This window comes from Rutidosis leptorrhynchoides, chromosome 5, assembly GCF_046630445.1.
Source record: "Rutidosis leptorrhynchoides isolate AG116_Rl617_1_P2 chromosome 5, CSIRO_AGI_Rlap_v1, whole genome shotgun sequence".
Lineage (NCBI taxonomy): Eukaryota > Viridiplantae > Streptophyta > Magnoliopsida > Asterales > Asteraceae > Rutidosis > Rutidosis leptorrhynchoides.
In genome coordinates, this window is record NC_092337.1 from 69,009,666 (window position 1) to 69,081,754 (window position 72,089).

Genomic DNA, 72,089 nt, shown 5'->3' on the forward strand with positions numbered 1-72,089 from the left:
CTAAACCATGTTGCGGACATCCTCTTAATAACTTTCCAAATCTTGTCCACGCCTCATATAGAGTTTCGTTTGGCTTTTGCGTGAACATAACAATTTCTCCTTGAAGTCTTACGGCTTTAGATGTCGGAAAGAATTGTTTAAGAAATTTTTCAACTAAAACATCTCATGTATCAATCGCCCCTTCAGGTAACGATTCTAACCAATCTTTGGCTTCTCCCTTTAAAGTCCAGGGAAATAACATGAGATATATATGTTCATCCTCCACTTCTCGGATTTTAAATAAAGTACAGATCCTATTAAAGGTACGAAGATGTTCATTTGGATCTTCCTTCGGCGCACCACTAAATTGGCATTGATTAGTTACCATATGTTGGATTTGTCCTTTCATTTCATAATCTGGTGCATTAATGTCTGATTAAGTAATTGCGTGACCTTGGCCAGTGTGTTTAGCTCTCATTCGGTCTTCCATACTTAGAGGTTCCAGATTTTCCATGATTGAATTTATTGAGTCTGAATCACTAGAGGATTCTGATTTAATGGGTTGTTCCTCGACAATCTCTGTTTGAATGATTGCTGGTTCCAGAGGAAAGATTAATGGTTCAGGATCTCTGAATTGTCCCTGAATATCCTCCGGATTCTCAATTCTGAGGTCGGGTTCAAAAAATGGATTATCGGAAATTTGAATTGGAGTACTTGGTCGACTGGATGACGATTCTAAAGAAAAATCAACGGCGACAATATTGGCTAGATGTCTTGATCTGGTTACAGGTGTGAACGTATAAAAGGTGGTGAACGTTTTGCTCGGTGCATTCACTGAATATCCTATTAGTTATAAAAGATAAAAATTATATAAGCTATCAAATTAATAGACTTTTCTGCTTTTGCCCACATTTCGAATAGCCAAAAGATGTAGCAGGGAGCCAGAACCCTTTAAATCGGAAGCTCACAACTCAGCCACTAACAAATTCAACTATTACTACGAAGCAGAAAATTTGGATGTCTATCAATTTAACCACTTAAAATAATTTTTAGTTGAAATTTAAAGAAATTTTAGAGAAGAAATAGAAAATTCTATGTCCTAAAAATCTAGAGCGTTGAGAAATAAGAAAGAAAAAGAGTGCGTCGAAAAACGTCGAAAAATAAAAATAAGAAAATAAGCGTCGAAAAAAAATAATAAAAAGAAAAAAAACGTAGCGCGTCGAAACTTAAAAATCTAAAAAATAAGAATTAAAAGTTGCGTCTAAAGGTATTAAAGCTTAAAAGGAATTCTATATCCAAAACGGCAATAACTTAAAAAGGTACTAAAATTTTAAAACGGCGTCGCAAAATTCTAAAGCACCTAAATCTTAGTCTAAAGAAAAAGCACTTAAAGGATTTTACGGCAAAGCCTAAGAATCTAGAAATAAAAAAAACCATGGCAAAAACTATGTTTTAAAACTAAATACGAACGAAAAATACAAATATTACGCTAAAACAAATAAAAAGATACAAAATATAAAAATAAACTTAAAGTTGTAAAAAGTGCAATTTTTATAAAAATATTATTTTTATATTATTTATTTTATAAAACTATTAATTTTATATATTTATAAAACTAAATAATACAAATTAATTAAAAACTAAAACTAATTAATATTAAATTAAACCCTAAACCTAATTAATTAATAATAATAATAATTAAACTAACCCTAATTCTGTCGGCTGAGGTTACCAGACCTGTCAACTCACCTCATGCGATCGCATGAGGTGTTAGTTGTTTTACCAGGCGATCGCATGGTCTGCGAATTCGGGCCAGATATTGGGCTGCTACAGTGTAGTGGCCCGATTGGTTTTATATTTTTTTTTCTGTTTTAAATTTTCTGTTTTAATATTTATATAAATTAAATAAAAACTTATATTTTTACAAACTAAAAGTAGAATTAGAACTATTTTATAATTATATATATATATATATATATATATATATATATATATATATATATATATATATATATATATATATATATATATATATATATATATATATATATATATATATATATATATATTTAATAAACTCTTAAAAATATATAAATTTTGTTTTACTTTTTATATTTTTGTATTTTTTTTCTATATAGCGTTGCGCTTTCGGCGTTTAACTTTCCCCGGCAGCGGCGCCAAAAATTACTTGATGTTATGCGAGGTGTATACGAAATAGTTTATATTTTACTAGGAAATACTATTAAATACGATACAATTTTACACAAATTATTTATTTATTTATAGAGTGGATATACCTAAACCTTGCTACAACACTTATAGGCAGTGTACCTAATCGTACAGTAGTGTAGTTTTTAGTAAGTCCGGTTCGTCCACAGGGAACTCGCCAAGTTTAACGCTATATTTTTAAAACTATATTTGTATAAATATAAATATAAATATAAGTAGTATTATTATTATAAAAGGGGGTTTTTACCGTTTAATGACCGGTTTGTCAATTTTAAAACTTTAGTCGCAGTTAAAACCTAATGTAAAATATTAAAAATAAATATAACTTAAATTAAAGCGTAAAGTAAATAACGATAATAAAAATGCGATAAATAAAAGTGCGATAAATAAAAAGTACGATAATTAAAAGTGTAATTAAATATAAAATGACATTAAATAAAAGTGTGATAGTTAAAAGTGCAATTAAATATGAAATAAAGGAATTATGCTTATTTAAACTTCCGTAATCATGATGTTTGAGGTGTTGATTTTAGTTTATTCTCATGGGTTAATTGTCCTTTATCTTGGATTATTCAATATGTCCGTCTGATTTTTGTCCATAACAGTCCATTAGTCATAAATATAAAGTGCGAGTGTCCTCGTCAAATTATCCTTATATCCGAAGTCGAATATTACAACTAATTGGGGACTTAAACTATAATTACACCAAGTGTCCTTGTATATAATTCACCCCTGTTTTAATAAGTCCATTGACTATTAATCCATTCCCGTGTCCTGTTAAATGAACGATTATTAGTACTTATAAATATTCCGCCCGTCGTGTCCGATCGAGTGTATATGGTTATTTATAGGTACGTAAAATTGTAAATCTTTATATTAAATTAACAAACTATCATTTAATTAAACAAATATAAAGCCCATTAATAGCCCATAGTCTAATTTCCACAAGTGTCGTTTTTTTGTCCAACCCCAATTATGGTACAAAGCCCAATTACCACGTCTTAATATTTAGCCCAACATCATGATTACTTTGGCTTAAATAAGCATAATAATAACTTAGCTACGAGACATTAATTTAAAAAGGTTAAACATAACTTACAATGATTAATAATAGCGTAGCGTTACACGGACAGAATTTCGACTTACACCCTTACAACATTCACTAACATACCCTTATTATTATTAAAATTAAAATTAAAATTATAATATATATATATATATATATATATATATATATATATATATATATATATATATATATATATATATATATATATATATGCGCGTTGAGAGAATGAAGAAAGAAAAAGGTGTTTAACATTCGCTCAAAACTGCGCCTTTCATAGGAATGTGGCCTGACAATTGGGGTCATGCGACCGCATGGTTTTTCTACTTCCTGGCCATGCGATCGCATGGCCTGGGATTCCAGCTCAGGTTCGTTTGTTTTCTTGTTTGCCGACAGTTTTATTAAATATATATAATATATAAATAATTTTAAGAATTATTTAAATATTATATTATATTTATGTGCATAGTTGACATGTAATTTTCGCTCCTTTGCTTCGCGCGTTGAGAGTTGACTCTGGTCCCGGTTCCGGATTTTCGAACGTCCTTGCGTACAATTTAATATCTTGTATTTTGCGTTTTGCGTCTTGTACTTTTGTAACTTTTAAGCGTTTCTCATCAATAATTTGAACCACTTTGATTGTAATTTGTACTTTTGAGCTTTTTGGTCGTTTGCGTCTTCAATTCGTCGAATCTGTCTTTTGTCTTCACCTTTTATTATTTAAACGAATATCACTTGTAACTAGAACAATTACAACTAAAAGCTTGTCTTTCTTGAGGGATAATGCTATGAAATATATGTTTGTTTTTAGCATTATCAATATATAATTATATATATTTCATATAAATATAGTTGTTAAAAATATAGTACGTAATCACTAGCTCCCTGTGGAACGAACCGGACTTACTAAAAATTATACTACTCTACGATTAGGTACACTGCCTATAGTGTTGTAGCAAGGTTTAGGTATATCCCATCCGTAAATTAATAAAACTTGTGTAATATTTCGTCGTATTTTGTAGTAAACAATAATAGTATATCACGTACCACCGCTGCACACATCAATGCTTTTTAATTTTCAACATAGTTAACACTTTTGGATTTTTCTTGATTGTCTGTACATCCAAAGATTCTTGCTTTGACCTCCTGTTTTAACATTGTAGATTCAAAGTCATCCATAAAAGTCAACAGATTTGCTGCTGATCTTGTAAAGTGTGAAAAAATCATTCTCACTCTCTGATCTTAAAGTAGTTCGCATCAAACCAAACATTTCGGTGTCGATAAAATACGTTGGTATCCAAGTTGATCTAATATCAAACATATGTTTGAACCAACTGTCATTCTTCAATGAGAAATTATGCATCAACTTTTCCCATCTATCTTCAAAAACCTTTGGTTCAATGTACATATTCCAAACAATCGTATCAAATCTCTTCTTAAAGTCTTTTTCTACTTCGTCTTTAATAGTAGGAATTGCTTCTTGAATATGTAATTATATATGATTGGTTAATCATTCATATTAAGCAAATCATGTATCATTAAACATTACAATCACATGTGATTAAATACATGTAGTGTTAGATAACAAAATTCATACCTTTGATGACACCTTTCGTATAATGTGCCACATGCACAGTCTATGCTTTATCGTCTTAAAAACCTCTTTTATGGCTATCGCTATTGATTTGTCCTGATATGTCACAATCATGTTTGGCTATTTCCCGAATAAACATATGTTTGAACCAACTGTCATTCTTCAATGAGAAATTATGCATCAACTGTTCCCATCTATCTTCAAAAACCTTTGGTTCAATGTACATATTCCAAACAATCGTATCAAATCTCTTCTTAAAGTCTTTTTCTATTTCGTCTTTAATAGTAGGAATTGCTTCTCGAATATGTAATTTTATATGATTGGTTAATCATTCATATTAAGCAAATCATGTATTTTTAAACATTACAATCACATGTGATTAAATACATGTAGTGTTCGATAACAAAATTCATACCTTTGATGACACCTTTCGTATAATGTGCCACATGCACAGTCTATGCTTTGTCATCTTAAAACCTCTTTTATGGCTATCGCTATTGATTTGTCCTGATATGTCACCATCATGTTTGGCTATTTCCCGAATGTTTTCATGAAACAATTAAGAAGCCATGTGTAACTCTCGGCTATTTCATCCCTAATCAATCCCGCAGCAACAATGACACACCTACGGTGGTTATCTATGCCAGTAAATATCACACCCCCAGTTAGGGCCTGGGTGAAATGTGACTTAATATCAAATAAACCAACATATTATAATATACGAGAATAATACTATATGATAAAAATAAACTTTATTGAGTATGCAACGGAAAATGAAATGTCGTTATAAGAATGGAAATTACAATAAAGTAAATGTTTCAAATGCAAGAATAATAAATGTGATAGTTCTTGATCCTAAGTCCAAGTAGCATCACATAAGCAGTAGGTAAGTAAACTTGATCATTTAGCACCTGAGACAAAACATGCTAAAATGTCAACCAAAAAGGTTGAGTGAAGTTCATAGGTTTAACAAATATGTTTGACCATTTGTTTTAGACCACAAGATTTTTGTTTATAAAGTTGGTCTCGCAGATCAAAAAGTTATGCCAGTTCGTGATATTTAGACTAAACGTTTAAAGTTTGCCCCAATGACAAATTGTACTGTCCTTGTCGGTTTAATTTTATTATTAAGTAATACAAAGACTTAGTTAAATGTATCAGGGACGTTACTCCCGATAGGCCTACCCCCAATAATTAAGAATGCATTTAACGAGCAATTAAAAATATCACTGTAGGGACTTTGTTGGACATAGCCAGGTATAGCATAGTTTAACAGTTGGTACTTGTTTCTAAATTGTAAATAGTAAAAGTAGCATGTGTCTCACCCCAGAAAGTTAAATAAGTTGCTAGCAATAAAGAGTGGGGCTATGAGTTCACCTTAGTAAGTAGGAGAAGAGTTGTTATTCCTTGGAATAGAAAATTTGGATGAATGTGAGCAGAAAGTCCACCTAATGACATTTAAGAGTAGTTAAATGTTTTGCCCAAGTTTAAGTTTAAGTATGAAAGTGTTTAAGTGTAGTTTGTTTTACTAAGATTCCATTCTTAGTATGTTTCCACTTTTAGTAAGTTTCTATTTTTAGTAAGTTAGTGTTGAACACTAGTGAGTTGTCCTTAATAAGTCTACCACTTATTAAGTGTGAAAGTAACTAAGTGTATGATTACTATAGTCGGGTTGATATTGTGGACCATACCCAAACATCTATGCCACTGCCGAGTCACTAGAATGACCAATTGTTACCGGTTGGCCCAGGATTTCTCGACCAAAATCTAAGTTTGGCATTCGAAATCTACCAGCGTCCCATAGTGGTACCAAGGATCACTCTAGGCCTTAAGCAGCATCGACGTTCAAGTAATTTCACGCTATCGTGAATGACTATTGTAATCTTATAATATAAGTAGTATTATATATGTTAGTAATAGTATAAGTGTATAGGTGTTAGATAATAGTATAAGTATTTTAATTAAGTAGGTTTAGATTATAGTTTTAATTAATGCAGTACTAATAATTAATTAATGATTAGGGTTTAGTAGTATTAGGGTTTTAAGTATTTAATATATATATGTATATATGTATCGTGTATATGTATATATATATAGTTTTTATTTATTATTATATATATATATATATATATATATATATATATATGTATATATATATATGTATATGTAGGCGTGTATGTATATATATGTATATATATATTTTTTACAGTAAATATATGTATATGTGGTATATATATCTTGTTTCCATTTTTAAACCATTAACAAATCTTTTAACAATTTTCTAGGGTTTAAAGATTAAACAAAATTTCTTTTTTTTTTCCAAAATCGTATGCATGTATGTATATGTATACTTTTTTTTTTTTTTACATGAATAATATAGATGTTAAGATCATGGATGAATAATTATGAATATAACATGAATTGAAAGATATAATTTAAAAGTTTTGGATCTAGGGTTATACCTTGATGATGTTTGATGAAGATTAACAAGAAAAAGATGAAGATGACTTGAAGATGAAGATCAAACACTTGATGACTTAAGAACACCTTGAAGATCACGAAGAACGCGAAGAACACGATGAAGATCCCTTGAAGATTACTTGAAGATTGCTTGAAGATGATGGTGGTGTGGTGGTGGTTTCTTGGCCGAATTCCAAGAGAGGGGGGGAGAGAGATTTGTGATTTTTGGGAGAGAATTGTGAGAATGATTTGGTACAAAAATTGCTCTAGCCTAGGTCCCTATTTATAGGTGAGATTAGAGAATTCTAGAATTAGAGTTTAGCAAGTAATACTTAGGGAACAAGTTAGGCTTAATGAGGAGGTGATGATGGTTAAATTGGCCGAAAACTAGAGGGGTATAATGGGCATTTTGCCCTTTTTTTCTTGCAAAAATCGGCTAGGGCTAGCAAGGGAGAGCTTGGAATTTTTCGTTTTAAACCTTGTACTTTAGATTAGTTTAAATGATTCCAAAATTGTTTAAGATTAATTAGTTATATACATTAAGGTTTAGTTTATTATATTTTGTTCACGAAAATTAATTAGCTTATTATTTTCGTCTTTTATTAACTTGTCAATTATTACACAAAGTTAATTAATATGTTTTATAATTCTTAATACTTAACAATTATTGATTAAAGTTAAATTATTAAGTTTTAATTATATTGTTTGGGCATTTAATATCTGAAAAATATAGAATGGAAAAATGAGGGTCGTTATAGTACCTCCCCGTTATTAGAAACTTCATCCCGAAGTTTTTAGTAGATTCCTCGTTTGCATCAGCAGTTGGGAAGAGATGGGGATATTTCCGTATCATGTGGTCTTTGCATTCCCAGGTATATTCGGGGCCTCTACTCGAATTCCAACGGACTTTAACGATAGGTATGTTGCTTTTACGCGTTTGTTTGACCTCTCCTTCCATGATTTCTATAGGTTCTTTAACGAAGTGCATTTGCTCATCAATGCGGACATCATCCAAAGGAATAACAAGTGTGTCATCAGCAAGACACCTTTTAAGATTCGAGACATGAAACACATCATGTACTTGGCTAAGCTCAGTTGGTAGTTCTAATCAGTACGCTACGGGACTGACTCTTTGAGTGATTGTGAAAGGTCCAACATATCGTGGACTGAGTTTACTTCGTTTACTGAAGAGGACAATGCCTTTCCAAGGGGATACTTTCAACATGACTTTATCTCCAACTTGGAATTCTATATCCTTTCGCTTTCTATCGGCATAGCTCTTTTGTCGGCTGCGGGCAGTTTCTAATCGTTGCTTAATCTGGACGATCTTTTAGGTAGTTTCCTGAATAATTTCAGGACCAGTTAAATGTCTGTCCTCGAGTTCATCCCAACACAAAGGGGATCTACATTTTCGGCCGTATAAAGCTTCAAAAGGTGCAGCTTTAATGCTAGAGTGATAACTGTTGTTGTAGGAAAATTCAGCTAAAGGTAGATGTTTATCCCATCCTTTGCCGAAATCGATTGCACAAGCACGTAGCATATCTTCCATGGTTTGAATGGTTCGTTCACTTTGACCATTAATTTGCGGATGATAGGCTGTACTCATGTCGAGTTGAGTTCCAAGAGCAGATTGCAAAGTTTTCCATAATCTAGAGACGAATCGACTGTTAGGAAACCCATGACGTGAGACAATCTCTTAATATAAAGCTGTGACAATTTCTCGATCTTGTCGGTTTCCTTGATCGGTAAGAAATGTGCAGATTTAGTAAGACAATCAACTATGACCCAAATAGTATCTTTACCGTTTGAAGTTTTAGGCAACTTAGTAACGAAATCTATAGTGATACATTCCCACTTCCACTGCGGGATATCGGGTAGTGTCAACAGACTAGAAGGCTTTTGATGTTCAGCCTTGACTTTCAAACAAGTGAGACACTTACTAACATAAGTAGCAATGTCGGCTTTCATGTTAGGCCACCAGTAGAACTCCTTCACATCGTGATACATCTTACTGGTACCGGGATGAATAGAATATCTAGTCTTATATGCTTCATCCAAGACTAGTTCAAGGAGATTACCGAAGCGAGGAACCCAAATTCTGTTGCCAAAGTACCGTGTACCATTAGCTTTTACTTGGAGTTGGTTCTCGAAACCGATAGGTCCTTCACCTTCGATAAGTGTTGGTTTAATAGCTTCAAGTTGAGCTTCACAGATTCGTGATATAAGATTCGATTTGATTTTCAGGTTTAGAGCACGAACACGTTTAACATCGTCTTTTCGACAAAGGGCATCGACAACCACATTTGCCTTGCCAGGATGATATTTCAGCTCACAGTGATAATCGTTCAATAACTCGAGCCATTGGCTTTGCCTCATATTCAGCTATTTCTGATCAAAGATGTGTCGAAGACTTTTATGGTCAGTGTACACCGTAAATTAGGTACCATATAGATAATGTCTCCATATCTTTAATACAAATACCACGGCACCTAACTCAAGGTCATGTGTGGTATATTTCTTTTCATGTTTCTTCAACTGTCTAGATGCATATATCTTTTCACGTTGCATTAAAACACAACCAAAGCCTTGCTTTGAGGCATCGCAGTAAACAACAAAATCGTCAGTACCTTCAGGTAAAGAGAGAATCGGGGTTGTGGTCAATTTATCATTCAGAATCTTGAAAGCGAATTCCTGTTCTTCGGACCACTCAAACTTCTTCCCTTTGTGAGTTAACTTCGTAAGGGGTTTAGCAAGGAGAGAAAAATCTTTTATGAATCTTCGATAGTAACCAGTAAGTCCCAAAAATTGACGAATATGCTTCACAGTCCTTGGTATCTCCCAGTTCTAAATAGCGGTAATCTTAGCTGGATCGACATGTATTCCGTTACTATCAACAACATGTCCGAGGAACTGTACGGTTTTGAGCCAAAACTCGCACTTTGAAAATTTAGCGTAGAGTTGTTCCTTTCGTAAGAGTTCAAGAATCATGCACAAATGCTGCTCATGTTCTTTCTCACTCCTTTAGTAGATTAAGATGCTGTCAATGAAAACAATGACAAATTTTTCAAGATATGGCTTGCAGACACGATTCATAAGATCCATGAACACGGCAGGAGTATTAGTTAAGCCAAAAGGCATAACACAAAATTCATAGTGCCCATAACGAGTACGAAAAGCAGTCTTAGGAATGTCGGATTCCTTGACCCTAAGTTGGTGATAACCGGACCTCAGATCAATCTTTGAATAAACACTCGACCCTTGAAGTTGGTCAAGTAGATCATCAATGCACGGTAATGGGTAGCGGTTCTTGATAGTAAGCTTATTGAGTTCGCGATAATCAATACACATCCTTAACGTACCATCTTTCTTTTTAACGAACATAATAGGAGCTCCCCATGGGGATGAGCTTGGACGAATGAAACTCTTATCCAATAGTTCTTGGAGTTGGTTAGAAAGTTCCTTCATTTTGGAAGGTGCTAAACGGTATGGTGCTTTAGCAACAGGAGCAGCACCAGGAGATAAATCAATCTAAAATTTGACTTGTCGGGGAGGTGGAAGACCAGGAAGATCTTCAGGAAATACCTCGGGATAATCTCTAACCACCGGCACATCAATAAGCTTTTCCTTTGGTTCGACTATCTTGACATGGGCTAATATCGCGGGATACCCTTTCATAAGGTATTTACGAGTTTTGATGCAAGAAACGATGTTGAGCTTGGAACCACTCTTGTCGCCTTGAATGACGAGAGTCTCTCCATTTCCCAACGGAACATGAACGGTTTTATTGTGACACATGATTGAAACTTTTAATGGGCGTAACCAATCCATTCCAACTATGACATCAAAACTTCCTAGCTCGACCAGCAGAAGGTCTATCTTAAATTCTTTGTTGGCTAAGATTAGGTTGCAGTTTTTATAGATTTTATTGACTTTCATGATCTTTCCATTGGATACTTCTACTAATCGTTTAGTTTCTAAGGGTTGAGGCTTTTCAGTGAATAAGGTGCAAAATTCATTAGACACGTAACTCTTATCGGCACCCGTATCGAATAAAATAGTTGCGTAACAATTATTGATAAGATACGTACCTGTGATGACCTCATCTTCCTCTCGGGCTTCAGCAGCAGTAATAACAAATGCACGGCCCTTTGCAGTAGTAGTATTGGCTCCAGTAGCGGGAGTATCTTTCTTCTTAGGGCAATTTGGACTAATGTGTCCCTTTTCTCCACAAGTGTAACAAGTAGGAGGAGCTTTAGCAGGAACAACAGCTTTATCCTTCGGAGGAGTTTTACAAGTCTTAGCTACATGTCCCACTTTCTTACACAAGGAACAAGTAGCAGTGCACCGCTCCGGGTGGTGCCTCTCACAACAAATACAAAAAGGATAGGTACCTTTATAATTCGTCCTTGTATTATCCGCAGGCTTCTTACTAACATTCTGAGTCGAACCTTGTGATGGTTCAAACTTTCTTTTACCATCACTGCTCTTTGTATCAACTTGCTTAATAGCCAAAGCTCTTCTTCTTTTGGCCATCATCAAATTTTGAGCCATGAGAATCACAGCATCAAGAGTAACCTTCTCGGCAGCAATAACGTTTCCCTGAACATCCTCAGGGAGACCTTCGATATACCTTTCGATCCTTCTCGGCTCAGTAGGAAACATTTCGGGACACAAGGTAGAAAGCTCCAGAAAATGGTTAGTGTAGCTCTCAATGTCGGTACCCTTAACTTTGAGTTCCCAGAACTCAGCTTCAAGCTTTTGAACATGACTTCTAGGATAAAACTTATTAACTATCATACTTTTAAGTTCATCCCATGGGGTTGCATTAGCATTATCGGTTCCCATGGATTTAGCATAAGCGGTCCACCAAGTCATAGCATTGCCAGCTAATGAACTAGTGGCATATTTGACTCAATCATTGTCCCCACAGTTGCAAACACGAAAGATGGACTCTAGTTTCTCAAACCATCGGACTAGTTCGACAGCCTCTTCACTTCCCTTAAAAGCGGAGGGTTTTAGTTTATAAAGTCCTTGTAAGAACAAGGTTTCGGTTGGGTGTTAGCATGATTAGCTTGAGTGTTTCCTTAGGCGGAAGCTAGTAACTGTTGGAATTGCTCAGTAGTTAACACAATGTTGTTAACGGTAGGTGCAGCTGGACGAACCATGATGTCACTACATTAAAGTGAACATAAGTTTGATAAGTTGACAAGTTATAAGTTTGAGCAATTACAAGTATGAATAAAATAAAGCATTGATATCAACATGATATAAACGAAACACTTTATATTATTAGAACGAGGCATTAATAAGCCTTTTTAATACACGATTTGGAAATAGAAATAGTTTAAGGCATAGCCTTTACATAGATAAGAAATTGGAAAAATAAACTAGGAAATATTAAGATTGAAGTAGTCTTCATATTTCTTCTTCTCGTCCTCAACCTTCTTCATAAACTCCTCAACTTTCTCGTTCTTCGCCTTTTGTTTCTCATGCAGGAACTCGAGATTATCATAGAGATTTGTAACCCTACTATTGACTACATTGCATTCGTAGTCTCTTAGAGCAAGTTGGTGTTTCACACGGTTTTCCTCTACCTTCAATCTAGATTCGACATTTTCTTTCAAACGAGCGAGAGATTGCTTCCCCCATCGGGCACTTCTTTCACTTTCATGCTTCACCAACTTTATCTCTTTCTTTAACTCAGCATTTTCCTCCAAAAGTTTCCTGATCACTAGGTCTTTTTCATCCATTCGAGCCTCCACCCTTGCAACATGGCGAAGAAAACCATCAAAGTTCTTCTCGGTAGTCGTTCGCAGATTCATGATTTCACACATGGCGTTATGGTGATCGTAAGAAGGAGATCAGGCTCTTTTCTTAGACGGGCCATCTTCTTTAAAATCAGCAGGGCGTTTCCCCTTGTCTTCAATTCTCTGGGTCGGGTAGTATTCAGGAGACTTAGGTAAAGTATCCGGACTATAGTTTGGTGAGGGAGGACCACCAAGGCCATAAGGTGGGCTTTGGACTGGTCTTTCAGTGGAAGAGTATACAGTACCTACTTCGATGGTAGGTTTAAAGCGAGCCTTTTCTTCAGATGATTTGAAGAGAGTCATTTTGTTTGGTTGATTAATGCTTGAGCTTGACATCCTAACATTAGTAAAGAGACTTTGATTAGCATTTTAAGCCAAGATTATCAAAGCAAAGTTGTTAAGATTATAAGGCAATCCTAAGTGCTTTAGTCTAAGGCAGGAAAGGTTATAGTTTCCTAGATTGCTAAGGCACCCTAGCTAGCAAGTAAGGCATACATAAAAATTCAATTCTGGTTCTCTATAATAGCCTGGTTATGCTCTGATACCAATCTATCACACCCCCAGTTAGGGCCTGGGTGAAATGTGACTTAATATCAAATAAACCAACATATTATAATATACGAGAACAATATTATATGATAAAAACAAACTTTATTGAGTACGCAGCGAAAAATGAAATGTCGTTACAAGAATGGAAATTACAATAAAGTAAATGTTTCAAATGCAAGAATAATAAATGTGATAGTTCTTGATCCTAAGTCCAAGTAGCATCACATAAGCAGTAGGTAAGTAAACTTAATCATTCAGCACCTGAGACAAAACATGCTAAAGTGTCAACCAAAAAGGTTGAGTGAAGTTCATAGGTTTAACAAATATGTTTGACCGTTTGTTTTAGACCACAAGATTTTTGTTTATAAAGTTGATCTCGTAGATCAAAAAGTTATGCCAGTTCGTGATATTTAGACTAAACGTTTAAAGTTTGCCCCAATGACAAGTTGTACTGTCCTTGTCGGTTTAATTTCATTATTAAGTAATACAAAGACTTAGTCAAATGTATCGGGGACGTTACTCCCGATAGGCCTACCCCCAATAATTGAGAATGCGTTTAACGAGCAAATAAAAATATCACTGTAGGGACTTTGTTGGACATAGCCAGGTATAGCATAGTTTAACAGTTGGTACTTGTTTCTAAATTGTAAATAGTGAAAGTAGCATGTGTCTCACCCCAGAAAGTTAAATAAGTTGCTAGCAATAAAGAGTGGGGCTATGAGTTCACCTTAGTAAGTAGGAGAAGAGTTGTTATTCCTTGGAATAGAAAAGTTGGATGAATGTGAGCAGAAAGTCCACCTAATGACATTTAAGAGTAGTTAAATGTTTTGCCCAAGTTTAAGTTTAAGTATGAAAGTGTTTAAGTGTAGTTTGTTTTACTAAGATTCCATTCTTAGTATGTTTCCACTTTTAGTAAGTTTCTATTTTTAGTAAGTTTCTATTTTTAGTAAGTTAGTGTTGAAAACTAGTGAGTTGTCCTTAATAAGTCTACCACTTATTAAGTGTGAAAGTAACTAAGTGTATGATTACTATAGTCGGGTTGATATTGTGGACCATACCCAAACATCTATGCCACCGCCGAGTCACTAGAATGATCAATTGTTACCGGTTGGCCCAGGATTTCTCGACCAAAATCTAAGTTTGGCATTCGAAATCCACAAGCGTCCCATAGTGGTACCAAGGATCACCCTAGGCCTTAAGCAGCGTCGATGTTCAAGTAATTTCACGCTATCGTGAATGACTATTGTAATCTTATAATATAAGTAGTATTATATGTGTTAGTAATAGTATGCATGTATGTATATGTATACTTATAATTTTTTTTTACATGAATAATATAGATGTTAAGATCATGCATGAATAATTATGAATATAACATGAATTGAAAGATAGAATTTAAAAGTTTTGGATCTAGGGTTATACCTTGATGATGTTTGATGAAGATTAACAAGAAAAAGATGAAGATGACTTGAAGATGAAGATCAAACACTTGATGACTTAAGAACACCTTGAAGATCATGAAGAACGCGAAGAACACGATGAAGATCCCTTGAAGATTGCTTGAAGATGATGGTGGTGTGATGGTGGTTTCTTGGCCGAATTCCAAGAGAGGGGGGGAGAGAGATTTGTGATTTTTGGGAGAGAATTGTGAGAATGATTTGGTATAAAAATTGCTCTAGCCTAGGTCCCTATTTATAGGTGAGATTAGAGAATTCTAGAATTAGGGTTTAGCAAGTAATACTTAGGGAACAAGTTAGGCTTAATGAGGAGGTGATGGTGGTTAATTTGGCCGAAAATTAGAGGGGTATAATAGGCATTTTGCCCTTTTTTCTTGCAAAAATCGGCTAGGGCTAGCAAGGGAGAGCTTGGAATTTTTTGTTTTAAACCTTGTACTTTAGATTAGTTTAAATGATTCCAAAATTGTTTAAGATTAATTAGTTATATACATTAAGGTTTAGTTTATTATATTTTGTTCACGAAAATTAATTAGCTTATTATTTCCGTCTTTTATTAACTTGTCAATTATTACACAAAGTTAATTAATATATTTTATACTTCTTAATACTTAACAATTATTGATTAAAGTTAAATCGTTAAGTTTTAATTATATTGTTTGGGCATTTAATATCAGAAAAATATAGAATGGAAAAATGAGGGTCGTTATAGTAAATGGTACAAACTTGAGGTTGTACCTGTCAATATAAAAATAATGTTAGAAACTCAAATAAGCCAAATAACATGTCAATCACATGTGATTAGAAACTGTAATGAGCCAAAAAACATACATGTTTATTCTATACGTTGCATCAAATGAGATAATGTCATTAAACTCTTTGTAGTTGCACTTTACATCTTCATCAGCCCAGAAAATGAAATGTAATTGACTTTTTCAAGCTTGTACTCAAATGAAAAATCAGGAACATATTTCTTCCTTTCTTCCATTTTATTAACGAGCATATGAGAATCACTTGAATTGATAAAACTATTCAAATCTCGTTTCCAGTTTTTGAAACAGTTACAATCCTATGAACATTTTTCTCATACCCTTTCATATTGCTCTAAACTTCGTATGCCTTTGTTGGACCAATATTTGACACCGACGAATGGTATACAAACAGTTGCTCTGCATACTTCATTTGTCTTTCCTCTTTACTTAAATTTCGGTACTCTAGGGGTAGCAACTCATGATTATGTTGTTCTTGAAAGTCAGACTTGATAAACGTATATGTTCCACACACCTTGTTGAAACCTTAGCCTTACATCCGGTTCATTCCATGTCGCTTTTCCTAATTGGCTTTTATTATCTTGCAATGTGTCAAAATTCACTTGCATTGGTGTGCCAACCCTATTGCACAAGTAATATTTCTGCTTTACTAACCTAGATTTCGAAGTCTTTTGACTCGACTTTCTTATGTCAAAACATGCATTAAACGCGTATAATCTATTCATTTCTTCACACTATTCAAGTGTTCAATAATTTTTTCCAATGACCAATAGTAAATTCTCATCAATGATTGATGCATAACAAGACTGAGAGGTGTGCGCTACGCGGCTTGAATTATTGATTGCTATTCTATAAAGATAACGATTGTCGAAGTATTATATAGTTCAAAATTTACCATTATAGGTATTCATTATAAAGTTAACACACATCCGGAACTATTACATAGTCAGTTTACATAGGAAAGTATTACATGTTTTAAAGAAACCATCCATTAAATTCTAAGTTGTGACGATCGCTCCAAATCCATATGGACGAACACGTCATTCATTGATTCCATTGCGAGGTATTTGACCTCTATATGATACGTTTTGTAAACATTGCATTCTTTTGAAAAGGCATACCATAAATGAATATTTAATTCCAAGGTTTTCGACATCTGATGATTTCTACATATAGACAACCACCGTAAATAATAGTTTACAATAATACTTCCGTTGACAATGCAGTCAAAATAGATACATGATGATGGTTTTGTGAATGCAACGTTTTCTTGAATAAAGCATGCAAGACTCCATGCACATAGCTTGTATAACATGTAAGCAAACAACGGAAGACTTCTAGGGAACCTGAGAATAAACATGCTAACAAGTGTCAACACAAAGGTTGGTGAGTTCATAGTTTTAGTGTTTCGCATAATCTGTATATAAAAGTAGATTACAAGATTTCAGTTGTTTCATCCAGAAACGTTTATCAAAATATTCTACGAAATTGAGCACCCTGGTAACTAAACTTAACGTATATATAATTTATACCCTTTGTATAATCATCTTAATAATACACGCAAACCAACGTGTACGCTTCTCAAATAGTATACATCCGTTAAAAGGCTAGTGCTCTAGCTCGGACGGGGATATCAAGCCCTATGGATCCATATACTACTACTCGCGCCCACCAGTTCTTATAACCGGCAGTTACTAGTTACCAAAGCTAAGGGATTTTCGGTTCAAACTCGGTGTAAAATTTAGTATGTACTTGTATCCATTGCGTTTAAAATAAATTGCATGTATTCTCAGCCCAAAAATATATATTGCAAAAGCAATTAAAAAGGGAGCAAATGAAACTCACACATATAAATATTGTATATCGGTTAATAAAGCATTTGCATGTATTCTCAGCCCAAAAATGTAGAGAGTAAAAGGGATCTTATGAAACTCACGCATATAAATCTGGTATTTTCAGTATTTATAAACAGTCGCATGTATTCTCAGCCCAAAAATATATTGAGTAAAAGGGATCATATGAAACTCACTGTTTAATATTGATATACAATATTGTAGAAAAGCACGTAGACGCATCGGAGATGATAAACACGAGATTTGCTTCACAAAAATACCCCCGAACATTACCCATAACCTCCTTGGTAATAACCCATATTTTCCTTAGCTCTAGCTCGCTTGGAACTCGTTTTGAAAATTACTTGGACAGCACTCTGTGGTAATATTTTATGTACGTTATTATTTTTGTATCGCAAAAATAATAACACTAATAATAAAAATAATAAGATTAATAATAATCTTAATAATAATAATAATAATAATAATAATAATAATAATAATAATAATAATAATAATAATAATAATAATAATAATAATAATAAGAATAAATATTATACGGAGTAATATATGTGAAAAAAAATGGAACGAATTCGACTGAATTTATAGATGTTTTCTGGATCCAGCCTCCATGCGATCGCATGGAGTTTCTTTGGTATGCTCATGCGATCGCATGAGCTTAAATGACAGCTCACATTTGATTTGTTTTGTAGTTCGTCGACATAATTAAATATTAATATAATATATATAATTTATATAATTAATTATATATTATATTAAATTCACGTGCATAGTTGATTTGTAATTTTCGTTCCGATAAGTCGTACGTCATCACTCGACTTATGTCCCGGTTCCGGTTTCTCGAACGCATTTTTGTACGCTTAGAAAACTAGTACTTTTCGTTTTGTGACTCGTACCTTTGTCACAATATAACTTAAATTATCCCTAAATTATATCACTCAAATTATAACTTATACATTTGAGTGTTTTGGTCATTTACTTCTATAAATCATTGTCTCGCTATTTGTTAAAATACATTTTAAAATAGTGTGTCATTTTTTACTGTAGCAATTCACTGTAGCAAAGTCAATTTCACTGTAGCAAATAGTGATTTTCGAAAACACTGTAGCATTTTGAGTAATGTGGCAATTTGAAAACACTGTAGCAAATTAGTGTTTTACTGGTTCATCTTAAACGTTTTAGTTAACTTATCTAAATATCAATCGAATCAATAATCAAATGTTATTATCGTTTACTAAATAACTTGAAATCATATATATTCAAATAGATATATAAACCAATAAGTTTAATGTACGGTATCATGCAATTAAAACTTTGTTACATTTTCAAGTTATAGTATATATATGTATCTATTTACATATAATGGTTCGCGAATCGTTGAGAATAACCGAAAGGTATTTGAATAGTTCAAAAATTTTGAGATTCAGTTTTACAGACTTTGCTTATCGTGTCGGAAATGTTAATCATACAAAGATTAAGTTTAAATTTGATCAGAAATTTCCGGGTCATCACATAAGTAAAGAAATATGGAAATATTTCAATAACAAACAAATGTAACCGAAAATGAAATCAGAAAAACAAAATCTCTGAAATGAGAAACATGAAGTATAAAACCAGTTAATACGAAATAGGTGTAAATAAATCAGTAATAAACATAATCAGCTTGAAGTTAAAATCAATACCTTTTCGAAATGAGTTTATTAATGATGATAATGATTGAAAGTAGAAAAAAACTCAAGAGAATGCTAGCCATCACCACCAAATGACCACCAAATCCACGTCTTCATCCGCCACTGCCTTCAACCTTTTCAAACTCTGATGCCGTCAAAAATTTATCTTTCACAATCAACTAAATTGCCACAAACGACACAACAACAAAATCTTCTTACCACAACCTATATCAGCTGGCCGCCATAACAAATCTGTCTTTATGGTTTGAAATCCTAGTTATGCTAACAAAGAAATATCTATCTTCTTAAAAAGGAGGAAGATAATGTTAATTAAAAAATCATGAAATTGAACAAAAAGGAGTAAACAAAATTGAACCACAACAGATCTAACTATATATCTATATATACAAATGATAACTCAAATGTATACCTGAGCAGTGCAAATGAACAAATCAAGCTGCCCAGGTTGCTGTTCGTTGCTCAGCGCACGAAATCACCAAACCATACAAAAAGAAATCACAATCACAATATTAATTAAATCCAATTCAAATCAAGAATTAAAACAAAATAAAACAAAAAAAAAGCATATGCGAGGCTAAATCGACCAACCGATTAGTAGACTATGCAATTCGAGCATGGAAGTGCAAGAGGAAAGCAATTGCAACTGATGATATGTCAGCTATTTGTATCTTTTTTCATATTAAATGTACCTCCTATCACCAAATTTATCCTGTAGCTAATGCAAAATAAATAAAAAATTTCCTTTATCGTATGTACTTCACTTAAGAACACAGAGAATGAGTCTATGATCATTCCGAATTTCGATATTTGCAATGAACCTTGGCTAGGGAAGCCATATAATCATCAGGCCTGGAATATCAAATAATATATCAAGATCAAGATTAACTTTGTTAAATATGAATGTTTTTAGTTTAAGTTATGAGCGAAAAAAGACAAACCTATCCCCGTAAGATGATTTACATGAAGCGACAAAGTGAACCTTCGCCTTATCTCAAGTGAACCTTCGCCTTATCTGCTTCTTTCTGCAAGTGGCATGAATCAAGAAACATATAGTAAGTTTTGTAATTGTATTTGCCACGAAAAATAATGTGTTATGTTAACGGCCAAATGAGTAAAAAAAAAAAAAGAATTTGCTTAAATGGAAATGGGTTCAACCAAAAGTCGATAAAGGCCTAATTTTAATGCATAGAACCTCCTAAATCATCCAATCCCAAAAAATAGACATGTAATGAATTACTAAAGATCTTATTATCATATTTCGCTAGCATACAAGTATACAATTAGTTATAAAAGGTCAAAACTATTGGAAAAACAAAGTCTTGGGTCAACCCGACCCAACCTTTACCAAAAATCACATGTTAATTTTCACATTTTATCCAGTCTACACATTTTGATATATCAATATTCAAGAATCTGATAAATGGAAGTTGAATTGGTTTGAATGCAGACATGAGATTCATAGTAAAGGCAAGCATACAATGAAGCATAAAAATAGTCATTTTCTTGTACTTTAGAAAACTCCTCAACAAGCTGTTCATAAGAATTCAACTTCTTTACTCAAAATAATCAATAAAAAAGATAAATCGCATAAGACATAAGTGCATAACATACACCATTTTTATCGAATATACCTTTTCAGGGTCACCGACATCTTTAAGCATGTTATAAGCTTCTCTCATTACAGGTCTAGGATCTCTCCCAACCTGCAAACCATTTTTATCGAATATACTTTTTGGAATTCATAAAAATAAAAGTTCAAATTTTTTCCTATGTGGACCATCTATAGACCTCGAGAAATCGTTTTCTTGCTTCATCAGGTCCATAAAGTTGAGCTTCACAAAGAAAACACCAAATCGACTCCTCTGTATCGTTTGATTTTGTGCTACATCTACCCGAAATTGCTCAGCCCCTTCTTCGAATCTACACAAATAAACAATAATAATACTAGTGTCACTAATTTATGAAACTTAAATCTTTTATTTCTGAAAGTACCTATCAAGGTAATAGAAAACACCAAATCGACTCCTCTGTATCGTTTGGATTTTGTGCTACAACTATCCGAAATTGCTCGGCCCCTTCTTCGAATCTACACAAATTAACAATAATAATACATAAAGAAGTGTCACTAAATAATAAAACTTAATTCTTTTATTTCCGAAAGTACCTATCAAGGTAATCAAAAACACCAAATCGACTCCTCTGTATCGTTTGGATTTTGTGCTACATCTAGAGAAACCTGTGATACCACTCTATTTGATGCCGAACGTTTTTACGGCATATATAAGCTGCATTTGGGGTGATGCTTGTTCAAGAATTATTAATACTACAAACTATTATAAGCAACACTTATTGGTTAACAATAGGATATCAAATAGATAAAAAGTAATGAACTTAAACAAAAAAAACTACTACTAAAGGAAAGATTCATGCTGGGTTAGGAGAAAAAGATGAAAATTTCTCAACATCTTGCAGACCCAAAAACTCCAAAGCCTTACTTCCAGAATCCACAGCAGTAACTACAATAATCAATACAAATACAAATGCTTTTAATTAAACCCTTTTTCATTTCACTTCATAAATCAATAATCAATAATAAAAAAAATCAATAGTATTTGTACCATGATAAGAAAAAGTGTTTAGCAATCTTACAAACAATTTTCTGTCAAGATTACTGTCATCAACTGCAAGAACATGAAGAGGGTGAGGGACTCTTTCTGCTTCTTCCTTTCAATTTGTCACTAACCCTTTGTGATCAAATTATTGCATACAAATACAAGTAACCTTACATATAAACCTATATACACGTTTCAACTTTGGGCAGTGAAATCAATTACCAGTAGATAACCCAACTTTATAAAACCCTAAATTAAAATCAATTGTAATAGGAAATCAAATCATAACAGCAGAGGTGAAACAGTAAAGAAATATATCGCGAATAATTGAATGAGCGTGGATCCGTTTACCCAATTTAAGAAATTTTAAACCTGTTAAGAAATGAAAAATGGTAACAGAGATAATCAATTGACAATGTAACATGTTAAGAATTGAAACTTTAAACCTATTTTAACTCAATTGACAAAGTAAAACCACTATAATACATAATAAAAGATTTACGAAACAACAAAAGAAGGATAATCATCAAACCTGGTAATAGTGATTTGAAAGAAAAAAAATCATCAAACCTGGTGACAGGAATAATCATCAAACCTAGAATCACACCACGAAACCGTTTTTCGAATCATGACTTTAACTGATTCATTCGGTGAATCACAAGGTTGAACAGATGTTCTAGGGTTTTGAGAGAATGGGGGTGATCGATTTGATTACGAAAGAAAAAGACGATAATTATTGAAGAAATGATGTATGGTTGAAGGTATGGTAGAAGTTATGGGAGAAGGCATGGGAAAAGAGGAGAAGATGCAGAGCTGTCGTTGAATTTTTTTTTTTTTTTTCACACATTAGTGTAAACAGTTGTTGGGCCAAGCATACAGTTGTTGGGCCAGCACTCCTTTAAATCCATTTGAGCAACTTAGCCTTTTTAAAGGGTTTTTTTTTTGCTGGAAAGCAGCCCACATAGGCCAAAATAATAAAAAAAAATACATTAAACTTATTATAAATCAGCAAAAAAAATGGGGGAGGGGGCAAAAATCGTGAATAGTGAAATTTGGACCAATGGGGAGAGGGCATTTTGACTCATAAATAGAAGATGTATAATACAATGAACCACCTGGTGTTTCAGTTTTACGCGATATAGCTGTTTTTGGTGTATCTGAAACTGTCCAAAAAAAAGTCAATAACATGTGATTTAAATGTTCCCTGAAAATAACTTCAACAAATAACATGTGATTTAAATGTTCACAAGTAATATTTCTGCTTTACTAACCTAGATTTCGAAGTCTTTTGACTCGACTTTCTTATGTCAAAACATGCATTAAACGCGTATAACCTATTCATTTATTCACACTGTTCAAGTGTTCAATAATTTTTTCCAATGACCGATAGTAAACTCTCATCAACGATTGATGCATAATACAATGAACCACCTGGCGTTTCATTTTTACGCGATATAGCTGTTTTTGGTGTATCTGAAACTGACCAAAAAAAGGCAATAACATGTGATTTAAATGTTCACTGAAAATAACTTCAACAAATAACATATGATCACTGATATGTTACTCTCACTCATTCATATAGAAAAAAAGACAATCACATGTGATTTTAAATATGATTTAAATGTGATTCACTCATTCACAAATTACTTTAACAATCACATGTTGTTTTAACAAGAAACAAATTGCATAATAAGAGACAATATACATATCACATAAGGTATTATCATAAAACACAATCACATGTGATTGAATAAGAAACAATTTACAACAGTTCGATTTTAAGTTCACTGTATTGATCACTAATCACTTTAAATCACAGCAAGGTATAATCATAAAACGCAATCACATGTGATTGAAGACGAAACAAATTGCATACCTTTAGTGTTATCGTTAATTTCTTCATCATTGATCTCGTATTATGGCTCCATTGATTTCGTATTCTGGTTCCATTGCTTCGATTTCTGGTTCCATTGATTAATTGATTGACCAATTGATTTGCCGAAGTGAAACGAATATCAAACAATTCGCCAGAGTGAAACGAATATAAAGCAATTCGCTGAAGTTTTGAAGCAATCGGAGTGAACGATTCGTAGAGTTTAGGGTTTCAATCGCCATCGTCATTCTCAGGGTTTTAGTTTTAAGTTCGATCTGTAATGTGTTTTTGTTTAAAATATATTAAATGACAATACTACTCTTCTTTTGTTATTTGTTGTTTTAATCTTGTTCATTGATCTCATTTGATCTGAGGATTAAAAATGATCCCTTGAATTTTAACATTTTCTTTAGTATTTTTGGATTACAATTGTAATTATTAATTATTATTATTATTATTATTATTATTATTATTATTATTATTAACATAACTCTAACATTACATATACAAAATTTTATTGTATCAAATATAAGATTACATACATTAAATTATAAATTCACTGTAAATCACATGTTTAATGTTTATAAATTGACAATAGAATACACTTAACTTTTCTACTAATCGTACGAAAAATTCAACCCTTTTTCTCTTTCAGTTCCGTTAGTCGCATACGTCCGTTGCTTTTTTTTTTTCTTAACAATCCTGACTAAATTAACAGGTATATACACTACGATCTATCATCATCACCTTTCTCTTATTTATTGCTTTATTAATTTAATCAATTTGGGGTTTTCATAATTAATCAATTTCGAAATTTAATTGATTCATAAAACGATTCTTTCTTTTACGTTTTTCACAAATGTATGATAAATTTAGTTCATGTTAGCTTTTCAATTGTTCAATTTTGTAAGAATTTGGTACTCGTCAATATTAGGGTTTTGAATGTCCTGTTCTTGAAGTTCATTGGTAATGAGAATTGAATCATGGCTCTTTTGCTAAATAGGGTTCTGTTTTTTCATTAAATTTAATGCGAAATTAAAAATCTTGACTGATTAACATTGGTTGATTTACCTAAAAAAGCTGACTTTTTATCTTTGGTGTTTGACTTATGATTTTGAAGTTAATTGGGATGTTGTTAGTTCTTGAACATCAGCATATTCCTATTTTTAGCATTTGTTATGTCAGCATGAGGATATGTAGATATGGGGTATCCGCCCAGGCTCGATTTCGGAAAAAAAATAAAAAATTACACTAAAATTTTTTTTACTAAAAAATAAGGTTTTTTTTAGTGTTTGCGCCCCTTTCATTAGTTTCGCCCCATCTCAGGTCGGGTTGAAGTTCCGCTACTGTGTATGCGTCCATAAATGGTGTTTGAGTTCTGAAAATATATTTGTTAATGTTTTACTAGGGGAAAATTTAAAGGTTTTTATACAAATTGAGTATATGATTAGGGATCACTAATCGGATCACATTGTGTTATGAGAAGTAGTTAAAGAAACCAAGCGGTTAGAAAATGAATTTACAAGCTCAAATGGGGGGACAGTACCCAAGACAGGTTTCAAATCAAGCTGCGAATTCAGTGTCTTCTATACCACAACAACAAAATATGACGCAGAACAATGACGGGTCACATGCTACACTCAGCGTGCAGCCTGGTATTGCGAATGGACGGCGGTTTATACAAAATAAGATGTAAGTTCTTTTTTTGAACTCGTTTTTATATGTCAAAGGTCCTTTTTGTATGTTGATATTGTTTGTTTCTTGTGCATTTGTGTATACTTGCCTAATGTATTTAATTATCCAATTGTTACTATAGTAATGTTTGATGCTAAATTTAGTTGGTTTGAACAAGTGCCATTTGATAGTGTAAAATTGCGTACTACGATTTTGAACGGGATCCACTGGTACGTATATTGTGCAGTTGTTACTACAGAACTGTTTGATGCAATTAAGTTAAGGCTAAAGAGTTATACATAGAATTCAGTTGGTATTTTTGTCATGTTTTGCTGGATATGATTTAGCATATATCATTGTTTTCAGCTTTTTAAGACCGTTTAATACATTTAGGTTATATGTATTCCGATGTAAATTACCGATTTTCTTCTTAATCTTTTCGTGGTGTTAGTCTGAAGTACAATCCTTTGAGATATAATTTCCTCTTATACGTACAGACTATTAAATGGTAAGTTTTTGCTGTGTTTGTTTTGGTAAGAGACTGGATCTAATTAATACTTGTTGTATTTGTTATAAATTGAGGATCAAGAAGAAACTTTATTACCGAAAAGATGAATATGTATTTGTGTATATCCATGTATGTATGTAGTACAAAAAAAGATGTATATTTTTGTGTTGAGGCTTAATGTATTATCTATATTGGTGAGTATGGCAAGGTACATTAGTTAATTTTTTTTTTTCCGATCCTCATTAATTGATAGTGATATAGAAGTAAATACTAAAGTTCTGTTTTGCATTCTTTTAACTTTAGTAATATGAATTTATGTCGCGGCGTGACCAATGCTTTATATATTATTAAAATCACCGATGAAATAATTTTTTTTTCTCTTTAGTTATGAGTTTCTCATGAAGCGACAACAAACTCGGGATATAGCTCCAAAGAACGTCTTGGATATCGTTAGACGCTTGGAGGAAGGCTTGTTCAAAAGTGCTACATCGAAGGTTCTACTTTTTTTTTGTTTTTTTTAATTTAATTAATATAACATTATCTTATTTAATGTTATATCTGAAGTATGATATAATATGTATTCACTTATTCTTATGTTAGTAATGAAACAACATGTTTATTTGTTTGGAGTACAAAAGGTAAACGATAGTTCTTAAATAATAAGATTGAGTTTACTTTTGAGTTTTAAATGAACTAAAGAAATTTTACTTATTTAATAAGGCTTGGATTAACATTTAAATGGAAAAAGGGTATTAATTTATCTGAGTGATGCTATATACTAATCGAAGTATTTAGGGGAGGTTATATCAACTGAGAGAAGACGCAGTAAATTTATTTCTCGTTAAGTTGTATGATTTGTGAACATCATTATCTATAAATAACATAATTTTTGTTTTGTTTTGTTTAGGAGGAATACTTGAACTTAGAGACGTTAGAAAACCGTTTACAAATACTGATCAAACGCCTCCCCTTCACTCAACGATATCAGCAGCAACAAAATAATCATTCTGTTGCTATGGGAACAATGATACCGACTCCCGGCGTACCTCAAAGCGGGAACTCTAATTTGATGAGCTCATCATCTGTGGATAATAACTCTTTGATTGTTGGTAATAACATGATATCATCATCATCCAATAACATGATGTCATCATCATCCAATAACATGATGTCATCAGCCAATAACATGATGTCATCATCTGTAAACCCGGGAAGCTTTTCGATGAATAACTCTGGGCCTTCCAGAGGCATGCACACTGGTACATTTGGTTCAAATGACGGTACATCTTTCACTCTTTTACTTGGAGGTCTCGCGCAAAATGGGGGGTATGGTTAGTAGATCAAAACAGGATTTGGTTGAAACACTTTGGCTTGATCTGCTAAAACTTTTATATTTTCCAACTCTTATTTTTTTAATAACAATTAATGTGTTAGTTATGGCTATAAATATAATATAAATCTTGTTTTGGTTGAAGGAAATGAATAGGGAGGTTTTATGCATTAATGTAGACCTTGGTGGGACGGCAAACTTTTCCATTATTAGCTAAATGTCTTTATTTGACCCACAAGGTTGTAAAAGTCGCGAGTAAGGGACGAGCCGGTCGGGACCTTGGAGGGACGAGCCGGGAATTGACCAACGTTGACTTTTAGTAATGCATAAATTAAATTATTAAACATATGTATATGTATATATATTACACATAAATATATCAAACATAAAACAAAACATTTTAAACTTAAATATTTCAAACATAGATATGACACAAAATATTATTTGAGAAATATAAATTTTTTGACCTAACTTTGACCGACTCAGACCTGACTCGCCCAACTTTGATCTAACTTTTTAGCATTGACAGACTTTTAAGGCGTTTTTTGGGCGAGTTGGGACGTGCTAGTCCCCAAACAAACGCGTCAGCCGACTAGGCCAACTTTTACAATAATGATGATCCATATGATCCGTTTGAAATAGAACATAACCCAAATTGACCACTTAATTAGCAAATGGTTTAAACTGCCACCTCTACTCCCGTTGCTAGTTTTTCATATTATCCACTTATCTTCGTTTCTTTACAATATCAAATCTACTTTTTTTTTTTAGGTGTAACAGTCGTATCTCAACAGTCAATGTCAAACTTCTCTGTGAACTCATCAACTATCGACCACAAAATTGGCAGCCAAATGATGCCTACACCTGGATTCAATAACAGTAATAATGCAAGTAACCAGTCATACATGAATTTGAACTCATCTAGTAATAATGTTCCTGTGCTTTCGAGTGTTGACTCGGCAACGGTTTCTCAACCATTGCAACAGAAGCAACACGCTGGTGGTCAAAACAGCCGAATCTTGCATAGCCTTGGAAGCCACATGGGTGGGGGGCTTAGGTCTACTTTGGGTCAAAAACCATATGGTTTCCCGAACGGGTCGTTAAACAGTAATATAGGAATGATGGGTAAAAATTCACAAATGAGTAGTAATATTTCGGTGAAGTCCGAGGGATTACTGATCGATTCTCAGTATGGCAACTCTTCGAAACCAGTGCCACAATATTTTGATCAACATCAAGGACAGATGTCACAAGGTACCCTTAATTCACTCGTATATCTGTCTAGCTTATATGATATAGATGACTAAATCGGTGGTTAGCGTAAGGTCAAAATGGCCCGGGTTTGATTGGGTTGATTTTAAAGAGTACTTTTTATTTTGCAAATAATCTGCGTGTAAGTTTAGGTCCATGGTTGTTCGTTGGATGGTTGTATTTTTGTTCGGTTGTTCCCTTGTTTAGGTTAGCTTTCTAAAGGCTAGGTGGGTCAGGGCTCTATATTGTATTTTAGATTGGTTCTTTCATTTTTTTGATGAAAGTTCGTGGTTATAAATTTTAAGTTTTTTCACCAAAAAGATAAAAAATAAATAAATAAAAATAAATAAATAAATAAATAAAATATGTGTGTAAGTTATGCTCTCAAAAGCTATATGGTTACAATCAACATTTAATATTTTGAACGGAGTTTTTTTAGTAAGTCGTTTGCGATATAGATGGTTCATGACAAGTTTGGCCCATTTTTTTAGTAGCCTAATCTTTTGTTTGTACCCATTTGACTTGTAAGTGATTAACATAACCTGACTCAGTCCATTTTGGATGCACGTTTATTTTATTAAACTGAATTATCTTATGTTCATATTTCTAATGTTGTAGGTGATGGATCCGGAGATTTTTATGCCCCCACAAGTTCAGCTACTTCGCTGATGAACATGAACCAAGTAAACGTACCAACATTACAAAGAACTAACTCTCCGTTAGTGGTCAATCAGTCAAACTTACACAATTCTGATCAGCCTGCAAACACGAAACCTTCAATAGATCAAACCGAGAGCGCTATGCATCCTCAACAGTCTCTTCAGTTTCAGCAGCAACAACAACTTCTTCGATCTCAAAGACAACAAAATCAGCCGAACCAACAAGTACCGTACGGCCAGTCTCGGTTGATATCTGATACGGGCACTCGAATAAAATCCGAACCTGGACATATTGAAACCTTGCAGCCACAAGTTTATGAAAATTTTACCCAACTGACCAATAACTTTCAGCAGAACTCAGGCTCTCAGGATGTGCGTTTATCAACAATGGAAACTTCAGATCACCAACAGTTTTTGCAACAGGCTAATTTTGATGTCGACACTCGAAATAATATTACCCGTTTGATCGGAATTCAACCAGAGACTGTACATCAGGGTCAATGGCATTCAAGATCACAGGATCTTAAACACGAATTAGGTAACTTGTCAAACGAGCTAATAATAGGAAATGATCAAATTCAGAAAGATAATAACATTTCTTCAGAACCATTTATGGCTTTTAAAAATTCAGTTAGCCCACAATCGGCTAATACAGGCTGTATGATGGGGTACAAGAATCAAATAAGATGGCTTTTGTTTTTACGGCATTCTCGTAATTGTGTTCACCCACCTGGAACCTGTCCCGAAATCCGTTGCATCACTCTTCAAAAATTGTGGAAACATCTCGCGTCATGCAAAGATGCAACTCAATGTCAATATCGTTTCTGCATTAGATCGAAAAGAGTACTCGAACATTATAATAACTGCAGCGATCAAACATGTCCTGTTTGTGTTCCCGTAAAGCAATTCTTGCAACGTAAAGGGGTCCTTCAAACTATTTCCCCAAAATCGGGCAGCAAAACGTGTAAATCCGTAAATGAAACTTCAGACGATTTACAACAGTCTGTAAAACGAATGAAGATTGAGCCCGCATCTCAGCCGCCAGTTTCTGAAAATGGAATCCCGATTGTACCGGGTCCCACCATCAGTAAACCTGAGGTCACAGGGGTAAAAAAGGAAGTTCTTGTAAATTCGCTGCAAGGAACTCTCAAGATCACTGAACCGGAACGGAAGGATTACGCTGAAGATCTCGTTAAAGCTAAAACTAATGAGAATTTGGTTTGTAAGCAAGCGTTCCCTAAGATCGAGAAAGAGGTGGGCCCGGCTAAACAAGAAGATGCAACAGTTACCGAAACTGTGGCCAGTAAATCGGGGAAGCCAAAAATAAAGGGAGTATCAATGACGGAGTTGTTTACACCTGAGCAAGTTCGGGAGCATATAACTGGTCTCAGACAGTGGGTGGGCCAGGTCAGAAATCTGGATCCTTTTTGAATGACATTTAAGATGGTAAAGTGGATAAGTTGGGTTATGGGTCAGAATTGGCAGGGTTGGGTGGACCCACTAACACTTCTTTCCTTTTCATTTGTTTAGTTTTGCAAATAGTTAAGGTGTTAACGATGTTAAAAAAAATCTTTTTTTAACAATAATAATCTATTTATTGAGATGATATGATGTAGGAGGGGTAATGCATTTTGATTGTACTTCAGGTGAATTTCAACCCATCCAAGATGAACCAAATCTTAACTGATTTTTTTTGAGTTTACCAATTTGGCCTGTTAGATATATAGTTTATAACCTAGATTGACCTTTTATTTATAAATAGGTTGAATTTTCCACCTCTATTAACAAAATGTTATGTCCCATTATGCTTTGTATTAAATAAATGCTAGCTTGTATATACCAATATACACTCATATACTCTAGAATAATAATTTTTTTTTTAACAAAAACTAAAATGACGCCTCTGTTTCATTTAATTCATGTATGTATGGTTAGAGCCTGCGTTTTCTATGTAATACAATCTTTTGTCTTTCTATACTTGATTTGTATTGTTTGTTTTGTACAGAGCAAAGCAAAGGTTGAAAAGAATCAAGCGATGGAGTTTTCTATGAACGAGAATTCATGTCAGTTATGTGCAGTCGAGAAGCTCAATTTCGAACCACCACCTATATATTGCTCACCCTGTGGAGCCCGCATAAAAAGAAACGCAATGTTTTACACTATTGGGAGTGGCGACACACGCCATTATTTCTGTATACCTTGTTATAACGAAACCCGTGGAGACACCATAAGTGTCGACGGAAGTAATATTTTGAAAGCAAGATTAGAGAAAAAGAAAAATGACGAAGAGACTGAAGAACCGGTATGTTACGTGCTATATGCTAACATATTCTTGTGTAAACTGTAATAAAGATCTGACCTCTTTTTTATCTTATTATACAGTGGGTACAATGTGATAAATGTGAAGCTTGGCAACATCAGATTTGTGCGTTATTCAATGGTCGTAGAAATGATGGGGGACAAGCAGAGTATACCTGTCCGAATTGCTATGTGGAAGAGGTTGAAAGAGGAGAGCGGGTCCCACTACCACAAAGTGCGGTTCTTGGAGCAAAAGATTTACCGACAACCATTCTTAGCAATCACATAGAGGACAGACTGTCTAAGAGATTGAAGCAAGAAAGACTAGATAGGGCAAGGTTCCATGGAAAAAGTTACGATGAGGTGATACGGAGTTTTCACATTAATTTGATTAAACTTTTAATTTCTTTCTACTTTTGTACTAAATTAGAATTTAAATATTAATATACTACGATACGACTTGTATTTTATCAGGTTCCTGGGGCAGAATCACTCGTTGTCAGAGTTGTTTCGTCAGTTGACAAAAAATTGGAAGTCAAACAGCGATTTCTTGAGATCTTTCAAGAGGAAAACTACCCGACAGAATTTGCATATAAATCTAAGGTATGTTGATACCAGTGTTGCAGAACTCGCAATGACTCGGTTTTGCAACTCGGGGAGTACTCGGTCGAACTCGGCCCAACTCGGGATTACTCGGAAAATCGGTCAAAGTCAAACTTGGTCAACATCCGAGTACTTCCTGAGTTTTCAAGTATTCTATAAAATGTCCCGAGCGAGTACTCCCCGAGTAGCGATTTTTGCAACCTCGGTCGATACTAAAATGTTATAGGCATAATTGTGGTAATTATGTTTTGACTTTGACCTGATACTAAGGCTGCTACTGTTGCTTGTTATAGGTAGTTTTGCTGTTTCAGAAGATCGAAGGGGTAGAAGTATGTTTGTTTGGCATGTATGTTCAAGAATTTGGAGCAGAATGCGAGCAACCAAATCATCGTCGGGTGTATCTTTCGTATTTGGACTCAGTCAAGTACTTTAGGCCTGAAATAAGAACCGTAACTGGCGAAGCTCTGCGTACCTTTGTATATCATGAAATTCTGGCAAGTTACTAGTTCCTCTATCAATTGGAGTTTGTGTTTTGTATTGATCATCTAAATTTTGCGCCTTGAAGTTGCAATAATCAGTTTTTATCAATGAAACACTCCATACTCTTACCATATTTACCTGTATTATCCTATTTTACTGTTTTCAGATTGGGTACCTTGAATATTGTAAGTTACGTGGGTTCACGAGTTGTTATATATGGGCGTGTCCTCCATTGAAGGGTGAAGATTATATCTTATACTGCCATCCAGAAATTCAAAAAACACCGAAGTCAGATAAACTAAGGGAATGGTAAGTCGATGGGAAACGTGCATTATTACTTCACTATTGTAAGTTTAGGGCTTATTAGGGGTGTGAGGAACTTAACTGATAATGAGGAACTGAACCGATCCGAACTGAACTGCGGACCTCGGTCCATATTTTGCCAAATTTTCTGTCTTCGGTTCGGACTGGACCAAACCGAAAATATATGGCTCGGTCCATGGTGTGACTTTCTACTACAGATTGGGACTCGGGACAGAACCACACTGAACTAGGTTGGTCCGGTTCTAATGCATTACTAACATATAAGATTTGTTTACCAGGTATTTATCGATGTTGAGAAAGGCGATAAAGGAAAATATTGTGGTGGACCTGACTAATCTATACGACAATTTCTTTGAATCTAACGGTGAATGTAAAGCTAAGGTGACTGCAGCACGATTACCGTATTTTGACGGAGACTATTGGCCTGGTGCTGCTGAGGATATTATCATTCAGATTCGTCAAGAAGAGGAAGCAAGAAAACATAATAAGAAAGGGTCAGTTAGTAAGAGGACTATAACTAAAAGAGCTCTCAAAGCTTGTGGTCAAACTGATCTTTCTTCCAATGCTTCAAAAGATCTGCTACTCATGCATAGGGTAAATTTAAACACAATGAATGTTATTTCTTCGAGCGTTTTCTAGGTCAAGAAAATAACATTTATCACAAAGTGTCTTTTTTTAAATGTTTATATTTTCACCTAATCTTAATGTTTGTAAAAATTCTTTTTATAAAAAATGAAAATAGTAAAAAAAATAAAAAATTTACTTCCCCCTTATCCCTCTCCTATATATGTATGTGTGTGTGTGTGTGTGTGTGTGTGTGTGTGTGTGTGTGTGTGTGTATATATATATATATATATATATATATATATTGTTGTTGTTGTTCTTACTCCCGTTGAATGCTTTTTAACAGCTCGGTGAATCAATATACCCGATGAAGGAAGATTTCATTATGGTTCACTTGCAGCATTCATGCACTCGTTGTTGTATCCTAATGGTTTCCGGTACACGTTGGGTATGCAACAATTGCAAAAACTTTCAGCTCTGCAATCGGTAAACACTGTTGTATATTGCATTACTCATAACATGTATTTTGAAATCTCAGTTAAAAAAATTGTATTATAATAAGCAATCAATCTATATGTATTAAGTTCATGTATATTATTCCGAGACATTGAATGTATTATATCGAGCAATCAATCAATTTTTATGTGTTGCAGGTGTTATGAGAATGAGCAGACTCTTGAGGAGAGGGAAAAACATCCTATTAATCAGAGAGTGAAACATCCACTTTATTCCGTAAGTCGCTTCCTTCATAAGATGTTACATTTGTGTACACAATCTGTATAACTAAATTTCGATACAACAAACTACTCTATTTTACAACAACAATTGAAATTTGTGAACCCAAAATATAAAGATGATATATTTGTATTCCGAATTCGTGTTCGTTTTTTGTTTTGTTGAGTTATCTATTCCCAAATAAATTTCGTCAACATTTTAAGAGAAGTTAAAAAAAGATTTGACATAAGAAATCACCTTTAATATGTAGTTTGGTCTAAATCAATAAAGATTTATATGTGTGGTTTGGTAGTGTAAAGTGATGTTGTAGTGGTAAGGTTAGAGTTTTAGCATCACATCTTCAAGTGTTCAAAGTGTGTTAATACTTAAGACTTGATAAAAACCATTTTAATGTCTTACGGAGTATATATAAATGGTGTCTTTTGGTCATTTTATTAATTAGTAACATATCATATTCTACATTAAGATTCGAATAAATATGAATTTACGTTTAGGTCCTAACTTTTTAAAATTTATTCTCAAGTGTTTTCTCAACTAACTCGCATGGTGTTTGGACCTTAATATTGTCTGTACTTGATACCGCTAAATTAATGAATTGTGCAGATCGAAATTGACGGCGTGCCTACAGATACGAAAGATAAAGATGAAATTCTCGAAAGTGAATTCTTTGATACCCGACAAGCTTTTCTCAGTCTTTGTCAAGGCAATCATTACCAATATGATACGTTACGACGTGCTAAACATTCTTCAATTATGGCTTTGTATCATCTTCATAATCCCACCGCTCCCGCATTTGTCATAAATTGCATCGTGTGCCGTCTCGATATCGAAACAGGTCAAGGCTGGCGTTGTGACATCTGCCCTGATTATGATGTGTGCAATGCATGTTATCGGAACGGTAGAGGAATAGATCATCCTCATAAGTTGACTCAACATACCTCAATTGACGAGCGTGATGCACAAAATAAAGAAGCGCGACAACAACGAGTTGTACAGGTACATACTAGAATCTTAAAATTGAATATGTAGTTGGTTTAATTGTAATAGATTATAGATTCGGTTTCTTATGTTTGGTTTGGGCAAGAAGAGGTTTTCAGGTGGCTTTGTTGGCGTTTCATACTATACCTGGCAAACGGGTCAGGTTGGGTGATGGGTTGCAATGGGTTTAAGTCTAAATGAGTCATGGGTCAGACGGAGCAGATTTTTAATCGTGTACAAATGGGTCGGGTCTAAATGGGGGTTGGCACGTCGGGTTGGGTCGAGACCCGTTTTTCCAAACAAAACATTAGTCATTCTTTTTTCTCATACTTTGTGTCTCGCGTTTCAGCTTTACGTCCCTGTTTTCAAATTCGTGTCTTAGTTTCTTACTTTCGCGTTTCAGTCTTGCATATCAGTATCGCGTTTCAGCTTTCCGTTTTGCGTTGCATATTTCCGTTTACGTTTCGTGTTTCAGTTTTCGGATTCGTGTTTCAGTTTTCAGTTTCTCGTTCCAGTTTTTAGTTTTAGGTTTCAGTTTTTGGATTTGTGTTTAGAAGTGAATTTTATAATAATATGGTTGAATTTGTTTGCAGCTGCGAAAAATGCTCGATCTTCTGGTACACGCGGCTCAGTGCCGAGCTGGGCAATGTCAATATCCGAATTGTCGAAAAGTGAAGGGACTATTTCGACATGGAATGCAATGCAAAGTACGTGCATCTGGTGGTTGTTCTCTTTGCAAGAAAATGTGGAATCTTCTTCAACTTCATGCTCGATCTTGTAAAGATACTCCATGCAATGTCCCCCGTTGCAGGTTTTTATCTTTTTCGTATCCCCGCTAATAATTTGTCTTTTGTAATACATTTTTGCATGTTCCTTTCATCAATCATAATGCACTGCCTGAATTGAGACTTATTTAATCTCTTTTTATACATCCACCATAAATGTGCATTAACAAGTTGTACAGTACAACATGTTAGTGCATATTCTAAGGTGGATGTATTAAAAAAGATGGTGGATATATCACCACCCTTTAAGAAACATGTTTGACTGTTTTAATTGAACAACAAATGAGAAAACATGTATAAAGTAAGTTACTGATTTCAAGTAATTGCTATCAATGGGCAGCAAAGTGTTTAGATTATTGTTTACTAATATTTTTTAGTGGTCATCATTTTTGATTAAAGAAAATATATTTTTGTTAAAAATACTAATATTAACATTATTGTTATAACAATTTTTTAGGGACCTAAGGGAACATTTGAGAAGGCTGACACAACAAGCTGATAGCCGTCGGAGAGCTGCTGTTATGGAGATGATGAGGCAACGTGCTGCGGAGGTTGCAGGCAGCAGCGGATAATAATAAAAATAACATCAATTCAGACTGTAAATTATACAAAGTGTACAGTTTTGGTTGGTTGAAAGGCTTAATTGGATTAAGTTTCTTTCAACTATATTTTTCAACGGCAGTTAACTGGGCAGCGTAGGCACACAAGTACAGGCTATAATGAAGGTTTGAACAAGTTAATGTTACAAGTCATGAAGAATGATCATCAAAGGGAAGAAATTTTGTATTATTTTGTTTTGTTGTTTGGTTGTATTTTTATGATCTTTTGGTATGGTAGTAGTGGACATATATAGATCATGCAAATATGATACTTCCTTTTGATCCATTTTAATTCATTTATAGTGATAGTTTACTTTAGGATCCCTACAAATTGCTTGATTTTCACCAATTTAATGTTTGAAATTTACATAAAAAAGAATCCTCCAGTATGTCCCTAATCACAGGTGCAGTATAAATTTTATGCTAAAATCAAACACGAGGATTGCGGTTATATCCACACATGTGTAGGGTCATCGCTTATGGACAGGTTATACGATAAGGGTCGAAATCCAAGTTGAACCAAAACGATAAGAGTAAAACAATCCAGTTTCACTGTATCTTTTTTTTCCTTCATTTTCTGACATAAATATAGCATTTATTATTTTTTTTATATATATATTTTTTTGAACAGTCGTATGGGATCACCTAGGGGAACTTAACTACCAACGTGTTCATCTCTCACAGTTACATAACCCGCCCCCAACTGCTGCCCATGAGGAAACTCGGCCCAATCCGAGGGCATGGACGGTAATATCCCCTCCCCCAATGCCCCCCGCAACGCGATGTGCCGAAGGCACCCTTGGGTGGAATTCAAGGGTGAATGGACAACCTTGTGTGCAATGTTGCACTACACGGGAGTCGAACTCTTGACCTCTCGCTAAGAGAGGCAGACCACTACCAAAACAATTAGTTTTCCTAGATAAGAACTGTAAACTGGAATTTTTATTAACGTTACTCAGGATTTTCAAAGAGTTGAAAGAAAATCCGACTATCTAAATAACGGGCTCGTATGGCTTGGTTTTATACTAATCACAATTCACAAGCTCATATGAACCAAAATCCGACTCATATACAAAAGATCACTCTTATTCTGATAAAATTTAAACCCATTTACGGGCACACTTAAAAGTACGAAGATCTAGTTTCAAATGAATCGACATGTTTAATTACATCAATGATACAATTCAGCCCCAAATCTTGTTACTTGGACTTGGATCCCGAGATGAGTGCTTGCGCATCAGCTGTAGATGGAAGCGCGGGAATCGCTCCTTTCTTAGTTGTACAAATCGCTCCACAAGCATTAGCTAGTTTTAGCGCCTCCTTTAATTTCCCTTCATCCTGCAACAAACACGAATGCAAACTTCACATGTAATCCTTAATGAAACACGACTTCAACTTGTTTATGAAGTGGGGCTATGTGTTATACCGCAAAAATAGAATTGTCTTTTGCAATGGAAACTAAGATAGATCCCACGAACGAGTCACCAGCTCCAGTTGTGTCAATTGTTGTCACAGAGAATCCGGGCACTTTTCCCTTGAAACTCTACACTCGAAAAACAATGTCCATTACACATAGTAGATGTAACATTTAGATTCTCTATATTAGTTTTACTTGATTCGATATGCAAATAAACGGATCGATCATATGTACCTTTGTATAATATCGACAACCTTTCCCCCCATCGGTGACAATCATAAGCTTGAGACCATCATGCCACAACGACTTCACTGCTTCCTCATTATCCGAATCATTTTGCGTCAAGAAAGCCACCTCATCGTCGCTCACCTATAATATTGACAACATCAGTTTTCTCTTTTACTCCAAAAATCGCTTTTAAGTTGATTAAAACTTGTGTTTGGATATGTGTTTAAACTATTATTGCGACTTCTAGTCACAATTAACCGTTTAAACTGAATGATTAAGTGTTGAATAGTTCAAAATATTTATGATTAATGGCTGACTGTTGGTATTATCTAACTATCTCTACCACCTAAATCTCAAATTCAAACGTCCTACAAACTAAATTTAGGCGATTGGAGAACTTACCTTGATGAAATCAGCCTCGTTCCAAATACTCTTAATGCCTTGCCTGGCAGCCTCAGGAGACGGCCAAAGCGGAAGGCGGACATTGGGGTCATACGAGAGCAAGACACCGGATTGCTTGGCGGCCTTCATGGCTGCAATGTGAGCTGACCTGCATGGCTCGGTAATAAGGCTAATAGAGCCATAATGAAAGATTTTAGCCTTCTTGATTAGATCCATGTTTAACTCGGACTCTTTCAAGAGCATATCAGCACTCGGGTTCCTATAAAACATGAACTCCCTCTCACCATTTTTCTTAAAGTGTTACAAATGCAAGAGCTGTTCTTGCATGCTCGTCAAACAAAACTCCATTAGCGTTTACACCGTTCTTCTTCAATATATCGGCCAACATGAATCCAAACTCATCTTTCCCAACCTATATATTTCAATAAATGATTAAACCATATATAATCAATGTAAACTTTATACAATGTGAATGAGAAATTAAGTAATAGAGTAAATATGATTAATTTTTTTTATTACCTTGCCTATGAAAGCTGAGGTGCCACCAAGCTTGGTGATGGCACACGCAACGTTTGCAGGTGCACCGCCTGGTGCTTTTAGGAATCCTTGAGACTCGGCCAAGGAGACACCGGAGGTATCAGGGACGAAATCGATCAACATTTCTCCAAAACACACGATGGATGCCATGTTTATGATATGATTAAGGTTAATTGAAATGGTGTTTGAAATTGAAATTGAAATTGAAATAGAAATAGAAATTGATTTAAATGAAGGTGTTTCTAAATATAGAGCAAGAGATAGATAAGAGACAAATGTAAGGTGATCTATATAAAGGATAGGAGAAACTGGAGTTTAACCATTAAATTAAAATTTTATTTTAAATCACAAGTCTTTTATTGTTAACCATCTTCATGTAAGTTGTAAGTTGTACACCACCCTACTATATCCATCCACCACTACTGATTATATTGTTCATATTTCCAATGAAGGGTAAAAAGGTCAAAAATCAACCAACTAGTATTATGGTTAACATTATTCTTCTTTTTTATTTTTAAACCTTCAAACAATATTTATTTATTTAAAGAAATCTTTCACTGATTGCATTTTAGCAATATATAGCTAACTTCACTTTTGTGCTATATACTGTAATTGGTACTGAGAAGCTTTCAGTGAGTTGTACATGACTACATACATGTTTGATAAGTTGTTGGATTGACATTTTAAAGAATAACATGTGGTCAACAATCAAACATTTGCAATGAGAAAAAGAGTGAAAGACATTCATACTTACTTTTTTCTGAATAAACGAAATAAAAGAAAACCCCAATCGTTTTAAGGATTTGACGACAAACAAAGAACAACTAGAGATCAAATTACTCAATAACTTACAACTGAATTATGTTTCGAGTCCAATAAATTAACCAACAACCATTCAAAGATTATTATTCTGTATTCTAATAATTTCTGAAGCTTTTTCCTTACAATGAATGGGTAGTATGCTCATGGTTCGTAGAAGACTGGTCACAATTTTCAATCTGATGAGATGCACCCGTATCGTTTTCAGCATCGGTAGATATGTTATCGTTAGTTGCTTCTGGCTTGGTTGGGGATGAAGAGAGAAGAGAAAGGCGGCAAAGAGGGCATGTTGTGTGAGTCGAAAGCCAGCTATCAATGCATTCCGCATGAAACGCATGCTTGCAGGCCGGTATTTGTTGCAGCCTATCCTCTGCCTCATAGTCCCCAAGGCATACTGAACATCTGCATTTTCAATGGACCCCACAGAACAAGTTAAAATGGTTAGGAAAAGATGTGATGGAAAATTGGTGGGTCGGTAACAGGTCTAAACGGGTAAAGCATTGGTACAAGTCAGTATGGGTCCAGTTGGGTTGACTTGAAACCCTGTTTGTTCAACCTTCAATACTACTCTAGTTTTTTCTTCTTCTTCTTCTAATAAGGTAATCTTAGTAGGTTTTATGTATTAAAAATACACTTTGGGCGACTTTCAACCCTGCTCCTTCTAAATTAAGTTTCCTATTTTTTTTTTTTACCTGTTTGACTGGTATCCCGAATCTAATTGTTCATAGGTAAATGGTTCAAATTCCCACCTCTAGAAAACGATATAATTGATGCTATTGCTAGAATATGAAGACTACTATACTTGAAATTAAAGAACACGCATTTTAATTAGTTTTTGAGTGTTCTGATTTTTAGTTTAAGCATTCATAGTTTCATACAAGTTGCATGTAACTTCAAATCACAATATCATAAAGATGAAAATGTTAAAATTGATATTGGTTATTAAGATACCCTGTACCACCCAGTCTTGAGAAGAAAAGTTATGCTGATGTATTAAGTAATTCAATTTGTACATGCAAACTAATCATTCTATTTAACCAATTTCAAAATTTATAATATTCATCATCCTACTATCAATCTCATTAAGTATGAAGATTTAAAGATAGTGATGGAGAAGTTAAAGAGCAACTTGTTAAAACGAGTACCAGCATTTTTAGCCTAGCACTAATTTGGTACTAACCTAAAATGTTTAAATGTTTTCTACGGTGGTTTGGTAAATCAAATTTACACACACACTAAAAGAAAAAAAAGCTTGGATTCGTCACGAACAATTTATACATATGTACGAAAGAGAATATTAGAAAAAGATTAGTAAACGAAAAGACCAGTACAAAACCTACACTGTAAAATGAAATGCTTCTGCAATTTTTACCAACTTTTAAAGTTGCACGCTCAATTGTGACCTTTCGCCATGTATATTGAATGACAAAAGTATGACCTATTTTGTAGAATGTAGATTAAGTAACTTAACAATAATGGATTTGTTGATATGGATTCTAAACACAAACTCATTTAAAAGTATCATGAATACTAAACTGGTACATGCATCTATGTGCTTGTTTTGCTTAACCCTAGTTAGTATAAGTTTCCATTTTGAGCAAAAAGGGAATTTTATTTTTTAAACCTGGATTTTAGGTTGGCTAACTTTACAGATCTGATTTTCTTAGAACCATAATTGAAACTCCTAAACTTATAGGCTCACGGTCAGGGGAGATTCTATGTTAGGGCAACCGGGGTCAACCGCCTCCAAAGACTAAAACTTTTTTTAGTCTTCTTCTATGTTAAAGTTCAATGTTTTGATCCCGTTTTTAGTTTATTCCAATTTGTTAACGTTTTACCCCATCAAAAAGAAAAAAAAAATTGGGTCCGCCATTGACAGGTTGTACTTCTATTAGAGATTAGTTAACAGCCTAAAAAATTAGCAAAATTGAGGAGTCTGTTTAACTTAACTAAATGAGAAATTTGTTTAATACTTCCATGAGTTTCACTTACAAGCGGAGTACTACTTAACATAAATTATTAATTAAACTAAGATGAAAATCAAATCAATATGGGAAGTAATTCACATGCAGCGGCCAATTTAACTTTAATGTCATAAAGTGCTTACAGCAATAACGTTAACAATGGGCCATTCATCCTGACCAGTATGGCCCAATGGTTCAACCCCAATACCCTGAGTATTGGGCACAGGTCAAGGGTTCCATCCCTGGCTTTGTAAAAAGACCGTGAGAGAGGTTTTACCGATCCGTACGCAGGAATTCGGCTCGATCCACATGCCCGTATGGATTGATGGATCGGGTCCCTATTATGCGGTCCGGGTCTCCGCCCAAAAACATGTGTGCGCGTGGAAAATGATCGGGTGGGTGGTTTTCGATCCCCGTCAGTGATTTCCAAGCCCAACTTTCCAAAAAACTACAATGGTATCGTTTCATTTCATTAAAGGAAATGCAATGGTTACTCACAAATACGAACCACAACCAAACAAAATTAACTTCTTTTACCGCTAAAACCCCATTGGATCTACCTTCCTAACTTTTAAACATAGATCGTCAAGCCATATAACAAGAACCACAACATCTTTCATTCTTAACTAGCCTTCCAATTCTACCCGATATGGCCTTTGTTACGCCATTCGTAACAAACGTCAACTACATTATCCCTCCAATCTCTTCATATTAAATTAAATAATTAAATAATGTAATTCCAAGTTCCAGCTATGTAATGCATCATTTATAACATCTACTACACATACGATAATTAAAATAAATAATAGTAATAATATTAATTAAATAACTCACAGTGCATCAGTTACAGAAAAGCTTTCCTTAAACACAATAACAGGCAACATCTCCCTCAATTCTTTCTTCATCCCCAACTCAGCCTGAAAAGAATATGATTATTCAATTATCAAACCCTAATTAACTAATTACATCGAGATCCATTAGTATAAAACAGTAACAATAATGTTAATACCGTGGATAGGGCATTGGTGGCAGATGAGGGTTCCGACCACGGCGGAGTACGGCGGAGACGACGGAGACGGAGATAAAAGAGATAGAAAGAAAGAATGAGAAGTAAAGTGAAAACGAGAGAGAAAGCAAAAGCAAACCCTCGAAATAACTTAACTTCAGCTGATAATGCCTTCTTCCAATCCCAACAATTAGTTGTATTTGATGTTGTTGATGATGATGATGATGATGATGATGATTCAGTTGCAGAACAAGTCATTATGGATCTGATTAATTTTGGAGTAAATTGGAAGCATTATTGAGTCTCTCATCAGTTGATTTAAAAGATCCTCAGTTTTTTGATACTCTGCATAAATAAGTCATGTGGATGTGGTAATACATAGAGTTGACTGTTCACTATTGAGTCAGAACTCAGAACTAGAGTTAACAAAAGTATTAAATTAAATATCTATAAAGTATAAACATTATATTTTATTTATCTAAATTTATACTCAGGAGTATTAACTAATTAAATTTTTTTTTTTTTTTGAAAGGCAAAAAGCATTTTATAAAATTAAAAGATTACATGAAGCATAGAGTAGATGCTTGGGCCAACTAAACTAGACAACAGGCCAAGAAAGTATAGCAGGCCAATGACACAAATCTTGCTACTGTTATACATGAATTACAATGACTAGTATTAACATCGAGTAACCTTCAGCCTAATGTTAACCGTGATCATCGTAAATGCTCGGATTTGAGGGCCATTGATCCCATTTCAACACTAATTTCTTCGATCGATTGTTTATTCATTGAAAATTTTTTGTTTGAATTTCATTGAGTGCCATAGGAACGGTCCAAAAAGTCTTCCCGAAAACCTTTGAGTTTCGATTTTTCCATATCGTGTATCCGCAAAGCCATTCAATAGCTTGCTAGATTCTGCAACTTGAGGTCGAGTTTGATCCCATCCTTTTCCCATGAAACATTTCGTCTAAATTCGAGTATGATTGACTATTAAGATTCCACCAACAAAAATGCGATCCCATAGTTCCTTAGCGAATGGGCTGGAGTAAAATAGGTGGTCCACTGTTTCTGCTTCATTGTTACTAATGGGGCATAGAATTGTTGTAGTGACCCGGAAAAAATTCGACTAATTTTAAATCAAACTCTCGATACGATATTGTATTTTTGATACGATAAGCAAAGTCTGTTAGGTTGAGTCTCAAAAATTTTGAACTGTTTCATATATTCAATTGACCTTCGACTGTTCTCGACGATTCACGAACAACTATTATATATATATATATATATATATATATATATATATATATATATATATATATATATATATACATGAATGTTAATTGTAAATATATTTATTTGAAAATATATATATATTTAGTTATATAATAAAATCTGATATTAAAATGTATTTATATATACATATAGTATATGGAAAATAAATGATTTCGAGCTTAATTAGTAAACGTCAGTAACACTTGGTTGACATTTCGCTAGTGTTCATATAGATCTAATACGAGTTTATGAAGATTCAAAATAAAAGTTAGACTGTAAATTGATTACGACGATTTTAGGTTTGATGGAAATATTTTTACCTTTTTAGTTTAAATATTAGTACTCCGTACATATTAATTGGAACAGAAAATAAATAATTAACGAACCTTTTTGATCAGGTTTTAAACAGTTAATGAGTGAAATAATTAATTATATTTAATCTAAAAGTTTGAGATTTTTAGGAACACTTTTATACGACAACTGTTTAGCAATGGACACGTTATAGACATCCATGATAAACTGTCGGTAGAATAAACCAAAACATTGGCTGTTGAACTATTACATTTCACAAGTTTAATTACTGTGCGTTCTTTGAATTTTAAGTTTATTATTATATTATTAATTATTATTAATTATTATTAATATTATAATTATAATATATATATATATATATATATATATATATATATATATATATATATATATATATATATATATATATATATATATATATATATATATATATATATATATATATATATATATATATATATGTATATGTCTGATGAACCAAAAATTTCATCACCCCTCAAATCTCTATTCAACTCTCTTGTTAAATTCCATCACCCTCTCCAAACCTCAACCGTCCATCTTCAACCATAGAATGTAGTTTCAATTACTTGTGTCTATTTCGTCAAACATTTATAAAAGCGCATGTATTCTCAGTCCCAAAAATATAAAGGGTAAAAAGGCAAATGAAACTCACCATACTGTATTTCGTAGTAAAAATACATATAACGTCATTGAATAAGTGCAAGGTTGGCCTCGGATTCACGAACCTAAATTAATTATATATATTTATGTGTTGGTCAATATTTGTCTAACAAATTAGGTCAAGTCATAGTGTACCACAATCCTAATGCTCGAGACTAATATGCAAAAGTCAACAAAAGTAAATTTGACTCAAAATAATTTCCAAAAATCTATACATGATTAATATATAGTTTAAATATCGTCGTTTTATATTTTTAAATATTTTTAAAAGATTTATTAGAGTAAATAATATAATTTATTTATTAATAAATAAAAATTTATATTAAATTTATATAATAAAATATACTTTTATATATATTAAGTAATAAAATTTATAGGGTTCATTTAATATCATAAAGATAATATGATAGGTATTATTAAAGTAAGTTATTACACGTAGTAAAATATGTTTGTATCACATATTTATTTGATAAAATAATATCTATAATAATAGTAAGTAAAAGTTGTATTATTTTGTAATAATAATTATTATTATAAAAATATCAATATTTATAATTACTAAGATGACATTATGATAAAACGATAATTCTAATTATGATAACTTTAATATTTAGGATAATTTTTAATATTATCTTTAAAATAATAATTCTATTTAAAATAATAATAATAATAATGATATTTTATAGTAACAATGACATTTCTATTAAAATGATAATTTTTGTTAAAATGATAGTTTTAATACTAACGATACTTTTAATAATAATAGTAATGATAAAAATAATAAGAACGATAATTTTATCTAAATCAATATCTTATAATATTTTAATTTCATCATGATACTCTTACTCATTATTTCCTAATCGTTTTGTTTAATAGCTTTTAATCGTCTTTTATATCGTGTTCATAATAATGATAATAATAGTAATCAAAATAATTAGGTGTTACAAATATTTATTTTAATTACACTAATATTAATAATGATAGTTACTATAATATTATTAACGATAATACTAACTTTCTTTACATCGAAAATTGACAGGCATGCATACTGTAGTGACCCGAACTTTTCCATGTTTATATATATTAATTGAGATTGATATTTACATGATTAAATGTTTCCAACATGTTAAGCAATCAAACTTGTTAAGACTTGATTAATTGAAACAGGTTTCATATAGACAATTGACCACCCAAGTTGACCGGTGATTCACGAACGTTAAAACTTGTAAAAACTATATGATGACATATATATGGATATATATATAATTAACATGATACTATGATAAGTAAACATATCATTAAGTATATTAACAATGAACTACATATGTAAAAACAAGACTACTAACTTAATGATTTTTAAACAAGACATATATGTAACGATTATCGTTGTAAAGACATTTAATGTATATATATCATATTAAGAGATATTCATACATGATAATATCATGATAATATAATAATTTAAAATCTCATTTGATATTATAAACATTGGGTTAACAACATTTAACAAGATCGTTAACCTAAAGGTTTCAAAACAACACTTACATGTAACGACTAACGATGACTTAACGACTCAGTTAAAATGTATATACATGTAGTGTTTTAATATGTATTTATACACTTTTGAAAGACTTCAATACACTTATCAAAATACTTCTACTTAACAAAAATGCTTACAATTACATCCTCGTTCAGTTTCATCAACAATTCTACTCGTATGCACCCGTATTCGTACTCGTACAATACACAGCTTTTAGATGTATGTACTATTGGTATATACACTCCAATGATCAGCTCTTAGCAGCCCATGTGAGTCACCTAACACATGTGGGAACCATTATTTGGCAACTAGCATGAAATATCTCATAAAATTACAAAAATATGAGTAATCATTCATGACTTATTTACATGAAAACAAAATTACATATCCTTTATATCTAATCCATACACCAACGACCAAAAACACCTACAAACACTTTCATTCTTCAATTTTCTTCATCTAATTGATCTCTCTCAAGTTCTATCTTCAAGTTCTAAGTGTTCTTCATATATTCTACAAGTTCTAGTTACATAAAATCAAGAATACTTTCAAGTTTGCTAGCTCACTTCCAATCTTGTAAGGTGATCATCCAACCTCAAGAAATCTTTGTTTCTCACAGTAGGTTATCATTCTAATACAAGGTAATAATCATATTCAAACTTTGGTTCAATTTCTATAACTATAACAATCTTATTTCAAGTGATGATCTTACTTGAACTTGTTTTCGTGTCATGATTCTGCTTCAAGAACTTCGAGCCATCCAAGGATCCATTGAAGCTAGATCCATTTTTCTCTTTTCCAGTAGGTTTATCCAAGGAAATTAAGGTAGTAATGATGTTCATAACATCATTCGATTCATACATATAAAGCTATCTTATTCGAAGGTTTAAACTTGTAATCACTAGAACATAGTTTAGTTAATTCTAAACTTGTTCGCAAACAAAAGTTAATCCTTCTAACTTGACTTTTAAAATCAACTAAACACATGTTCTATATCTATATGATATGCTAACTTAATGATTTAAAACCTGGAAACACGAAAAACACCGTAAAACCGGATTTACGCCGTCGTAGTAACACCGCGGGCTGTTTTGGGTTAGTTAATTAAAAACTATGATAAACTTTGATTTAAAAGTTGTTATTCTGAGAAAATGATTTTTATTATGAACATGAAACTATATCCAAAAATTATGGTTAAACTCAAAGTGGAAGTATGTTTTCTAAAATGGTCATCTAGACGTCGTTCTTTCGACTGAAATGACTACCTTTACAAAAACGACTTGTAACTTATTTTTCCGACTATAAACCTATAATTTTTCTGTTTAGATTCATAAAATAGAGTTCAATATGAAACCATAGCAATTTGATTCACTCAAAACGGATTTAAAATGAAGAAGTTATGGGTAAAACAAGATTGGATAATTTTTTCTCATTTTAGCTACGTGAAAATTGGTAACAAATCTATTCCAACCATAACTTAATCAACTTGTATTGTATATTATGTAATCTTGAGATACCATAGACACGTATACAATGTTTCGACCTATCATGTCGACACATCTATATATATTTCGGAACAACCATAGACACTCTATATGTGAATGTTGGAGTTAGCTATACAGGGTTGAGGTTGATTCCAAAATATATATAGTTTGAGTTGTGATCAATACTGAGATACGTATACACTGGGTCGTGGATTGATTCAAGATAATATTTATCGATTTATTTCTGTACATCTAACTGTGGACAACTAGTTATAGGTTACTAACGAGGACAGCTGACTTAATAAACTTAAAACATCAAAATATATTAAAAGTGTTGTAAATATATTTTGAACATACTTTAATATATATGTATATATTGTTATAGGTTCGTGAATCAACAGTGGCCAAGTCTTACTTCCCGACGAAGTAAAAATTTGTGAAAGTGAGTTATAGTCCCACTTTTAAAATCTAATATTTTTGGGATGAGAATACATGCAGGTTTTATAAATGATTTACAAAATAGACACAAGTACGTGAAACTACATTCTATGGTTGAATTATCGAAATCGAATATGCCCCTTTTTATTAAGTCTGGTAATCTAAGAATTAGGGAACAGACACCCTAATTGACGCGAATCCTAAAGATAGATCTATTGGGCCTAACAAACCCCATCCAAAGTACCGGATACTTTAGTACTTCGAAATTTATATCATATCCGAAGGGTGTCCCGGAATGATGGGGATATTCTTATATATGCATCTTGTTATTGTCGGTTACCAGGTGTTCACCATATGAATGATTTTTATCTCTATGTATGGGATGTGTATTGAAATATGAAATCTTGTGGTCTATTGTTACGATTTGATATATATAGGTTAAACCTATAACTCACCAACATTTTTGTTGACATTTAAAGCATGTTTATTCTCAGGTGAATATTAAGAGCTTCCGCTGTTGCATACTAAAATAAGGACAAGATTTGGAGTCCATGTTTGTATAATATTGTGTAAAAACTGCATTCAAGAAACTGATTTCGATGTAACATATTTGTATTGTAAACCATTATGTAATGGTCGTGTGTAAACAGGATATTTTAGATTATCATTATTTGATAATCTACGTAAAGCTTTTTAAACCTTTATTTATGAAATAAAGGTTATGGTTTGTTTTAAAAATGAATGCAGTCTTTGAAAAACGTCTCATATAGAGGTCAAAACCTCGCAACGAAATCAATTAATATGGAACGTTTTTAATCAATAAGAACGGGACATTTCAGTTGGTATCAGAGCGTTGGTCTTAGAGAACCAGAAAATTTGCATTAGTGTGTCTTATCGAGTTTGTTAGGATGCATTAGTGAGTCTGGACTTCGACCGTGTTTTCTTTAAAAATGATTGCTTAACATTTTTGTTGGAAACTATATATTTTTAACATATGAATATTATGTGATATATTAATCTCTTAACGTGTTTGATATTATGTGATAGATGTCTACCTCTAGAACAAGTCCCATTGACTCACCTAATAATAATGAAGAGTCAAATGTAAATTGGAATGATTTGTGGACTGATTCACAAGTTCCCGAAGAGGAACCGGAAGAAGAGTCGGAACCGGAAGAAGAATCGGAACCGGAAGAAGAATCGGAACCGGATGAAGAAATAGAACCGGTGGGGGAAATAATAAAACGGTTAAGTAAAAGAAAATCCTCAACCAACCGACCAAAGTTAATTATGGTCAATGGTGTTTTCGCCAAGGAAGCAAAATATTGGGAGGATTACCAATTCTCCGATGAATCGGATTCCGACGAGAATTCCGATGATGTTATAGAAATTACCCCAACTGAATTTAAAAAGGCAAAAGAAAATAATAAGGGAAATGGCATAAAAATAGAGAAATCTAATTCCAACCCCGATGAACTTTATATGTATCGTCAACCCCCGAAGTCCTTAAGTTGTAACAATGACCTGAGAACCTCTAAACCACCAGGTTTTTCTAAACCAATGTGGATCACGACGGCTCGTATTAGGGGAACATCATATATCCCTAGAAACTTGGCAAAACGAACCAAAACCGAAGAAGAAGAAACAAGCGAGTCGGAATAAGATAGTTGTATTCGTGTGGTGTAATATATGTAATATAGTGTGCTTATGCTTTATGATATATGTAAAAATTGCTTGTATTAATAAGTATTTTTTTTTTTATGAATCTAACTCTTGTCTATTTTACAGTATAAAAACACAAAATGGATAGACAACCCAATATTTTAAGAGACCTACCCGGAGACATGATTGATGAAATCTTGTCTAAAGTCGGTCAGAATTCCTCGGCACAACTATTTAAGGCGAGATCAGTTTGTAAGACATTCGAAGAACGTTCCAAGAATGCCTTGGTTTATAAAAGGCTTTCGTTCGGAAGATGGGGGATATCACATTGGGAAATCCATAAGTTACGATGTGTTTACTTTGACGCATATATTGCGGGGAACCCAAATGCTATTTTACGCAACGGGTTAAGAAATTATTTTGACTCAGTATATCCGAATATAGGACTTCGTGATTTAGAAAAAGCGGCTAACATGCAACATAAAGAAGCATGTTATGCTTACGGGTTAGTAATGTTCGCTTCTCACCAAAGTGAGAACAAGAACATCGGGCTACAACTATTAAACAAAACGTTTCCACAAGTGACGGAGTCGGTAATTGGGGTAAGAAATGAGGTTTTTAGATTGTTACGGGACTGTTGGACATTACGTAACCCTCGTCCCTTTGATGACGTTACAACACGCTGTCTTATCAACGGCCATAACGGTTATGTTGCACAAGACCAAGGATGGGAAGTAGTCCTAGTAAAACCAGAATGCATGACTTGTTTCTGGACGTATGAATTACGTGTCTTTATTGCCTTTGCTGAACGACTTGTGTACTAGCTAGAATTGTCTTCACAACTATCTTGTATCAAATTTATTGTGTGCTATATTTCATGCTATATGTAAAATAAGCGGTATTGTAAGTTTGTAAAATATTGTGTAAAAGTTTGAATGCGAAATATTATTATAATCAGTTTTTCATATAGAATTGTAGTAGTTGAATTGTATATTAGCTACTAAGTATGAACTTAACGGGTAGGTACTACCCGAATTTAAACTTATAAAATGCTAATATGAAGAAAAAGCTTTTATAAATGAGTTCATATTATGCTACGAAATACTATTAACTACTCTTAATATTCTGTATGATTAACTTGTTCCATTTGACTATTTTGAAGGAAATGGCACCGACTACTCGACACACCGTGAATATGAATGAAGAGGAATTCCGTACTTTTCTAGCTTCAAACATAGCCGCAGTACAGGCTGCGCTACATACCCACAATAACCTTGGATCTAGCAGTACAGGAAATCGTGTAGGATGCACCTACAAAGAATTCACTGCCTGCAAACCTTTGGAATTTGATGGAACCGAAGGACCGATCGGATTGAAACGGTGGACCGAGAAGGTCGAATCGGTGTTTGCCATAAGTAAGTGTACTGAAGAGGACAAAGTGAAGTACGCTACGCATACCTTCACAGGTTCTGCGTTAACATGGTGGAATACCTATCTAGAGCAAGTGGGACAAGATGATGCGTACGCACTACCGTGGTCAGCATTCAAGCACTTGATGAACGAGAAGTACCGTCCCAGAACCGAGGTCAATAAGCTCAAGACAGAAATTAGAGGGTTACGAACCCAAGGATTTGATATTACCACATACGAAAGACGATTCACAGAATTGTGCCTATTGTGTCCGGGAGCATTCGAAGATGAGGAAGAGAAGATCGACGCGTTTGTGAAAGGATTACCGGAAAGAATCCAAGAAGATATAAGTTCACACGAGCCCGCCTCCATACAACAGGCATGTAGAATGGCTCACAAACTAGTGAACCAGATTGAAGAAAGAATTAAAGAACAGACTGCTGAAGAGGCCAATGTGAAGCAAGTCAAAAGAAAGTGGGAGGAAAATGGTGATAAGAATCACCAATACAACAACAACAGCAATTACAACAATAATCGCAACAATTATCCCAACAATCGCAACATCAATCGCAACTACAACAAACGGCCCAACAACAACAACAACAACAACAACAACAGCAGCAACTACAACAATCATCCCAACAACAATAATAACCGCAACAACAACAACAATCAGAAGCAGCTATGCCAAAGGTGTGAAAAGAATCACTCGGGGTTCTGCACCAAATTTTGCAACAAGTGTAAAAGAAATGGTCATAGCGCGGCGAAGTGTGAGGTCTACGGACCAGGGGTTAATAGAACGAAAGGAACAAATGGTGTCGGAACGAGTAATGGCGGAGCAAGTAGTGTCGGAGCAAGTTATGCCAATGTAGTTTGTTATAAATGTGGAAAACCAGGCCACATTATTAGAAATTGCCCGAACCAGGAGAACACGAATGGACAAGGCCGTGGAAGAGTTTTCAATATTAATGCGGCAGAGGCACAGGAAGACCCGGAGCTTGTTACGGGTACGTTTCTTATTGACAATAAATCTGCTTACGTTTTATTTGATTCGGGTGCGGATAGAAGCTATATGAGTAGAGATTTTTGTGCTAAATTAAGTTGTCCATTGACGCCTTTGGATAGTAAATTTTTACTCGAATTAGCAAATGGTAAATTAATTTCAGCAGATAATATATGTCGGAATCGAGAAATTAAACTGGTTAGCGAAACATTTAAGATTGATTTGATACCAGTAGAGTTAGGGAGTTTTGATGTGATAATCGGTATGGACTGGTTGAAAGAAGTGAAAGCGGAGATCTTTTGTTACAAAAATGCAATTCGCATTATACGAGAAAAAGGAAAACTCTTAATGGTGTACGGAGAAAAGGGCAACACGAAGCTACATCTTATTAGTAATTTGAAGGCACAAAAACTAATAAGAAAAGGTTGCTATGCTGTTCTAGCACACGTCGAGAAAGTACAAACTGAAGAAAAGAGCATTAATGATGTTCCCATTGCAAAAGAATTTCCCGATGTATTTCCGAAAGAATTACCGGGATTACCCCCACATCGATCCGTTGAATTTCAAATAGATCTTGTACCAGGAGCTGCACCAATAGCTCGTGCTCCTTACAGACTCGCACCCAGCGAGATGAAAGAACTGCAAAGCCAATTACAAGAACTTTTAGAGCGTGGTTTCATTCGACCAAGCACATCACCGTGGGGAGCTCCTGTTTTGTTTGTCAAGAAGAAAGATGGTACATTCAGGTTGTGTATCGACTACCGAGAGTTGAACAAACTTACCATCAAGAACCGCTACCCACTACCGAGAATCGATGACTTATTTGATCAGCTACAAGGCTCGTCTGTTTATTCAAAGATTGACTTACGTTCCGGGTATCATAAAATGCGGGTGAAAGAAGATGATATTCCAAAGACTGCTTTCAGAACACGTTACGGTTATTACGAGTTTATGGTCATGCCGTTTGGTTTAACTAATGCACCAGCTGTGTTCATGGACCTTATGAACCGAGTGTGTGGACCATACCTTGACAAGTTTGTCATTGTTTTCATTGATGACATACTTATTTACTCAAAGAATGACCAAGAACACGGTGAACATTTGAGAAAGGTGTTAGAAGTATTGAGGAAGGAAGAATTGTACGCTAAGTTTTCAAAGTGTGCATTTTGGTTGGAAGAAGTTCAATTTCTCGGTCACATAGTGAACAAAGAAGGTATTAAGGTGGATCCGGCAAAGATAGAAACTGTTGAAAAGTGGGAAACCCCGAAAACTCCGAAACACATACGCCAATTTTTAGGACTAGCTGGTTACTACAGAAGGTTCATCCAAGACTTTTCCAGAATAGCAAAACCCTTGACTGCATTAACGCATAAAGGGAAGAAATTTGAATGGAATGATGAACAAGAGAAAGCGTTTCAGTTATTGAAGAAAAAGCTAACTACGGCACCTATATTGTCATTGCCTGAAGGGAATGATGATTTTGTGATTTATTGTGACGCATCAAAGCAAGGTCTCGGTTGTGTATTAATGCAACGAACGAAGGTGATTGCTTATGCGTCTAGACAATTGAAGATTCACGAACAAAATTATACGACGCATGATTTGGAATTAGGCGCGGTTGTTTTTGCATTAAAGACTTGGAGGCACTACTTATATGGGGTCAAAAGTATTATATATACCGACCACAAAAGTCTTCAACACATATTTAATCAGAAACAACTGAATATGAGGCAGCGTAGGTGGATTGAATTGTTGAATGATTACGACTTTGAGATTCGTTACCACCCGGGGAAGGCAAATGTGGTAGCCGATGCCTTGAGCAGGAAGGACAGAGAACCCACTCGAGTAAAATCTATGAATATAATGATTCATAATAACCTTACTACTCAAATAAAGGAGGCACAACAAGGAGTTTTAAAAGAGGGAAATTTAAAGGATGAAATACCCAAAGGATCGGAGAAGCATCTTAATATTCAGGAAGACGGAACCCGGTATAGGACTGAAAGGATTTGGGTACCCAAATTTGGAGATATGAGAGAAATGGTACTTAGAGAAGCTCATAAAACCAGATACTCAATACATCCTGGAACGGGGAAGATGTACAAGGATCTCAAGAAACATTTTTGGTGGCCGGGTATGAAAGCCGATGTTGCTAAATACGTAGGAGAATGTTTGACGTGTTCTAAGGTCAAAGCTGAGCATCAGAAACCATCAGGTCTACTTCAACAACCCGAAATCCCGGAATGGAAATGGGAAAACATTACCATGGATTTCATCACTAAATTGCCAAGGACTGCAAGTGGTTTTGATACTATTTGGGTAATAGTTGATCGTCTCACCAAATCAGCACACTTCCTGCCAATAAGAGAAGATGACAAGATGGAGAAGTTAGCACGACTGTATTTGAAGGAAGTCGTCTCCAGACATGGAATACCAATCTCTATTATCTCTGATAGGGATGGCAGATTTATTTCAAGATTCTGGCAGACATTACAACAAGCATTAGGAACTCGTCTAGACATGAGTACTGCCTATCATCCACAAACTGATGGGCAGAGTGAAAGGACGATACAAACGCTTGAAGACATGCTACGAGCATGTGTTATTGATTTTGGAAACAGTTGGGATCGACATCTACCGTTAGCAGAATTTTCCTACAATAACAGCTACCATTCAAGCATTGAGATGGCGCCGTTTGAAGCACTTTATGGTAGAAAGTGCAGGTCTCCGATTTGTTGGAGTGAAGTGGGGGATAGACAGATTACGGGTCCGGAGATTATACAAGAAACTACCGAGAAGATCATTCAAATTCAACAACGGTTGAAAACCGCCCAAAGTCGACAAAAGAGCTACGCTGACATTAAAAGAAAAGATATAGAATTTGAAATTGGAGAGATGGTCATGCTTAAAGTTGCACCTTGGAAAGGCGTTGTTCGATTTGGTAAACGAGGGAAATTAAATCCAAGGTATATTGGACCATTCAAGATTATTGATCGTGTCGGACCAGTAGCTTACCGACTTGAGTTACCTCAACAACTCGCGGATGTACATAACACTTTCCACGTCTCGAATTTGAAGAAATGTTTTGCTAAAGAAGATCTCACTATTCCGTTAGATGAAATCCAAATCAACGAAAAACTTCAATTCATCGAAGAACCCGTCGAAATAATGGATCGTGAGGTTAAAAGACTTAAGCAAAACAAGATACCAATTGTTAAGGTTCGATGGAATGCTCGTAGAGGACCCGAGTTCACCTGGGAGCGTGAAGATCAGATGAAGAAGAAATACCCGCATCTATTTCCAGAAGATTCGTCAACACCTTCAACAGCTTAAAATTTCGGGACGAAATTTATTTAACGGGTAGGTACTGTAGTGACCCGAACTTTTCCATGTTTATATATATTAATTGAGATTGATATTTACATGATTAAATGTTTCCAACATGTTAAGCAATCAAACTTGTTAAGACTTGATTAATTGAAACAGGTTTCATATAGACAATTGACCACCCAAGTTGACCGGTGATTCACGAACGTTAAAACTTGTAAAAACTATATGATGACATATATATGGATATATATATAATTAACATGATACTATGAAAAGTAAACATATCATTAAGTATATTAACAATGAACTACATATGTAAAAACAAGACTACTAACTTAATGATTTTTAAACGAGACATATATGTAACGATTATCGTTGTAAAGACATTTAATGTATATATATCATATTAAGAGATATTCATACATGATAATATCATGATAATATAATAATTTAAAATCTCATTTGATATTATAAACATTGGGTTAACAACATTTAACAAGATCGTTAACCTAAAGGTTTCAAAACAACACTTACATGTAACGACTAACGATGACTTAACGACTCAGTTAAAATGTATATACATGTAGTGTTTTAATATGTATTTATACACTTTTGAAAGACTTCAATACACTTATCAAAATACTTCTACTTAACAAAAATGCTTACAATTACATCCTCGTTCAGTTTCATCAACAATTCTACTCGTATGCACCCGTATTCGTACTCGTACAATACACAGCTTTTAGATGTATGTACTATTGGTATATACACTCCAATGATCAGCTCTTAGCAGCCCATGTGAGTCACCTAACACATGTGGGAACCATCATTTGGCAACTAGCATGAAATATCTCATAAAATTACAAAAATATGAGTAATCATTCATGACTTATTTACATGAAAACAAAATTACATATCCTTTATATCTAATCCATACACCAACGACCAAAAACACCTACAAACACTTTCATTCTTCAATTTTCTTCATCTAATTGATCTCTCTCAAGTTCTATCTTCAAGTTCTAAGTGTTCTTCATATATTCTACAAGTTCTAGTTACATAAAATCAAGAATACTTTCAAGTTTGCTAGCTCACTTCCAATCTTGTAAGGTGATCATCCAACCTCAAGAAATCTTTGTTTCTTACAGTAGGTTATCATTCTAATACAAGGTAATAATCATATTCAAACTTTGGTTCAATTTCTATAACTATAACAATCTTATTTCAAGTGATGATCTTACTTGAACTTGTTTTCGTGTCATGATTCTGCTTCAAGAACTTCGAGCCATCCAAGGATCCATTGAAGCTAGATCCATTTTTCTCTTTTACAGTAGGTTTATCCAAGGAAATTAAGGTAGTAATGATGTTCATAACATCATTCGATTCATACATATAAAGCTATCTTATTCGAAGGTTTAAACTTGTAATCACTAGAACATAGTTTAGTTAATTCTAAACTTGTTCGCAAACAAAAGTTAATCCTTCTAACTTGACTTTTAAAATCAACTAAACACATGTTCTATATCTATATGATATGCTAACTTAATTATTTAAAACCTGGAAACACGAAAAATACCGTAAAACCGGATTTACGCCGTCGTAGTAACACCGCGGGCTGTTTTGGGTTAGTTAATTAAAAACTATGATAAACTTTGATTTAAAAGTTGTTATTCTGAGAAAATGTTTTTTATTATGAACATGAAACTATATCCAAAAATTATGATTAAACTCAAAGTGGAAGTATGTTTTCTAAAATGGTCATCTAGACGTCGTTCTTTCGACTGAAATGACTACCTTTACAAAAACGACTTGTAACTTATTTTTCCGACTATAAACCTATACTTTTTCTATTTAGATTCATAAAATAGAGTTCAATATGAAACCATAGCAATTTGATTCACTCAAAACGGATTTAAAATGAAGAAGTTATGGGTAAAACAAGATTGGATAATTTTTTCTCATTTTAGCTACGTGAAAATTGGTAACAAATCTATTCCAACCATAACTTAATCAACTTGTATTGTATATTATGTAATCTTGAGATACCATAGACACGTATACAATGTTTCGACCTATCATGTCGACACATCTATATATATTTCGGAACAACCATAGACACTCTATATGTGAATGTTGGAGTTAGCTATACAGGGTTGAGGTTGATTCCAAAATATATATAGTTTGAGTTGTGATCAATACTGAGATACGTATACACTGGGTCGTGGATTGATTCAAGATAATATTTATCGATTTATTTCTGTACATCTAACTGTGGACAACTAGTTATAGGTTACTAACGAGGACAGCTGACTTAATAAACTTAAAACATCAAAATATATTAAAAGTGTTGTAAATATATTTTGAACATACTTTAATATATATGTATATATTGTTATAGGTTCGTGAATCAACAGTGGCCAAGTCTTACTTCCCGACGAAGTAAAAATTTGTGAAAGTGAGTTATAGTCCCACTTTTAAAATCTAATATTTTTGGGATGAGAATACATGCAGGTTTTATAAATGATTTACAAAATAGACACAAGTACGTGAAACTACATTCTATGGTTGAATTATCAAAATCGAATATGCCCCTTTTTATTAAGTCTGGTAATCTAAGAATTAGGGAACAGACACCCTAATTGACGCGAATCCTAAAGATAGATCTATTGGGCCTAACAAACCCCATCCAAAGTACCGGATGCTTTAGTACTTCGAAATTTATATCATATCCGAAGGGTGTCCCGGAATGATGGGGATATTCTTATATATGCATCTTGTTATTGTCGGTTACCAGGTGTTCACCATATGAATGATTTTTATCTCTATGTATGGGATGTGTATTGAAATATGAAATCTTGTGGTCTATTGTTACGATTTGATATATATAGGTTAAACCTATAACTCACCAACATTTTTGTTGACATTTAAAGCATGTTTATTCTCAGGTGAATATTAAGAGCTTCCGCTGTTGCATACTAAAATAAGGACAAGATTTGGAGTCCATGTTTGTATGATATTGTGTAAAAACTGCATTCAAGAAACTGATTTCGATGTAACATATTTGTATTGTAAACCATTATGTAATGGTCGTGTGTAAACAGGATATTTTAGATTATCATTATTTGATAATCTACGTAAAGCTTTTTAAACCTTTATTTATGAAATAAAGGTTATGGTTTGTTTTAAAAATGAATGCAGTCTTTGAAAAACGTCTCATATAGAGGTCAAAACCTCGCAACGAAATCAATTAATATGGAACGTTTTTAATCAATAAGAACGGGACATTTCACATACCATTTCATAATATCCACTATCCAACTATAAATTGATTTAATAATAATCTTTGATGAACTCAATGACTCGAATGCAACGTTCTTCGAAATATGCTATGAAAGACTCCAAGTAATATCTTTAAAATGAGCAAATGCACAGCGGAAGATTTCTTTAACACCTGAGAATAAACATGCTTTAAAGTGTCAACCAAAAGGTTGGTGAGTTCATTAGTTTATCATAATCATTTATTTCCATCATTTTAATAGACCACAAGAATTTCATTTCCAGTTCTCATAAATATACGTCCCATGCATTGAGACAAAAATAATCATTCATATGGTGAACACCTGGTAACCGACATTAACTAGATACATATAAGAATATCCCCTATCATTCCGGGATCCTCCTTCGGACATGATATAAATTTCGAAGTACTAAAGCATCCGGTAATTTGGATGGGGTTTGTTAGGCCCAATAGATCTATCTTTAGGATTCGCGTCAATTAGGGTGTCTGTTCCCTAATTCTTAGATTACCAGACTTTACGCTGAGAAACACCTTCGGTCACCAACCTAACCCCACCACCCTCATGATAAGCAATCACCACATCTCACCACCCTTATTGTTAATACCATGTATTCTGTTTCTGTTTTGGGATCACGATCAACCATCACATGAATCACCAAAACTCATGCCAACACCCTCTTCAACCTTTGGACAACCTCCATGTCACGATCGCTCCAAATTCATATGGACGAACACGTCATTCATTGATTTCATTGCGAGGTATTTGACCCCTATATGATACGTTTTGTAAACATTGCATTCTTTTGAAAAGGCACACCATAAATGAATATTTAAATCAAAGGTTTTCGACATCTGATGATTTCTACATATAGACAATCACCATAAATAATAGTTTACAATAGTACTTCTGTTGACAATGCAGTCAAAATAAGATACATGGTGATGATTTTGTGAATGCAACGTTTCCTTGAAAAAATATGCCATGTAAGACTCCATGCACATAGCTTGTGTAACATATAATCAAACAGCAAAAGACTTCTAGGGAACCTGAGAATAAACATGCTAACAAGTGTCAACACAAAGGTTGGTGAGTTCATAGTTTTAATGTTTCGTATAATCTGTATATAAAGGTGGATCACAAGATTTCAGTTGTTTCATCCAGAAACGTTTATCAAAATATTCTACGAAATTGAGCACCCTGGTAACTAAACTTTAACGTATATATAATTTATACCCTTTGTATAATCATCTTAATAATACACGCAAACCAACGTGTAAGCTTCTAAAATAGCATACGTCCGTTAAAAGGCTAGTGCTCTAGCTCGGACGGGGATATCAAGCCCTATGGATCCATATATAACTACTCGCGCCCACCAGTTCTTATAACCGGCAGTTACTAGTTACAAAAGCTAAGGGATTTTCGGTTCAAACTCGGTGTAGAATTTAGTATGTACTTGTATCCATTGCATTTAAAATAAAGTGCATGTATTCTCAGCCAAAAAATATAGATTGCAAAAGCAATTAAAAAGGGAGCAAATAAAACTCACCTTAGCAGCATATAAAGTTGTTCACCAAAATGTGATCGAAACTCGGATTACTAAATAATCGTAGATCTCAACCTAGAGAACATATGTTGGTCAATAAACGTCTATCAAGCTAGGTCAGGTCATAGTGTATCACAATCCTAATGCTCGAGATCGACATACAAAAGTTATCCAATGTCGTTTCAAAAAGTCAATTTTGACAGTTGTTTAACAAAACGAGACGTAGCTTATATAAGGATTCATTTACTCGGTTGGTAATATTCAAAAATCCAAATTATCAATCTCATAAACGAGTTGTTTAAATCTTAATTGTAGATTCAAAAGCATTTTCAATTAACGTGAATCATAATTCAGTTGATCATATCTTTTAATCCGTTCATCGAAATTATTCGATATCTAAATGAAAAGTTATTGATTTTTCGCCAGCTTTCCAAAAACATGTATATCATATACTTTTTACCAGTAATATATGTATTTAATTCGTGATTCATTATAACTGTTTAACGACGAAATTTAGCATACAAGCATATATAAATATATATATACTCGAGCACTAGACATGGATACACAATTAATATATAAAAGATAAAATATGAGTGCTTACGTATAAATATTGAGATTCAATATTGTAGGAAAGTACGTAGACGTAACGAAGATGATAAACACTAGATTTGATTCACAAATATACCCCCGAACATTACCCATAACCTCCTTGGCAATAACCCATAATTTCCTTAGCTCTATCTCGCTCAAAAACCCATTTTGAAGGTGACACGCTCATAACCTCATCGTAGTATTTTAGGTATATATACTACTAATAATAATATTATAATAAGATTAATAATAATAATATTAATCTTAATAATAATAATAATAATAATAATAATAATAATAATATAAAAAATAATAATTCGGAGGAATGAACCGAGCTTTTATAGTATGTGGCCTGCTACAGTACCTCATGCGATCGCATGGCCGCCTCATCCATTTTTGTTTGCTAGTTCATCGACATCAAATAGTATTTTACTGTAGCAAATAGTTTTTACTGTAGCAAATAGTGTTTTACTGTAGCAATTGTAGTGACCCGTCCTAATCCATCTGGACGAAGTCTTCAACAGCTGGTCCCATTGCGAGGTTCTGACCTCTATATGCCCTGAATGACTCCATGTAATATGAGTAAATGCACAACAGAAGGTTTCTTTCATACCTGAGAATAAACATGATTTAAAGTGTCAACGAAAAGGTTGGTGAGTTCATAGGTTTATCATAAAACAATAAAATTCATCATTTTGATAGACCACAAGATTTAAATGCTGCATGGTACAAATGGGCCCGAATCCTATACCAACCTGTAATGTACATGCGATATCTTTTAAATACAGTACACCTTTCTCGTGTACGAAATCATTTTTTCATAAATCATAGTAAACGTACACATATCTCGTGCACAAAAATAACATACACATAACCTGTGTATAAAATCATTCTCTCGATACATAACATTCATATCAATTGGTGGCAATTATCATGTCCACATAATTCAATGGTGGCAATTATCATGTCCACATAATTTAACAGTGACAATTATTATGTCCACATAATTCAACGGTGGCATTTATCATATCCACATAATTCAATAATAATCCGCAGAACTTCTGTCTGCATAATAATTCTTTCGAGAAATGTTTTGCTTGTGTCTATCTCGTCTAACATTTATAAAAGCATTTCATGTATTCGCAGTTCAAAATATATTTCAAAAGTATTTAATAAAGCAGTTGTAAAAATAGCGCATGTATTCTCAGTCCCAAAATGTAAAGAGTAAAAGGGAATCAAATGAACTCACGCATATAAATATTGTAAAACAGTTAATAAAGCATTTACATGTATTCTCAGCTCAAAAATGTAATGAGTAAAAAGGGAGCAAATGAACTCACCATACTGTATTTTGTAGTAAAAATACATATGACGTCATTTAATAGATGTAGGGTTGACCTCGGATTCACGAACCTATATCATGTATATATATATTAACACATAAAATGGTAATCGAATAAATTCATATATCATATCATAATTTATATGTTATATAGTTTTAAGTTGTATATATATATATATTTAATGTAATTAATATTTATATAGTTTTATTAATGTATATGTGTATATATGATTAGTATTTATAAAAAAAGTCATAATTTGTTATATTATATAGGTTTATATGATTAGTATTTATTTGGTAAAATAATAGTAATATTTATAACTAAAATAAAGTTTGTATCTTGTTATGATAATAATAATAATAATGTTAAAAATATAAGTAATGTTAATACTAATAATAATAATAATAATAATAATAATAATAATAATAATAATAATAATAATAATAATAATAATAATAATAATACTTCTAATAATAATAATAAGTTTAATGAAAATATAAGTTTACTAATAATAATGTTTTTAGTAATAATGATGATAAATATTCTAATAATACTAATAATAATAATAATAATAATAATAATAATAATAATAATAATAATAATAATAATAATAATAATAATAATAATAATAGTAATAAAAAACAATAATAATGATAAAAATAAAAGTACTACCTTAAAGAATAAGTTTCCTAAAAAGAATTGCTAGAGACCGGGCTCGAACCCCTGACCTCTCACTTATCGCTAACACCCCACTAACCATTGATCTGCCATTTCTATCTTTCTTATAAAATGAAAATTCAATTTATATTTAACTTGTTTTATCTAGTTTCTAATTTCTTCTTCTATCTAAACTAGAAATCCAAATCATCATCATCAACTTAGCGATATGATCATAATCATCTTCAATATCATATGTCATTATCTCCACGTTCATCATCACATCATCATTACCATCGAAAATCAATAGCAACCCATGAACAATTGCTTATGATAATTGTTATAGACCCGACCAAAAAATATATGGATCATCTTGGTCCAACAATACAAGTCTTAAAGCGCAAAAGTAATTAAATCAAAATTGACCCAATAACAGACTCGGTATTCTTCCTGTTTGCATACCATAGTCCAATTAGTCAAGTTAATTCCTTGGTGTAATGCTTCCATCATTAGCATCTAACAACTCGTCACCATCATACCAAATCAAATACCCCGCAACACCTCAGCTTCGGTCACCATGTACGTTTCACTCTCTTCATCATACATCACTGTTTGCTGTATTAGAACTGAAACGATAGCAGCGAACAAATCCCAATAATTTCGGTTCTTTAGACATCAAAATCACAATTACTTTATTATTACCCTTATTAATCTATATCTATATTTTGTATAAAAAAATGAACTTTATAGACTTTCATTAGCTTGTTTCGTTGGACTACCTTTACACTTGTTATTCCATTATCAATATACACAGCTAATCATCACTTTCATTACCAACTTTCATTATTAGCTTTCATGGTCACTATCATCATATGCTTTATCTTATTCATTTTCCCAACCTACTATCAATACTCATCATTACACGATACCTCATATATCACATAACTTCATCGTCTTCTTGGTTATACATTGCAGCGAATTAGTAGTCTAAATCTTCAGTTGTCGAACAGAGAAAGGAATAGAGGATAGAAGGTGACGGTTGGGTGTAAAATAGAAATGGAACGGGATCAAGTAATGTGGCGGGGACGATGGTGCATTTGTTTTCGGTTAAAGGTGGTGAAGTGGAGGAGGTCATGGAGTTTGACAAGAAGATAAAGAAGCAGAAAAATAACACGCGGTGATGGTTTGGTGTTGTTGAAGGTTGTGGTGTTTTATAACTGTTTTAGCAAAAGAAAAATTGGTTTTCTTTAGGGTTTTGGGTCGTCCAACAATTAATTAAGAAGAAGGTTTACAGGTGGCGTTGAGTGGTGATTAAAAGATATGGAATAGATGGTTCGATGGTGGTTAAATAGATTGAAGAGAAAAGAGGAAAAGAAAAGGTGTGTGGAGGTTGATGGAATGGTAACGGTTGTGGTTCAAACGAGCAATAAGTACAGCAGTATAAAAGGGGTGTTCGAGTCTGGTTACAACAGAAACGAAAAGTATTAACAATGTTCGTGATTCATGAAAGTCTTAATAATGGTTGTTCATCTAACCAAAAATCAAGAAGAGAAAAGTTGCAGGTGGTGATTTCGTAGTGGTGTAAAAAGTGGTGATCATGAGTTTTTGTTTAGAAGTTCATGATTAATAGTTATAGCATAAATCAATATTAGAAATTGATATTGTGAAGTCATTTGATATCATTTACAGCTGGAGTTGGTTGTTTTCTAGCACAATGGAAATCGACAGGTTAATATTCGCTTGGTACAGAATATATAAAAAAATATAAAAAGGGAATCAATGGTTAACAGAAATTTGGAGTCATATTAGTGTCTATTACTCTGATTTGTACAAACAGCATCAATTATCTATAGTTAGTTAAGATTGCAATTGGATTCTGACCTTAAGTCAAGCTATACAATTTCTTTTTATGACTATTATTAATAATTAATATTTAATAATTATAATTATATTAATAATAATAATCTTAAATAAAAATAATACAGATTTCCTAATGTACAAATAACTGTATCTAATTCACAAATTTTAGAATTTAATCAGTACAATTATATTAAGGCTATTAATAATACTAATAGTAATATTAATTATAATAATATTAATACTAATAGTAATAATAAAAGTAGTAAAAATAATATTTGTTATAACATTTATATTTTAACTTACATTTTATATTATTAGCCATGTAGTATTTAATAATTACATTTATTAAATATTTAATAGCTTATACAATATTTATATATAGAAATTATATATGTATATATATATATATATATATATATATATATATATATATATATATATATCCATTCTAATATTCACTTAACTAGTTTGAATATTATTTTATCCATGTAGTTCTACTACTTAATTTGTATCTTGTTATTTTAATTTATTATATATATATGGATAAAATTAATTATATATGTAGTTCTAATATTAATTTAATTTATTATATATATACGTATACTTATATATATATATATATATATATATATATATATATATATATATATATATATATATATATATATATATATATATATATATATATATATATATATATATATATATATATATATATATATATATATATATATATATACTTACATAGATGTATTTAAGTACAAACAATTGTTCGTGAATCGTCGGGAATTGTCAAAGGTCAAATAAATATATGAACATCGTTCCAAAATGTTCTAGACTCAACATTACAGACTTTGCTCATCGTGTCAGAAACATATAAAGATTAATTTTAAATTTGGTCAGAAATCTCCGGGTCATCACAGTACCTACCCGTTAAAGAAATTTCGTCCCGAAATTTGAGTGATGTCGTCATGGCTAACAGTAAATATGTTTTTCTGACGAATATGAGCTGATAAATAGAGTTTTATCATTATTGAATAATATGGATAAAACAATTCGATTATTCGAAGAGTACGAATGAAGCTATCATAAAAGAGTGAAATGAGTAAATGAAGATTTGACTTAACCGGTGACGTAGTCACGATTGAATTCCGAAAATCAAGGGATTTAAAGAAAACCTTCAAAATTTAAAAAATTTGATTCTTCGGCGAATAACGAAATTAAGATCCCTATAATTAAATACGGTGATCTATCTCAACTACTTCGTCTGATATTTCCATTATAAATTAAACTTCTTCCATTCCGTTACTTTTACCATTCCTATATCAAATCCCCATATTCAAAAGTTTATGAAAATGCTAAATCAAGTTCTGATCCTTGTCCTTATCCTTACTATCACAACCACCATTCTCCTTTTCTAATTTTCACCAGAGGAATCTGCTTACTTCTACTTTGCCCTTGGGGTTATAGTGCTTTTAATCCTCCTGTGTCTTTATGTTGCTATAAACATTGATATGCACGGTTTGTAATTTATGTGTTGTTATCGGGTTTTATATCTTCCCTTATGTTTCAATATCCCTATTTCTGTTTCCTATAATCATTGTCATCCACAGTTAATACTCTCTTTTATTTGCTGCGATTTATACCCCAATTTCTATTTCGGAGTTTTGTCCCTTCATTTCTTCTTCTTGCGATTAAGCACCGCTTGTAATGATCCAGAATTCGCAGATATGAATTTCGGAATGAACATTGTTAATGTTTTAGGAAAGAAATGGCAATAGCATAATTTGACTTGTCAAATTACCAGAATTCAAGAAAAAAAATAGGACTATCAAGAAAAATATGTTCTTGATATGTTTGAAGATTAGATAGAATGTAAGATTCGTGTAACATGGCACATAATGATGTTAAGACTCTGTGAATCATCACGTTTCATTATAAACTTAGCATGACTTACTATAATATAATCATGTTGATCAAGTGTCATTATATTATACTAACTCATGCATCAATTCCCAACATTACTTCAAAAACATTCATAATTTAAACTCGAATTTTAAAGAATTTTAGAAACTAAAGTAGTTTCCTTTATGATGTAATATAGATAGCACGAAGAGATAAATAATTTCGGACGAGAATATTTATGAAAATATCTTCAGAAATATCGAAGATATTTATGATGATATTTTGGAATTTCTAAGTTCGATGGTTGATGAGGAAGATTTTCCGCAAGATTTTAACATGAGTACGGAGCAAGATATTCGTTGAATTTTTCATTGGATCCAGAACTACCTGGATTCTTTGAATATATGGTATGGTCCTTGTATTTGTCCTTGGTCTCCTTCGTGGTTAGCTCAATCCGTTTTCCAGTTTCAACTTTTCTGAGCTTTTCCAACATACTATTCTTTATCATCAAACTTTCGATGATTAAGGTCATTTACGGTTATCTATGGTTTCTGCTGTTTCATTCAGCTTTTTCAACATTCAGAGTATTGATTTGTGACTGAGTGCTTTTCAGAATTTCAGAATGAGAGATCATAATTCTAAGAGATAATTGTCATACATATAACTGTTGATGTAGATATGCTGTGAGTTTTCAAAGTACTGATTGCTGATTCCCGGTAATTGGTATGTCAGTTCTCGTTACAAGATGCGGATGAGTATATGATAGGGTTTCAATGAATAAATATAATGATTTATCAGAGAAATTTAAGTCAAGAAGTAACGAGGTTGCTGGTACGTCTGCTGGTAATATGGTGGAATATAAATGGTTCCCCGGTAACAATAAAAGAGCACGCATATATATCAAGGTTATAATAGGGTTGTTTCGAATGAAACGTCGAAGTTGACTTGCTGGAGCTGTGACAAAATTGGCTACTTTGAAGAGGAATTGTAAAGTTATTTTCGGTAATAACAATGCCAAAGGAGCTAGCACAGATACTTGTTAAACGTTTACCCAGGTTCCGAGTGTTTTCAAGTGCATAACTATATGCATCAACCTTTTCTTCCGTAGGTAAAGTGCGGTCGGTTTATTATTTCGGTTGAGGTGTTTTCAAGAATCACGAAAGGTTTGAACGTAGATTGTAATCGTCAAGATACAATGAGATTTAAGATGAAATCAAGTGGCAAACTTGAAGAATTATTTAGTTTCATATATTATAATCAATATTTTAATTCATTTTAATTGTCCCATGTCATTAGTCCACAGTCGATAGTCCACAGTTGACAGTCCAATAATTCATATATAATTTAATATATAATATTCGAATTAATTAATACGTATCGTGACCCGTGTACATGTCTCAGACTCGATCACAACTCAAAGTATATATATTATTGTAGAATCAACCTCAACCCTGTATAGAGAACTCGATCATTACTGCATATAGAGTGTCTATGGTGATTCCAAATAATATATATAGATGCGTCGATATGATATGTCAACACCTTGTATACGTGTCCCGATATTTAAATTGCGTAAATAACAGTATTTAAATAACGATAAATAAAGTGCGTAAAGTAAATAACAGAAATTAAATGACGATAAATAAAATTGCGATAAATAAAATGTAATCAGTTAGCTGGGAACATTTAGCTGGAAACAGTTAGCGTGGATTCTTAACAAAATTTTTCATAGTTAATTTGTTTTGTTTCTAACAAATTTTATTTTGTCCCATGTTTTCTTCATTATGTCACTTGTTGGATTCTGATAGGTCAAAATACAAATATGAAATCGTATGAAATTGGGTATTCTGTGGTGAACGGATACGTTTATCGGTGGTTGTAAATAGGATAGTAAATGACTGTTGAATCAGCTTTGAAGAATGTACAGTGTAACTTATTAATGTGAATCTTAAATATTCATCGGGTATTACCTACCCGTTAAAATATTTTCACCATTAACAATTTGTACGAAAGAATTTTTAATTAAAATCTTTATGAAAACATATATACATATATATTTTCTTCAGATGTAATCATGGATTCATTGAGTTAATATTATATTAAACTCATTTGGTTTACCGTTAGAACTAGAATACATAATCTCTAAAACATTTAGAGATTACTTAATCGCTATGAAGAATGAAGATAATTGATGTAGAACGATAGGTAGAACGATGATTATACTCGAGGTACAGAATGAGATGTTGAGGCATGGATTGTTGATGGTGCTGGTGCTGTTTATTGATGGTACTGTTGGTGCCGATGATGTTGCTGAAGCTGGTAAATTTTGCACCATATTCTCCAAATTGATTACTCGAGCGCGAAGTTCGTTGACTTCTTCTATTATTCTGGGATGATTGTCGGTCAGAACGAGCGAATGAATAAGGTTTAGAATTTTAGATAGAATATAGTTGTGGCGAGATATCCGAGAAATGAGGGTGAAAATGGTATTACGAATAGGTTCGCCGGTAAGTGCTTCAGGTTCATTGCCAAGAGGAAAATGTGGTGGATGGAAGGGATCGCCTTCTTCTTGTCTCCAATGATTAAGTCGACTATGAACCCATCAGATGAATTGGGGATGGCTGATTGATTGATTCATTCTGGTGACGCTGCTTTCGGAGCTTAGGTGAACATCCATATCGGAATCCGAGGAGTTTAAACTAATGACGAATTTCATTTCGTACGATTGAATAAAGAATTTTTCGATATGAAATGATTTTCGAATATTGGATGATATTCTAACTACATAGAATATCTATATATATAGTACTAAAGATTTCGTAGACTACGGAGGAATTTACGGCATATGCCAAGCAAAGTTTACAGTAACAGAGACGCTAAGATATGAATTTTGTCTATACACTATTCATGCAATCAATGCAGTAAGATGTGTCTAGACTAAGAATGATAAGCAAGTGATTCCCTAAGAATGATAAGCATGTAATTTTCGACACGAAATGATAAGCAAAATGAAAGGACCCGTCCTTATCCACCTGGATGAAGTCATCAACATTTGGTCCCATTGCGATGATCGACTCCAAGTAATGTCCTTAAAATGAGCAAATGCACAGCGGAAGACTTAATTCGTACCTGAGAATAAACATGCTTAAAAGTGTCAACCAAAAGGTTGGTGAGTTCATAGGTTTATCATAACAATCATTTCAATACATTAATAGACCACAAGATTTCATAATCATAAACATAATACACTCGCAAGTGTATGTAAAGCATTCTAAGTGGTTGAGCACTTGGTAACCATACTTAACATTTAATCAACGTCACATATTCCCTTTATTATGAAATCTCACTACACTGTACCAAGTGTAGTCACTGAACGAAGTACTGTGCAACTGTTGAATACTGGTCGTCCAGTCCGGTTAGGGTTGTCAGGCCCGATAGATCTATCAACATGATTCGCGTTTACAATACCACATGTAAATAGTAGTTACCAAGCTACAGGGAAGTATGCCAGTGGTACAACTCAACGTAGAATATATTTTTAAGTACTTGTGTCTATTTTGTAAACATTTATAAAAGCAGCACATGTATTCTCAGCCCAAAAATATATATTGCAAAAGCAATTAAAAAGGGAGCAAATGAAACTCACCATACTGTATTTTGTAGTAAAAATACATATGACGACATTGAACAAGTATAGGGTTGGTCTCGGATTCGCGAACCTATATCATGACATATATATTAACACATATAATTGAAATCGAACGAATTTATATTATTAGTGATATACTTGTTATTTTAATAACTTATATGGTATATGTTTTAAATTTAGTGTTATGTACTAATTGTTAATTGATAAAATAATACTAATACTAGTAATTAAAAAGTTGTAAACTCTTTATGATGTTAATAATAATGATATCAATAATGTCAATTCAAAATAAAGATGATAATTTTATTAATAATGTTATTTTTAATAAAAATATGGTTTTAGTTAAAGATGATAATTTTAAAATAAGAGTTGTATTATTTTTACAATAAAAATTATGATTTTGATAATAACTATTAATATTAATAATACTTGATAGTAATTAATGTTAATAATAAAAATAATCTTAATGATAATAATAGTTATAATATTGATGATAATGATAATAATAATAATAATAATAATAATAATAATAATAATAATAATAATAATAATAATAATAATAATAACAATAATGAAGGACTACCTTTAAAAGTTTTCCCCAAAAAAAATGCTCTAGACGGGGCTCGAACTTGAGACTTTCAGGTTAACACAAACACCTTTAAACCCTCTGATCTAACCCATTTATCTTAATTAACCCAATCTAATTACTTATAACACGTTTTCTGTTTCAAGTTCGATTAGTCCAACCACACTTGACCCAACAACACTTAATCTCGGCCCAATATACAAATAAATTCACGGCCCAACATTTTATTCTAGTTCTTTTTCTAAAAAAAAGAAAAAGGAAGGTCACAACCGAGACTTGATCCCGCGACCTCTTGTTTAAACCCAACTATCCTAACCATCGAGCTACAAGCTACATATCTGTTTTAGTTATAACCGTAATTTAATTAACCCTTCATTATGTTTCTTTCTTCTTCTTCATTCTTATCTTTTACGTTTCATCA

At 33.2% G+C, this 72,089-nt stretch overlaps 2 protein-coding genes and 1 pseudogene across 2 annotated transcripts; 1 reads left to right on the forward strand and 2 right to left on the reverse strand.

The window, feature by feature from the left end:
* The first annotated feature begins 24,929 nt into the window (after nt 1–24,929).
* LOC139847807 (histone acetyltransferase HAC1-like) lies at nt 24,930–37,047 on the forward strand. Its single transcript, XM_071837530.1, has 16 exons — nt 24,930–25,629; nt 26,505–26,613; nt 27,027–27,399; nt 28,221–28,703; nt 29,319–30,766; nt 31,365–31,661; nt 31,742–32,020; nt 32,132–32,260; nt 32,554–32,754; nt 32,907–33,049; nt 33,343–33,658; nt 33,975–34,114; nt 34,282–34,360; nt 34,967–35,359; nt 35,935–36,152; nt 36,584–37,047. Exons 1-16 carry the CDS (start codon nt 25,451–25,453, stop codon nt 36,696–36,698), a joined length of 4,902 nt encoding a protein of 1,633 aa, XP_071693631.1. The 5' UTR covers nt 24,930–25,450; the 3' UTR covers nt 36,699–37,047.
* An 878-nt stretch (nt 37,048–37,925) lies between these two features.
* LOC139847313 (fructokinase-2-like) lies at nt 37,926–39,818 on the reverse strand (annotated as a pseudogene).
* A 235-nt stretch (nt 39,819–40,053) lies between these two features.
* LOC139848190 (RING-H2 finger protein ATL58-like) lies at nt 40,054–43,430 on the reverse strand. Its single transcript, XM_071837921.1, has 3 exons — nt 43,102–43,430; nt 42,927–43,009; nt 40,054–40,530 (listed from the first exon to the last, which is right to left on the reverse strand). Exons 1-3 carry the CDS (start codon nt 43,354–43,356, stop codon nt 40,251–40,253), a joined length of 618 nt encoding a protein of 205 aa, XP_071694022.1. The 5' UTR covers nt 43,357–43,430; the 3' UTR covers nt 40,054–40,250.
* Nucleotides 43,431–72,089: the final 28,659 nt, after the last annotated feature.

What these genes read in the sequence shown, in the direction of transcription:
- LOC139848190 (XM_071837921.1), bottom strand. Translation starts at nt 43,356, where the DNA reads ATGACTTGTTCTGCAACTGAATCATCATCATCATCATCATCATCATCA. An exon ending in CCACCAATGCCCTATCCACG is followed by an intron (nt 43,010 to 43,101) that starts GTATTAACATTA and finishes TATTCTTTTCAG; the next exon opens with GCTGAGTTGGGGATGAAGAA. An exon ending in TTTTCTGTAACTGATGCACT is followed by an intron (nt 40,531 to 42,926) that starts GTGAGTTATTTA and finishes TTGAAAATGCAG; the next exon opens with ATGTTCAGTATGCCTTGGGG.
- LOC139847807 (XM_071837530.1), top strand. Translation starts at nt 25,451, where the DNA reads ATGAATTTACAAGCTCAAATGGGGGGACAGTACCCAAGACAGGTTTCA. An exon ending in TACATTTGGTTCAAATGACG is followed by an intron (nt 27,400 to 28,220) that starts GTACATCTTTCA and finishes TTTTTTTTTTAG; the next exon opens with GTGTAACAGTCGTATCTCAA. An exon ending in TTGTATATCATGAAATTCTG is followed by an intron (nt 32,755 to 32,906) that starts GCAAGTTACTAG and finishes TACTGTTTTCAG; the next exon opens with ATTGGGTACCTTGAATATTG.